Source organism: Peromyscus eremicus, chromosome 23, assembly GCF_949786415.1.
Source record: "Peromyscus eremicus chromosome 23, PerEre_H2_v1, whole genome shotgun sequence".
In the NCBI taxonomy this organism is placed as follows: Eukaryota; Metazoa; Chordata; class Mammalia; order Rodentia; family Cricetidae; genus Peromyscus; species Peromyscus eremicus.
Window position 1 is genome coordinate 11,023,267 of NC_081438.1, and position 71,042 is coordinate 11,094,308.

Sequence of the window (71,042 nt, forward strand, 5' to 3'; positions counted from 1 at the left end):
AACTGTAGCTGAGGCTCTTTTTCTAACACAGATGTGGGATCTGGGGGCAGAACCCCCCCACACCACACAGCTGTGATCAGAGGTGAGGAGACGGGATTAGGGCTGCAGTCTGGCTCCTGAGGGTCCTCTCCCACCCCACCCGGGTCAGCTCGGGCTGAGCGGGGCTCACCTTCACCACCTTGGAGACCCTCACAGGGTGGGCAGCGTCTCGGAAGCATCTCTCCTTCAGGAAATCACACATGATATTGATGATGGCTCTGACATCATGACGGAAGCTGGCATCGGGTTGGAGGTGGTCCTCTATAAACTTGTCCAGCTCCCAGGCCGGGATGCTGCTGAGTCCCTGCCCCATCGTCCCTGAAGCTTTCCCTCGGCAGCCCAAGTGTCTCCCCCTTTCCAGGGCTGAGCAGGATGCAGCTGCTTTTCGGTTTCGATTTCCCGGGGAGGGCGGGGCTATGCAAATCACCCAGCCAATGGCTTCAGGGGCTTCTCACGATGTCCCTCCAAGCCTAGGTTTCCTTAGCATCCTACCCAGAGAAGAATTCATAATGAAACAGCTATTGTTTTTTCAGGGTTTCTTCTTGTCGAGAAACAGCAGGTTTTAAGAGCAATCTGTACGTGTTGTAAAAGAGGGGAAACCAAGTCAGGAAACTGCAGAAGGCGCCGATTGGGTCCTGAGCTTGGCTTCCAGCTCCTGCAAATGTTTTGGAAGAACTCTGTGTTCTTTTCTTTTTAAAAACAAAACAAACTGCTGTAACTTTGAGCTTTGATCTTCCTTTAACTCTAGACCCGCCATTCTAGGATTGCAGAAAATTCTTTCAGAAAGCCCAGAGTTCCCAGAAGGCCTCTCTCATACTCATATCCCCTTCTCCTTCCTCTGTGGCCCTGGAGAGGTAACCCATGGCAACCCAAGGGTAAAGCACCAGCTGTACCACTGAGCGCCCCAGTTTTAAGGCAGGGGATGAGGCATGATTCACGGGATGGGATGGGGGACGGGACAGGTCAGCACTGGGATAATACCGTGAGCTATCTGCCAAGGCCATGGCGAGGTTGAAGTTCGTTCAGCCTTTGAGGGGCACAGGTCCCAGATGCACACTCGTGTAGCCACCACCCAAAGCATTATTCCAAGCAGTTTAGGTGACCTGCAACCCCCTGCCTCCACCTCTTCATCTCTTGTTTAGACTTTTCACTTTGTTGTGGTCTTACTTTGAGGCCAAGGCTGGACTTGAACTGGTGATTCTCCCACGTTGGCCTCCTCAGTGTTGGTGTTACCAGGCTGGGCCACGGGGCCTAGCTGTACCCACACTTCTCCTAACTGGCTCATCGGTGTCCTCTGCATTATGTATTGACTTACGCCTAAGGCAAAAATGTCACCACAGGAGCTGAGCCTGTTGCCGCCCTAAAGTCTCATTATTCAGTAGGACTGTAAGTTTATCGTGTGTATGTTTCTGTCAGTATACAGATACAGACCCATGAGAGGGTGAAGAAAGTGTGGGAAATCAACACTGTGGGCTGGAGAGAAGGATCAGTACTAAGGCATTGTGGGTATTGTACAGAGAGTGCATAAATTTATGCTCAGGAGCACACACACACACACACACACACACACACAAATAAAAATAAAAATGACTCTGGGTGTGCTGGTGCACATCTTTAACCTCGGCACTCAAGAGTGAAGCTGGTGGATTGGAGGCCAGCCTGGTCTACACAGTACCTTTTAGGGCAGCCAGGACTGCAGAGTGAGACCCAGCTCTAGGAGGGAAGAGCTCTGACTACCCTCCCAGGGAACCCTGGGTCCATTCCCAGAAGCCACACGGCAGCTCACAACCACAGACACACAGAGACACGCACAGCGACACCCACATGCAGACACCCATACGCAGAGACACACACAGAGATACACACACACACACACACACAGACATCCATACTCAGAGACACACACACAGAGATATACAGACACACACACACACACACAGACACACACACACACACACACACACACACACACACACACACACACGTCCTTAGTCAGGATCAACAGAAGTGATTGATATAGCGATGACTGTGGCCTCTTGCAGGAGCAGAATTGCCCTTTAATCAGAATACTGAAGGAAGTGTCTCTAGTGGAGTCTATGTCCTGGGGCACAAGGGGCCTCAGGTTTTGTAGGGTAGAAACAGGACCTTTGGGTGACAGATTTCATCTGCAGACTTATTTTCTGCTTTCGCAAGCTGGTAAAGCTTGGTGGAGTCCTTACCACATTGGCGTCCCTGGTCCTAACTGCCCTCTGAGATCAGCGCTACATCTCTTCCTTCGGGGAGTCTCTCAGACTGCCTGAGGCTTCTAGGTTATTAATCCTTCACATACCCCTAAAAAAACAGACAGCCAAGAAAGAAAATCAGCCTTGCCGATGGTCCTGGGAGTCCAGCACCTAAACGCTGATGCAGGAGGATGGATAACTGGAGGCTGGGCTGGCCTGGGCTAGACCACAACTGTCTTCACTACAGAGAGTGAGAAAAGAAAGCTGCAATAGATTGAGAAAATGAATGGGAAAAATGATCCTGCCCAAGGCTATGGCTGAGAACACACTTTCTGCGTGATAAAATTACCTTCCCCTTAAAGACACAGGAGCAGGAAATTGTGTTAATGGTGGCTGTGTTATTCCAGGTCAGAGGTCAGCCCTCAGCAAAATGTGTCATCTTTAAATTATTATTATTATTATTTTTGGTCGGCAAAGTATAGTGGTGCACACCTTTGATCCTAGCACTTGGGAGGCAGAGGAGGCTGGACCTCTGTGTTTTCGAGGCCAGCCTGGTCTACAGAGTGAGTTCCATGATAGCCAGAGCTCAGCAATGAGACCTTCTCTTGAGAAATCCACACCAAAAATTTTTGCGTTATGTTTGCCACCATATGGATTCTGGGAACGGAACCCAGGTCCTTCACAAGAGCATCCAGGGTTCTTAACCACTGAACCATCTTCCCTGCCCCCCAGGTACAATCCTCTTGGTCTCACTGGGATTCTTCTTGGTGGATCCTGAGGGAGCTGCGATGCTGAAGGCCCCAGGCAGAGGTGCCAGGATGGGAAAAGAGACCAGCTGAGGGTCCTGAGCAGATCTGGGGCCAAGCTAGTTATACTTTAGAATATTCTATTACATTTATTTCACATGTGAACATGGGGGTCAAAGGAACTTGTAGGCATGGGCTCTCTCTTCTTCTACCATGTGGGTCCCAGGATCAAACTCTGGCCATCAGCCTTGGCAGCAAACACTTATACCCTCTGAGCCTTCTCACTGACCCTTTTTTGTTGTAGACCAGGTTCTCATTGTCACATAAGCCAAGCTAGCCTTGAATTTACAGCAGTCCTCCTGCCTCAGCCCCCTGAATGCTGGGATTATAGTGTGCCACTATGCCCAGCTCATCTATACCTCTTCCACACCCTCCTGTGTGTCTTAAAGAGCTCTGATGTGTCACTCAGCCCAATGAGGTCATTGCCCTTGGCCACCCTGACTGAGCCAGGGAGTGCCTAGGTCACAAGGTTTAACCTTCTTAAGCCACATGTTCAGCTGCTGCTGGGGACACACTACTATTCCTCATGAGCTCCTTGACCTAGCCTTCTCTCTACTCGGCCTCTGTCTGCCCTGATGGGGCCCAGACTCAGCTCTGCCTCCAACTCCCACTCAGGGTAAACGGGGCCTGCTGGAGGTTGGAAGCTCCATGGACAGCTAGACTGTCACCCCTGCCCCCTGCCTTGTGCCGCCTCCTGGGGGGGAGGGTGGTACCTTCCCCAACTCAGGAGCATCTTCTTGGACTGGCACTGCCAGAGCCCAAGTTTAGGGGCAGGCACAGGGAATGACATTTCTGAAGCCCCTGCCATGTGTTAGGGGTCTTCACGGGTAAGACAACTGAGATTCCCCAGGCATGCTCCAAAACACAGATGTCAGAGAGAGGGAATGAATGCCTGGCCAAGGTGACAGGAAAGACGTCAATGGCGTAGGGACAGCATTTCCCTACCAGATCAATTCACAGTGTCCGTCTTGATTAAGAGAACAGAATAATTATCCTGTTCAGGAGTTTCAGTGTAGCTGGAGTTTTCTCTCCAGGTTCCACCAAGCCCTGGCAGTCCCCTAGCCCACTTATAAATAAACATACGGACACTTACATTATTTAAACTGCTTGGTCATTAGCTCAGGCCTATCATTGTCTAGCTCTTACTCTTATATTTAGCCCATTTCTATTAATCTATGCTTTGCCATGTGGCTTGTGGCTTACTGGTACCTTACATCTTTCTTGTCCTGGCAGCGGCTGCAGGCAGTCTCCCCCTCTGCCTTCCTGTTCCCTCAATTCTCCTCTCTGTTAGTCCCACCTATACTTCCTGTCTGGCTACTGGCCAATCAGTGTTTTATTTATTAACACATTTGCCATACAGAACATCCCACAACATTTCAGTGTCAATGAAAACTTTCGGCAGTTGGGCATGTCCCATCCTGGGGACAAGGGTCAGCCATTTTCCGGATGGAAATGACGTGTCTTTCATGTCTCCCTCAGCTGCCTGGCAGTGGCTGTGTGGAGCACGGTGTTGGGAAGGATTCAGAAGCCATTTGCAGACGCTGTAGTGGGTGCTGTATTGGTTAGTGATGTCTGCCAGGAGCCCTGGGAGGCGGTGGGTCAGAGACCTTTGTATGATCCCCATTTGCCCCCTGTCGCCACCTGGTGGCCAGTAGCTGAACGGGTTGATCTGAAGGCGGCTGTCTTCAGTCATTATGGAGGTGAGAATTGGCCAGCAAACAGGAAAAGAGTTTCTAATCTACACTGTTCCCAGGAGTCAGAGAGTCTTTTGGAAGGTGAGGAGAGCATGGGTAATTTGAAAAGAAACTTCCTAGATGATTCCAGGAACTTGAGAAATTGTCCTGGAAGAACTTGGCCTTGGGAGGAATGGACCAGCTTGGCAGGAAGTGGTTGGCCTTCCTAATAAGTTACTCTTGTCTTTCAGGGACACAATACAGCGGGGTTAAAAATCCTCTCGAGGAGCCAAGAGTGGTCATGCACACCTGCAACCAATCCGAACATCCTAGTGGTGGAGGCAGGGGATCAGGAGTTCAGAGCAAGTTTGGGCTACACATGGAGTTCAGGGCCATCCTGGACTGTATGAGACCCTGTCTAGAGGGGCGGGAGGGATTTTTCTCGATTTATTTATCTGGCTTTGGGGATCATGGAGAATGTGGAATGTGGGTCTGTCAGTGAAGGCTCCTTGTGAGATGGAAGGTGGTAGAACACAGGGTGGTATTCGATGGTCTGTACAATCCTAGTTGCTGTCACTGTGTGATTGAGCAGTAGGCTGGGAGTCTGGAGGCCCAGGTCCCTTCCATTCCTAGCTTCCGTGGGTCTTTGTTTCCTCAATGGATGGACTGAACAGCCCCCACTTAAGTCTAAGTTCTAGTGATGTGTGTGTGTGTGTGTGTGTGTGTGTGTGTGTGGTATATGTGTACATGTTTGTGTGTACATGTGTGTAGCTGGCTGGTCAGAGGTCGACAACAGTGTCTTTCTCTATTGCATTCTTATTTTTTTTGAGGCAGGGTCTCTCACTGAACCTGGAGCTCACTGATGGGGCTTGACCAGGTGATCAGGGAGCACTGGGGCTTCTCCTCCTCCTGCCTCTCCCTCCCCGGTGCTCGGATTATGTCCCACACCACCATGCCCAGCTTTGTGGTGTGTGTGCACAGGTGAAGGTGGAGCATTGGGCCATGACCTGGGGGGTCAGGAGAAGCGTTTGTGGAGTCTCTTCACTCTCTGCACATTTATGTGTTCCGGGGATTGAAATCAGGTCTCCGGGCTTATGCGACAGGAACCTTTCCCCTCCGAGCTGTCTCGCTGGCCCACAACTGTCTCTTCACATAGGTTCTAGGGATCTGAACTCAGACCCTCATGGTGCCAGGCAGGCAGGCTGGCTCTTTACTGGCTGAGCCATCTCCCAGGATCTCAGTATACTTGGTTCCACAGCTGTTGGCATTTTTTCCAAAGATGGGAGGGTAGAGACGAAAGTATGCCCTCTGTTTGATGGGCTTCCACAACCTGGCTTTTAAGAAGATGGGGAGGAGTCCCCTGAGTTTGAGCCCATCTGCCTATGCTCAGGTTAAAATCAGACAAACAGCCCCTCTGTTGAGTTCCTTCGCTGCACCCCAATAAACTGCTTGTGTGATCCCCAAGCCAATACATGTCCTGGTAGGAAGGCAGAAGAAACGTCTAGAAACCAGTAAGGAACAGAAGCAAGACAGCCGCTTTCCCAGATATTCCTACTTTATTTTTTGGCTACATTAGTGCAAAGTAAAGGCAGTGGGCATTGTGCATGCACCTGGGGGGGGGGGGCGGAGCGTGTGTTCTACGTGAAGGGGTGGGTGCGTGAGTGGGGGATGGCATCAGGGCGCTTCAAGCAGGCTGCATTCCGAGACCAGAGCCAAAACCAGCAGTAGGCTTGGACGCCACAGCCAGCATGCTTTCTCCTAAGGGCGACCATGACAGGGAAGTGGGCAGAGTGTGGGGGGGCCATGGGGACTAAACGGAGAGTCAAAGGTCGGGGGGGAAGGTGGTAGTGGGGGACTGTCGGCCACTTTGGGGCAGGCAGAGAGCCTGATTCTAGAAGAGAGCCATTTCAGGGCAACACAAGAGTCCCTGAGGGCAGGGGGACATCCCAAGGGACATTGGAAGGAACAAGCAAGACTGAGTTGGGAATGAGAGTTTTTAGTCTTGGTCTGACTGCCTCAGGGGGGTGTGATGGGGCTTGGGACACTGACGGGGAAAGACTATCAAAATGGGAAAAACTAGACTTTCTTCTTGTGTGTGGAAGACGGCCTGACTCCAGCCGCGGATGTATATTCCTCTTGATTTGTGATAGACTAAGAGGGTTCTGGCCTGCTTAGAGTTCATAATACTGTTATTGGATCGCCCCCGGGAACCTTAGGGAAGAGAGACAGAACAGAGGGGGCTCTGAGTGGGAGTGGGGGGCGGTTCCTTTGTTCATTGCCTAAGAGTAGAAGAAGGGAGAAGCATGGGGCCTGGGAGGAGGTCCCCTCAGATCCAGAGCTCTGTGCCACCTGTGCCCATTTGGGGAACCAGGGACGAGAAAGAGATCCTGGACCTCAAGGTATCTATAGTGCTAGAAGGCAGCTGCCATGCGCCCAGGCTGTGCCCGCTGCAGACCCCAGGCCCGAGGACAGCCAGGCATGCCAACAGGAGATGTGACTTCAGAGGTGTGGGGCCCAGGTTTATCCAGCTTGTGAGGTTGCTGACTAGGCTGGCGAGGGGCACCGGCACAGGGGCAGGGTGAGGCTCTGTCTCGCATCCTCCATTGTGGAGGGGAGAGTAGGAGAGAGACAGTAGGGCAGGGGGGTATAAGGGTGGGTGAGGGGCAATGTTAGGGTGGAAGATGAGCCAGGAGAGGGTGGTGCTGGGAGAGAGAGAGCGGGGGATTCGTTTTCCTAGGAAGCAGGTGGGCATCTTCCTGGAGGAAGGGGTGCAGGCCCTCTGTGTATTCTGTGTGTCTATTTCCTGGTGTGCCTAGAGTCAGGGGTGGGTCTGTTTTGTTCTGGAGTGTTTTGGGGTGGGGGGACAGAGGCAGCCTCGATGTACAATTTCTGCCCCTGAGCTGGTCCTTACAGCCTGAGGGTCTGCCGATGCCCAAGGGGACACGTAGACAGGACACAGGGAATGACCTTGTATGTGTTCAAGGTCAGAGTAAGCCCCTTTGTAAACATCTCTCCACTCCCACCCCCACCCCCATCCCAGGGACCAGAGAGGGCTCGCATACAGACCCTGCAGCCCAGGGAGCGGGTCTTTGGCAGCAGTCTGAAGTGGGGGAGATATCAAAGGCTCAAGGGTAGCAAGGGCAGCTCTGAGAGGGGAGACCAGCTGGGGTGGAGATGGGGGGCACTGGGGCACTAGGTCCTAATCACTCGACACGTGGTTCTCGTTCTGCAGCTGGTGCCAGCGTTCAATCTTCTTGTCCTTGTTCTTAAGACATTCGTACCAATGTTTCAAGCGCTCACCTTTGGCCGAGATCCCCAGCTGGCAGCCTCCTGGGGATGAGCAGGGAAGGGAGAGAGGGGCAGGTCAGTGGAGAGGGACACGGTGGCCACTCACATCCCTAGACTCAGGGAGAAAGACAGTGACACCCCCAGCCCTCCCTGCCCTCTAAGAAGAGAACATTGCTATGTGACTGTCATTATTATCAATAACCCTCTGAACTATGGCTCTCTGCTGCAGCACCTAGCCACACCCCCTAAAATCCTTGCCCAGCTTCTACCCTTTTCTGTACTTGTCTCCACATACCGGGCATTCACTGTCGATTCCCCAAGGGTCACTTCCATCCTTATCCCTGCCTGGAATCTCTCCCTGTACCATGTTTAGGACTCTCTCTATCCTTGGCCTTTGGAAGGGCTGGTGAAGTTAAACCCAACATCTAGAACTTGCATAAAGATTAAGGGGGGGTGTCCCTGGTGCCTGCAGAGGATACACTCTCTGCTCTCTTGGGGTTCAGTTATTCTGCTGTGGGTGTGTACCCTCACTCATTAAAGGCACATCCAGGTGGGATCAAAGCCAGGACCCTGAGTCCCAGGTTAGCCCTGAGCCTACAGAGCTGCTGGAAGATGGGATGGTATGAACCTAGCCTCCCCTAGCTCTGCAAGGCGTCCTCTCTGGGGGAGGCCAGATGAGAGGGGCTGTCTCCAGAGCTGGGGTACTCACCGATGTAATCGTTAGATTTGCCGATGTCATAGTCCCACACTGAGATATCCAGGGACTTTTTAGCCAGGTCGCTGTGCTTGATGTCGTAAAAAAACTCCTGTGAATAGGATAGGGAGGGCTGAGCAACAATCCCAGGAGCCTCCAGCACAGGCAGCTAGGGAAGGAGCCTGAGGAGTCCCTGGAGTAGGGCATTCTGGGAGCAAAGAACCCTTCCCACCCCAGGCCTGTCATGTCCTTTCATCAAACACTCCTTAGGACAAGAAATCTGGGTGACACTTTGGCAGTAAAGCTCTGTTTGGTACTGGGCAGTCGTTGGTCAAGGATGGTGAATTCAGCCCTTCTGGAAGCTTCCTGAGATTGCGTACCTCAATTAGCATTTAGGGATTTACAGTAGCCCAGCCTTTGTCTGGTTTTGCTTTTTGAGACAGGATCTCACTTAGCCCAGGCTGGCCTGGAGCTCAACTGTGTAGCCTAGGCTAGCCTCAAACTCATGGATGAGCCTCGTACCTCACCCTCAGCCCCCACTGGGCTTAACAGTCTGTTTTTTTTTTTTTTTTTTTTTTTTTTTTTTTTTTTTTTTTAAAAAAAAGCAACTCTTCGGCCAACTTGTAAAGTTCAGTCATGTTCGTTGTTCAGACAAACAAGGAAGGAAGCTATGACGCATTATCCATCACGGCCACACAAGAATAGCCACTGTCAGGGTTTATATGTATGTTTATACTGATGTGTGATTTAAAAACAAACGAACAATGAATTCTAAATCTACAGTTTTGAGGTTTCCTTTTTGCACTTTGTAATTTATGTTAAAAACCAACTTAGCAGCTGGGCGGTGGTGGCGCACGCCTTTAATCCCAGCACTTGGGAGGCAGAGCCAGGTAGATCTCTGTGAGTTTGAGGACAGCCTGGTCTACAGAGCAAGATCCAGGACAGGCACCAAAAACTACACAGAGAAACCCTGTCTCAAAAAACCAAAAGACAAAACAAAACAAAACAAAGCAAAAAACACAAAAAACCAAAACTTAGCACATTTCTTAAAAATATTTCATGTCAATGTGACAGTTCATGCCTCTAATTCAAGTACTTGGGAGGCTGAGGCAGGAGGACCACTATGAGTTCAAGGCCAGTGTTAGTTACACAGTGAGTTCCATGCCAACCAGGGCTACCAAATGAGACCTTGTCTCAAAACAAACAGCAACAAAACAAATGAATAAAAGTGTCTTAAATGTCATCATCTTAAAAACACCACACATGGGTTTATGTGTGTTTGCATGCCATGGCTCCCATATAGAGGTCAGAGGACCACTGGTGGGATTCTCCTACCACGTAGGCCTCAGATAGCAAATGCAGGTCATCAAGCGCCCCTAAGGCTCACTGGGTCTACATAACCATTTTCATGGTGGCATTTAATGTCTGTCGGGCTGTAACTTGGTCCCTCACAGTTGGGTGTGTAGGCTGCCTCTAATTTTCAGTCATTAATGCCACCACCAGTGGCATCCAAGGGGCAAGATCACTCCATCCATGATGATCCATTTAGGACCATTTCCAAGAAATGCTTTTCTGACTGCTGTGTACGGTGACGTCAGGTGAACTATGAGCAATCCGGCTGCAGGTTTCTTAAACTCAGAAGTTCGTACTATTGTCTCAGAAAAAACTCACTAAGGCCACAGGAAGGAGGGTCTGATGGGATATTTGTTGTTTTGTTTTGAGACAGTGTCTTGGGGGTCTCGCTAGGTAGCCCGGGATGGCCTTGAACTTCCGAACCTCCTGCCTCGGCCTCCCAGGTCTGCACCCCTTTCCCCCCTCCCCGCCCCCCCGCCCCCATTTGTATTCTTATTTGTGACTTGTCCAGATTCTGAGTGAAGGTAGGGCAGGCTGCAGTATGGGTCTCCTGAGTGAGTTTTTGAATGTTGGCTTTCAAAAACCATCATTAAAAAAAAAAAAGTATCATACATTCCCCCCCCCCCCCCCCGCTTGCAAAGCATGGTAGAATCCAGTATTAGCAAGCTTAGAGGCAAGGCCAGATGGAGAGCGCCGGGGTGGGACAGCCCAGCGGTCCAGCTCAGCCCTGGTCTCCTGGCATCTTGAGAACGTATTTTTCTCTTTGTTTGGGGTATGAGATGGAGGCTGTCCAGGTGGGAGAGCTTACAACTCTGCCCCTTTATACTCCTTATTCAGTCATTCGCCAATGGGACAGACACCTGCACCCCTCCCGCTGGGCTGGTTTACGGACGGGTAATGGAGAAGTAGGGGTTCAGCATGAGATGGAGGGACAGATGACTCTGAAGACATAGGAAAAAGTTGTGTGGGGCAGGGGGGAGGTCACACTTATTCTGTGTTTTGAGGCATGGATAGGAGTTTGTCAGGGAGGAAAAGAGGCATGGGGTGGTACACCCACTTAAGAAAGGGATGGTACGTTCAGATTGGAGTTTTCTACTCTTCTATGGAGGAGGTGTCAGGCCCGGAGGAGGAGCCAGGAGTCTACTGCCATGGTTCAGGTGTGACATCCTAAGGTCTGAGCCAAGGTGGGAGCCTTGAGAACACAGGGGAGGGAGCATACTTGAGGACCCAGTGCTCAGTGGGATTCCATGGGAGGCTGTGGAGGTGGCCGAGGGTGCCGCTGCCCTCATTCATGACCACGCAGCTCAGGAAAGACCCTGGGGGTGACTTAGTTCAGTATCTGAAAACAGCTTCCTCCCTGCAGGGTTCTCAAGCTTCGGGCTTTGTGACAGGGAGTCTGCCCCGCTTCGTTTTGACATAACTCAAGCCGACCGATAACAAAATGCTCTTTTGAGGTGACAAGGAGTATTCTGGAAGGGATTCATTCCTCTCTCACAGGCAGGAATTCCTCTCTCACAGGCAGGAAGTCTCCACCAGTACGCCAAAGAAGGAGGCAGACTTACCTCATTAAACTCAGGGTTCAGGGTTTTCTTTTTAATCTGAGTCTTGTGCTTGGCTTTCTTCCCCATGTCTGGTTTCAGCCAGCTGGGAAGAGACACCCATGTATCAGAAAGTGACCCAACACTGGTAACACCTTGGATGGTGGTGGCCCTGCTCTGAGCACCTTGTGTCATCCCGCTATTCAATGCTATCCACTGGCTTCCAGTGACCTCAGGGGGGAGTTTAAAATCCTCTTATGGCCCCGGTGTCCATGTGGTTGGATCTCAGCTCCACCCCCGCTTTCTTTTCCCATCATGCTCTTGACCACCGCTTCCTTATTCTCCTCTCTACCCCACACCACCATTTCCACCAACCAGGAAGCTCTTTCTCAGAGTAGGGCACAGTGCCTACCACACAGTAGGTGCTCAATCAGTATTTTCTGGGTGAAAACAAGGACTTTTGGGGGCAGGGTTTGACAGACACTAGTGACCAGAATGGCTGAAGAACATTCCACCAACCAAGTCTGCTTACACTCTTCTACAGGAGTGAGCAAAGAGGGCTAAAACCCTCTCAGGGTGAGGACATCTGATTCCAGTGGTCACCAGTGGAGCAGCTTTGACAATGTTGCTGGAATAACCTCGAGTCTGAGGTATTTGGGGTGTTTCTATAGTGAATTTGAATGAAGTCACATTGCTTCTTTGGCAGTGGAGATCTGAGCTACTGGGGACATGGGCAGCTGACCCCTGGGGTCTGTAAGTGGGATCACTATGCCGATCACTCTAGGAAGGGACAGTTACAAGGGTTCTCATGTGGCAGGCATCACATTGGCTGGCTTCCAGCCTCATGATCAGTCTGCGCTGGGCATAGTTTAGCTGTGTGACCTAGGGCAGACTCCTTCCCTCTCTGGGCCTCAATGGTTAATAGTCTAGAGGGCTCTCTCATCCTCATCCTCCCTCTCCCAGGGTTTGAGACTCCCAGAACCCCTCTTATCTTCCATGGGTGCTGTTTGACTCACAGCTTGACGAAAGGGTCTGAGTAGCCATTGGCGTCCATGGCGGCCAGGTGCACACAGCGGATAATGCCCACAATGAGGCCGCCCTGCTGTGTGCTGTACATGAGGGACACCAGGATCTTTCCACGTTCTTCTATATCGCCAATTCGCTCCACCTGCTGCGTGTGGCAAAAGGCAATGTGGGGCTCAGAGATGTGGGTGGTAAAGGTGGGAGGTTGCACCGGAGGGCGGGAGAGCCAGAGCCAGCAAAGGGGTCGGTCAGCACCATGGACAGTGGGTGCCTCTGGTAGCCCAGGAGCATGCCCCAGGCTAGGCTCGCACATTGCCCCCCTCTCCCCCCCAGCTCAGCTTGAGAGCCCTGATTGGAACATTGATTGTAGCTGAGCTCCATCCTGGTCACTGACCTTGGCAGACCCTGGCCCTGGTCCCTGACTGGCCTCAGGTCCCCCCCTACAAAGGGATGAGCATGCCATTGTAGACCCAGCAATAGAAGCCATGTGAAGTAGGCTCTGGAGCCATGGGTATGTGAGGATAGGAAAAGTCCCCTCTTCCCGTGGTCTGACCCTGGGGATGAAGGACATTCTCCCTTCCCCCCATGAGCCAACAGGTCAGTGATGGTGGGATAAAGAGAGAGGAGGATGTGGGAGGAAGAGAAGAGGAAAGTGGTCCCTGGTAGTCTCAGCAGAGACACTGCCACTTCCCACCCACAGCCAGCTCACCTCCTCCTCGTAGAGTGCCATGCCACGGGCTGACCCAGTGGTCCCTGCGCGCTTCATCTGTGGGAGGAGACAGAATGGGAAGGTAACCTTGAGGCTCATCCCCCTGCCCAGGGAGGACCCAGAGCCACAAGGGTGGGCTCTCCAAGCCACACACCCCCACACACTCTCCCAATCACCAATGTTTACACAGCATTAACTGTCAAGATGGGGGCAGCGACCATGTGTGAGTTTTACTGCATTCTCCAATTTACAGAAGATGACACCAAAGGTCAGAGAGGACCAGCAGACTGTCCAGGTGTCGGTGAGCCCACACATAAACCATAAGTACTCATTCACTCAGGCTGGGTAGTTCAGGACTCTTGGGGGTCTGGCCTACTAGATGTTTCTCCTGTGTGGCTCTGGGGTCCTTCGGGTGGACCCCAAGGTTCTGAGAAGCATGGTTGTGAACTATGGGTTAAACTCAACCTCCACCCATCAGAGATGAGGACAGCTGGGAGGAGGGGACAGTGTTGACAAGTCCTGTCCTTAGTGCAGTGAGGTAGAAGGAGGCAGTTCCTCAGACGCCTGCCTACCTGGCTACCTGTCTGGGGACAGCAGTGTCCACTTTAGCCAGACAGGCATTACCCAGAAGCTGGTGATGATGAGGACATGACCATACTGTCCTGACCAGCTGGATTCACCAAGTAAGAATGAAAAAGAAGCCTGAAGAACCAGCTGCCACTAGACAGGGTCCCAGTGAGATGCCTCCTGTCCAAGACTGGCTTTTGAGACTTACTCTGTGTGAGCCACACTCCCAGCTGGCTGGAGAAGCTGGCTCCCTGCTTCTGGGTGACCCGGGCCATGTGCTCCCGACCCTAAGTCAGCCCACCTCTGCCTGGCACTCTGTACTGCCACAGCCCCTGCCTGATACCCACAATGCCTAGCAGGAAGACGGCAAGCAGCCCCTGGGCTCACCGGGATCACCCGCTCGAGGCAGATGTTGAAATTTTTCCTCTGGTTAGGCTTCAGCTTTTTGAGTGAGAACCTGGTCTCACCAATGAACTCATTGTGGCCGAACTTGTCCTCGTCACACACGGAGATCCTGCCACGGAACAGAGAGAAAGAGCAATAGATACTGAGCCCCCCTGTGCACCTGAGTGAGAGGTACTGGGCGTGGCCTCGGTTTACCTGCAGCCTGGTGAGTGACTCAGTTCACAGCCTGAGGGTGTCCATGCCTCTCATGATCCCAACTAACCACTGCTCAAAGAGCTAGAACATTCCAGTGCTGGGGACCTTCCCTAGATCCTCCCTTACCCCAAGAGACCCACTCTTCCCTGCAAGGGGCCACACACCTGCACTTGATCCTGGGTAAATGGGATCACACAGCACACACCACCTTTTCTTGAGAACAATGACTTACGATGTAGCCCAGGCTAGATTCAAATTCACTATGTAGTCCAGGCCAGCCTAGAATGCCTGAGCCTCCTGCCTCAGCCTCACAGTGTTGGGATGACAGGCATGCACAACCCTGCTTGCTTGTCTACCTTTCCCTGTGGCTTCTTCAGCGCCACACATGTGAGTCTTAGCCATGCCTGAAGCTGTGGGATCTACATCCAAACACAATGAGGGACAAAAACCCCTCAGTCTGTACTGAGCATGTGCAGATGGCTGCCTGGACAACACAGGCTGACAACTGTGGGCACCTAGACATGGAAGCTCCCACCTCCCACCTCACCCCCCACCCCCTGCATTTACAGTTCCTGCTGGAGTCCATGCTGTTTTTTTAAGGGCTGGTCCCACCCTTCGCTGCCACCTGCAGGCACCTGAGCGTCTTTCTCTGCATGTCCTCCTCCGTGATGCCATGGTACTGCAGTGTCTCGTTCCACACGGGGTTCCGCGTGTTGCGCAGGGTCTTTGTACGCAGCTTGTTGGACTAGAGGTCCAAGAGACAGACAGACAGACAGGCAGGCATCCATCAGTAGAGACAACCTGGAGACCCTCCTCGAACATTCCCTTAAGTGAGGAAGCTTAGGCATCTCTCGTGGAGACAGACACGGCTTATAGCAGAAATGATGCCACCTATTCTGAGGCAGGGACATGGGGATGTCTCCCGAGTCCTCAGGAAGTGTCCTCCAGACCCGGAAGTCCTCAAAGGGGATGGCCTGCCTTCCCTCCTCCCTCCCACAGCACTGAGGGTCAAACCCATGGCCCTGACGCAGCAGGCAGGTGCTCTCCCCCTGAGGAACACCCCCACCCCAAACAAACTTAAACCTCAAGATGGAGCACACTAAGTGACTCAGGCAGGCCTTGAACTTGTGACCCTCCTGCCTCAGCCTCCCCAGTAGCTGGGGTCATAAACCTGCGCTGTTAAGTTCAGCCTTTTAAAAAAGTAGCGAAAAATTTTCATTTTACTCCAGGAGAGAAGACTAGAAATACACCCACAAACACAAGAGGAGGCTAGATGGTCCTAATTCACACTAAGGTGTAAATGAACGATTGGGTTTTGATGGACAGCAAAAGTCACCAGTGGGCTGGAGGAGGAGGAGGGACCATAGCTTCACTAGCCAATCAGAGCCAGGGGTGGGCATGTCTTTAGCTCAAAGATAATGATGGGACAAAGTGTGTGTGTGTGTGTGTGTGTGTGTGTGTGTGTGTGCCGGGGCCGCTGTGTACCTTGCTGGCACCAGGCAGCAGATGCAGCTTCACATACGGATCCGCCAAGCCATTGGAGTCCATGGGCTTCAGTCCCTGCAGGAGGAGGCACAAGAGGGTCAGCCACAGCAGGGGATGGCATCTGTCTTACCCAATCTGTCTTACCCAGTGGGGACAGAACAGAGGGACGCTGTATCTTGAAAATGACGCTGGCATCAGGCACAGAGTTTAACAACATACCACTCCCTAGCTGTGTGGCCTTGGGCAGCTTTCTACGCCTCTCTGAGCCTGTTTCCATGCTGTTGGATGGAAGAGTGGGGTGGTTTCAGCACAGCTGCCCCTGGGTGTTGTAAAAGGGATGGAGAGGGCACCCCGGCATAGACAGCAGAGAGATGTGGCTGGGGACAGAGACACTCCTGAATCCAGGGTCTGACCTCTGCCTTCATTTAAGGCCTCAGTTCCCCCCATTTGGAGGATGAGGCTCGCACTGCCTGTCCCCCCTCAAGGCCAGGAGAGAGTGACTTTAGCATCATTTTCTGAGATTAGTTAAGCTGGCCTTGTTCACCTGAGCAACGCTCAAGGTTTTGTGACTCAGACACTCTCCACCCACCCTGGCTAGGAAGGAGTCCCACCCGTGACCTCAACCTGCTCATCTGATTGATGGGGTCGACCGTGTCCACAGCTCGGTGGGGTTCAGGGAGTTATGAATGAAATCTTGCCTTTGAAGATGTGCCTCATGTATCCAGGGTTGTAACCCCAGGCATTAGCTTTCTGGCCTCAGTTTCCCCACCTGAATAATGGGGCTAATAAAAATGCCTCCCAGGGCTGGAGAGATGACTCAGAGGTTAAGAGCACTGGCTGCTCTTCCAGAGGACCTGAGTTCAATTCCCAGCGACCACATGGTGGTTCACAACCATCTGTAATGAGATCTGGCGCCCTCTTCTGGCCTGCAGGCATACGTGCAGAACACTGTATACATAATAAATAAAAATGCCTCCCTCACCTGGTCACCAAAATAGAGGAGAGAGTAATATACACCTGATCACTCACTATAGTGTCCAGTACACAGTAGGGGCTCAATAATTGCATGCTAAAAAAAATGGCTTGGGTGGGAAGGTGGGCTGAGGCAGGAGGTGCTTTAAGATGTTGATGATTGTTTATCCTCCAAACTGGGGTGTTTGAGGAGTGAAAAGAGGGTCGTGTCATTTCTACCACAGGCCAGCAGGCACAGAGAGGGGACTGTCCTAGATACCCACAAATGGCCAGCCACTTAGCATTTGGTGCTCCCAGCCTGCCTTGGAGGAAAGACATCACTGTCACCCCCAATGAGTCAGAGAGGGTCAGCCACTTCCCCAAGTAACACAGTGCGGTGTCCTGGGCCAGCATCCACTTCAGGGGAGTCTGGTCCAGATCTTGCTGGGGTTTTTTTCCGCATGGGATCCCAGACTTAAGTTCATGCCCCGCCTCGCTGAGTCCCCCAAGGTCTGGAATTCAGCTTGCTCCAGTACCTCCCTCCCTACAAAACCACCTTAATACCACAGCCACGGTTTCCACCTCACTGCTGCCCCTGGTGGACAATGGCATCAGCCAGAGAGAGACGGAAAACTCAGAGGCACCAAGTCAGGCTGTCTTGGTGGCAGCTGCGATGTCCCCTCTGCATGCTGTAGGTGGCCGAGGTGACCCTCATAGCCAAGCTGCCGCCACTCCCAGGAAGCAGCCACGGGACCATCCCCAGAGGAAGTCCTCCCCAAGGAAGTCTGCTATGGCTGGTGACAAGCCTGTTCACATCTCTGCCATTACCACAGTGACGGCAGCAGCCAGGCCTGGGACCCATCCCTTGAGTCTCTTAGGAAAACCAGAGCATCCCCAGGGGTCCCCACACACCTTCGCTCTGATGATGGTACACTGCAGGTTGCTGTTGTCTTGGTCATAGAGAAGGCTGAATTCCAGGGCACCCAGTGTGGCTACAGGCAACACAGACGGGAGCCAAGAAAACATTAGATGTTTAGTCAATCCACAAACATCTCCTGGGGACTCACCAATGGGTCCAGCCTCAGCTGGGTATTGGGACCACAGAAGAGAGAGAGGGCAGAGCCCAGTCTTATACTCTATCCTGGTAGACCTCTCTCCCGAGAGCCTTCTGCAATCATTTGTATGTGTTTAGTTAGTGACTTCCTCCCCTGGCAGGTTGAGAGCTCCCTGAAGATAAGGGCTAAGGATCTTGATTGACTACCCTATCCCTACTGTGTGCAAGGCACACAGTAGGTGCTCCTGTGTGTGCTGAAGGAATACATGGATATCAGCATTTGCTGGTCCTCTTGCTGGGAATGCTCTCTCTCTCTCTCTCTCTCTCTCTCTCTCTCTCTCTCTCTCTCTCTCTCTCTTTCCATGCTCACATGGCTCACACCCTCTCACGTTCTACAGCTTGGCTCAAAAGTCGCCTCCTAGAGAAACCCTCCCTGATTGTAACCTCGAAATGGTGCATGTTTCATCCATAGTTTGACTCTTGTCTCTCCTGTTGCCTTTTGTCTCAATGACCTAGGGCCTGGAGCCGCTGAGTCACCTGGAGGTCAAGAAATCCTTGTCGGTGACAAAGCTGAGGGAGTGAGGAACAGAGAGAAGCCAGCTGTACCCAGCCCTGTAACTGAGCTTACGCCAGGGCAGCCTGGAGGCTGGCAGAGGTCACACTCGGGAGATTGAGAACAGAAGAGCATCCAAGACAAGGATGGAGGAGGGCAGATACAGAATGCTGCTGGGGACTGATACGGCAGGTGGGCTCCCCTCTCTCTTCCCTGAGACCACAGACCCCTGACTCTGGGGATCCCCGACATCAAAGGGGGCAACTGCTATATCATACAGTGTGGCCCTCAAGTGACTGGAGCCCTGTAATGGACTTCCAGCCCCTCTGCTCACTGGCTATGTGGGCGAGTTTTATGGCAACTTGACACAAGCTAGGTCGTTTGGAAAGAGGAAATCTCAACTAAGGAAATGACCCTCCCCTACCTGACTGGCCTGTGGGACATTTTCTTGATTGATGGGGAGGGTCCAGCCCATTGTGGGTAATGTCATCCCTGGGCTGGTGGTCCTGGGCTCTATTAAGAAAGCAGGTTAAGGGGCTGGAGAGATGGCTCAGAGGTTAAGAGCACTAACTGTTCTTCCAGAGGTCCTGAGTTCAATTCCCAGCAACCACATGGTGGCTCACAACCATCTGTAATGGGATCTGGTGCCCTCTTCTGGCCTGTAGTCATACATGTTGTATACATAATAAATAAATAAATCTTTAAAAAAAAAAAAAAAAAAGAAAGCAGGTTGAGTGAGCCCCTCTATGGCCTCTGCATCAGCTCTGGCCTCTAGGTTCCTGCCCTGTTTGAGTTCCTGACCTGAGTTCCATTCTTGATGGACTACAAGCTGTTAGCTGGAATAAACTTTCTTCCCCAAGCTGCTTTTAGTCCTGGTGTTTATCGCAGCAATAGAAACCCTAAAAACTGGCCATTTCTGAGTCGTGGGGAGTTTTTCCAGGACTATATGCAGAATGAGAGGAGAGAATTCCTGTCCCCACTCCCTAGGGACAGGAACTAGGGAGTGTGGATGGCCCTGGTGGGAAGGGAGGCCCACCCAGAGCTCAGCTCCACCAGCGTCCACTTTCCTGGCCTGCAACCTTAGTATTAACATCGCTGTCATTCTTGATGTGTGCTCAGCCTGACACAATCATGGCGGTGTCCAGTTCACCAAGCACTTTCCCCGCGGTGCCTCAGTTTACCTACCCATCAGCCAACACAGGAAGCCCCGCCTCCCAGTAGCATCCAAACTTTCTGCTTTCCTGGCTGCTTCAGCCATAGCAGACAAAGAAAAAGCATGTGTGTGTGTGTGTGTGTGTGTGTGTGTGTGTCTGTCTGTCTGTCTGTCTGTCTGTCTGTCTGTGTCCCCCTGGTTCTGAGTTCAAGTAGGTGTCTAATAAATCATTGTAAGGATGATCTAGCAGGGATCCCAGTCACGAGAAAAAAAATGACTGAGGGACTCAGGCCTGTTTGAGGCGGTTGTGGGCCACCAGATAATTCTGTCTGGCAGATGGCCACCTGAGGTGAACCTCAAGAAACCCCACAAGAGGCTTTAAATGACTCAACGATGCTCCACTCTTGAGCTTTACCCCAATAGGACATGTGGTACCAGCACTGACCACACGGCGGCACTCACCAGCCATCCCAGCACTGGGAAGTGGCTGGCTGTAGCGCTTTCCCAGCACATCCAAGGCCCTGGGTTTGATCCCCAGAACCACGGGATTTTGAGGGTCCACATGTTAGCGGTTAGGTGGCATCTATTGGCTTCAGAGTCCCATTCCCGCCCTATCTCCAGCTCAGTTTCTGGGCGACTTTTCCCAACACGCCGCCTCCTCCCCTGCCAGAGCCTCTTACTTGCTTCATCAGAGTCATAGCTGTTGGCCTCTTCCTCCTCCTCCTCTGCAGGTGGTGCCTGGCGGGCAGGGGCCGCCTGGGAATAGGGGCCTGCAGGGTGGGGAGCTGACGACGGGAAGCCCCCCACAGGTCCTGTCCTCTCCTCCCGGGCTGGGGCGACAGCCCCTGGATAGCCAGGGTCACTTGGAGGAGCCTCTGTGGGGACGAGAGGAGACAGGGGAGAGGCAGGGTTGAGTCTGTGTCACAGCAACACGGCTGGAGGAAGCTTCCAGAATGCAGGTTCCCAGGCTGCACTCAGAATCAGGGGTCTGGGAGCCTGCATGTGACAGCCAAGCCCCAGGGCTGATTTGGATAAAAGCAAGATAAACCCCATAGAGGTCAGTGAGTGGTGTGGCCTCAGCCAGACAATATGAACCTTAATTAACCTCAGCTGTGTGACGTAGGGCCAGTTACTTAACATCTCTGAGCCTTAAGTTTCCTTATTTGTAGAATGGGAGTTACCGAATCCAAAGGTGCGTTAAACAATGAGGGTCCATGAAAAACCATGGCTACCTCGTAACCATGACAACCAGGCACCTGAGGCCTGCATGTGGGTCATGGAATCATCACTGTTTGCTTATCATGGGCCAAACACACAGCAGGCTCCACAAAAAGTGGTTTTTGTTTGGCTGGATTTTGAGTTTTGTTTTAACTTTTTTTTTTTTTTTTTGGTTTAATTTGTTTAATCATCCGAACAAGACTGTGAGGGAGGTCCTAGGCTGACTCACACTTCATAGAAAACACAACAAAACACTGAAGCTCAGAGAGGATTAGTCACTGGCCAGGAGTAACGCAGCAGGGAGTGAAGGGCCAGGAGGGATGCCAGGCAGTCTGGACTCTGGGCCGCAGGAGCGGGCTTGTCAGTGTGGACAGTCCAGGGTATCAGAAAGTGGGCTGCTTAGGCCTCATCAGACAGGTCTTGGGGCACAGGCTGAGTGCATGTGTTCTCCGAGAGGCTGGGACAGTCCACACTTACCTGCACTCTGCTCTGGAAAGCGTCCTGGCCCAGGAGTGGCCCTGCTGCCCCCAGGGGCCCCTGCGAGGGGATAGAAAAGGAGTAGTGATAAGGACATAATTCTGGTGTCTGTCCCTTCCCTCACTTCACAGGGTGGACAGGAGGCAATGGTGTGCAGAGGTCCCTGAGATGTCTGGAACTGTCCTGAGGGACGGGGGAGGGGGGAGCGGCTGGCGTTGGAAAAGCCCAGGTCCAATCTCAGCATGGAGATCTTCCCAAGTCCCGCTTCCTCCTCCTCCGAGATGTGGAAGAGGTACCACCAAGGCCCTGTCCCTTCACAGTGGACAGATTGCTCCACCCACCCACGCCTCTACTGCAGTCCTGCCCTCAGCACGGGGCCTCCTTCACTCCCAGAGTCTAGGAAGAGCTCAGGGCTCTTCCTGTTTCAGTCCTGCAGGGTGATGGGACTGGAGTCACTGCTTGGGGACACCAGGGCACACGGGGGCTGCATGGCAGGTACCTGGCTGCACAGATTGAGGAGGTGCCTGGCTTGGCACTGAGGCCGGGGCGGGGCGGGAGGCCTGGACTGAGTTAGCTCTCCTCAAACCTGCAGAAAGAGGAGGGAGACAGTATAATTCACATGCACATGCACACACATACACTTGAGGGTCCACGAAAGGCTACCCTTCTCTGGTCCTTTTTTGTCCCTCAGTGCTTAGACCCTCTGGGCAAATCTCAGTGGCTGCAGGGTTATTGAAAAGCACAGGTCAGCTGGGCCCAGGGATGCATGCCAGTCATCACAGCCGCTCAGGTAGGAAGCTTGCAAATTTGAGGCCCACCTGGGACACAGAGTAAATACAAGACCAGAATCGGTCTCAAAATAAAACAATAAAATGGGCCCGTGGGCATGGATCAACATAGCGTGCTTACCTAGAACCTGCCCCCCAGTGAGCTGACGATGGGATTAAGTGAGATGATACACGCAAAGAGTTTAATCATGTGATCGGTGCAGAGCAGGCACTCCGTAAGAGGAGTTAATGTTACTAATGGATCGTTCACCTGCGCACCTTAGACAGCCTGCATTCAACCAGGAATCCTAGAATAGGCTAGGAGAGAGGAGAGAGCGCTGAGGGGCTCAAGGGCCGTCTGGAGTGAAGAGGCATGCGCCCGGAAGTAGGTTGGGGAGGCCAACTTGGATAGTGGCATGTCCTAGGGCTGTGTCTGTCCTTCCACCCGGGAACTCAGAGAAGGGGGCAGTGAGGTCAGCTCAACATGGAGTACGTGGCGCTAGGAGCTTTCCAGATAAGGAGACATGGACATTGATTGTACAGGTGCACATGTGTGTATACTCTTGTGTGTGCATACATGTGTGTGTGCATATGCCTGTGTGCATGCACACGTGTATATTTCTGCCTGTGGGGAATGAATGCAGAGGCCAGCGGTCAACATGGGTATCTCCTTCTACCATTCTCCACCTTATTTTTTGAGAGGGTTTCCCCCTGAACCCAGAGCTCTCCATCTCAGTTAGGCAGCTGGCTAGTGAGCCCCATGACTGCTTGTCTCTGCCCCTCATCCCCCCATCTCTGCTCTGGGGTTACAGTCACATCACAGGTGTGCGCCACCACACCGTGCATCTGACATTGACTCCGGGGGCGGGGTGGTGGATTTCGTGTAGTCAGGGACGTCCTGACGCTGTCTTTTCCTTCAGGAGGCTGAACAACACATGAAAAGCACTGATTACATCTAGAAAAGTCAAGTGAAAATGTACCAAACATATACACACTCAATGCATGCACCCACGTGCACACACATGTACATGTGCTCACACACAGACAAGTACACACACACACAGGAACATGCATGCTCCCACATGCACATGCATGCACACACACACACACACACACACACACACACACACGTACATTCATGCCCATGAATGTGCATGTGCATACAAGCTAAATCATCAAACGCAGAGAAAACATAAAGGACAAACTTCATGTCACAGTTTCTTAGATTCAACACTCAAAGCAGAGGACCAATTGGACTTCATCAAAATCAAACCCCTGAAAATCAAGTGACACCATCCACAAAGAGAGCGAGTGAGCCACAAGGGGGCAGAAGCCATTTACAAATGACCCAGCAACAAAGGGCTGGAATCCTCCATGTAAAGAACACCAGTAGCCCAAGGGCAACAGAGTCCTGTTTAAAACATGGGCCAAGGGCCAAAACAGACATTTCTGTGGAGTATCCAAGTGGGAAAAGCTGGGTGCCACCGACTTTTAGGGAAATGTCAATCAAATCTACAGCACCACTCTGAGATACAGACTCACACCCATGGGCTGGGAGTAGCTAGTACTTAAAAACCAACCCACAGCTGAGTGTGGTGGTGCACATCTTTAATCCCAGCACTTGGGAGACAGGTAGGCGCATCTCTGTGAGTTTGAGGTCAGCCTGGTCTACAGAGCAAGTTCTAGGCCGGCCAGGGCTTCACGGTGAGACCCTGCCTCAAAAATAAAAAGCAAATGAACAAAAACCAGCACTGGGCTTAGTGGCTCAAGCTTGTAACCTTAGCACTTAAAGAAGCTGAGGCGGGAGGATCACTATGCACTCCAGTCCAGGCTAGCTACAGTGGGAAGCCCTGTCCCCAAAACCAACCAACCAAGCAAACAAATACACCAAACAGCTAAACAAACCAGACAGTCACACGAGTTGACAAATGTATATAGAAACTGGAACCCTTGTGTATAATTGACAGAAATGTAAAAGTCTACGCTACATAGGAAACAGGAGGGTGGTTTCTTTAAAAGGTTAAATATAGAACTGCCCAACATTGTGTTCTCTCTTGCAGGTATCTACTCCAAAGACTTGAATAGATATTTGTCGGAGATGTTTATAACAGCACAACTCACAACAGCTAGAGATAGGCTCATGCGCTGAGCACCTGGCCTCCAGCTGGTGACACATTCTGGGAGGTGGTGAAACTTTAGGAGGTGGAGTCTCACTGGAGGAAAGTCCACTTCCTGTCCACTGCTGTGTGAACTGCTTGGCCACACCCTCTCCTCTATGCCAGACTGAGACCTCTGAGGCTGTGAGCTAAGTTCATCTTTCTTCCTTTTAGGTTACGTCCTTCATCCTGTCACAGGGACGAGGGAGCTAAAACCCACATTTTAGGATTGAATACTGAGAAGCCAGGAATGGGGGTACACACCTGTAATCTCAGCACTCGGGGACTGAGGCTAAGACAGGAGGGTCATGAGTTCAAAGCCATCCTGGACTCATAATGAAATAACTTCTCTCTCTCTCTCTCTCTCTCTCTCTCTCTCTCTCTCTCTCTCTCTCTCTCCCTCCCTCCCCCCCCTCTCTCTCTCTCCCTCTCTCCCTCTCTCTCTCTCCCCCCCCCTCTCTCTCTCCCTCCTTCCCTCTCCCTCTCCCTCCCCCTCTCCCTCTCCCTCTCCCTCTCCCTCTCCCTCTCCCTCCCCTCTCCCTCTCCTTCCTTCTCCCGTTCCCTCTGTCTATATGTGTTGGGGGTTTGAAACCAGAGATCACTGTGGGTCCTGAACACTCAGCCACCACAATGCAACCCAGTCCCTCACTATGAAAACAGGGATGCTGTTCCAAGACTCAGACATAGGTTCATTAGAAACAAATGTTCCGGGGGCTGGAGTGATGGCTCAGAGGTTAAGAGCATTGACTGCTCTTCCAGAGGTCCTGAGTTCAATTCCCAGCAACCACATGGTGGCTCACAACCATCTGTAAGGAGATCTGGTGCCCTCTTCTGGCCTGCAGTCATACATGCTGTATATATAATAAATAAATAAATCTTAAAAAAAAAAAAAAAGAGCAAAGATACTGGAACTAGACCAGAAGGGAGAAGAAAAAGAAGAAGAAGAAGAAGAAGAAGAAGAAGAAGAAGAAGAAGAAGAAGAAACAAATGTTCCTAGCCTAACACTCTTTGCTTTCAAAATCAAGTGGCCAAGACTCTTCCCACCAGGCATTTCATAGTATAATCTACTAGTGGTCCCAAGAAGCTGGACCCTGATAATGTACCTGTTAGTCAGTTATGTCCTGCCCATTGACAATAACAGCAGAAGCCACGGGGGAAAGAAATTAGATGGATATTCATTTTGTTCAAACCTAAGTAGCCTTTCTTCTCCTTTAGGGAGTCAAACAAAGCAAAAACTCATGTGGTTTCCATATCCATGTTGGGGCAAGAAGAGGCTTGATCACAATTACAATATCTGGAGGTAGAATTCTATGACTCCTTGACTATAGACCAGAATAGGTGATGGGAACGAAACATCATATACAGTAGGTGCTCAATAAAGATAGCACATGCCCACCTCTCTCACCTGCCGGGCTCCGGCTGGTGTCTCCAGCACCCCCACTGTGGCCATGGTCCCAGCCCTCAGAATCCCGGGCAGCTGTACTCATTCGTGCCTCAGAGGCCCTGCGCGTGGGAGGCCCATGGCTTCCTCGCCCAGGAGCAGAGGTGAGGTCAGGGCCTGCAAGGAAAGGCATGGCTTGAACAGAAAGAGGGAAGTGGTGGGGCGGGGTCCCCGAGTGGGAGACAGTTGGCAGAACCCACCTGGCTTCTGACCTGGGGCCCTCCTCTCCTCCATGTCACCTGGAAAGAAAGAAAGAGAGAGATAATGCAGAGTGCTGGCTTCCTTCCTGGTGTCTGGAGAGTTCTTTCTTCAGAGCTCCACATGGGGCTCGGCTTCTCTTCCTGAGAAAAGGTTTTGAAGCGTTAAGTAAGCTTCCCTACAGCCTCTCCCTCAAGCTTGCTCCAAATTTCCTTATTGCATGTGAAAACATAAGCACAGACCACCAAAACAACAGCCAACTCTTCTGCCTAGACCAGCAGTTTGTCCAACCTTTGACATCATAACACGGCATCGTTATCTGTGAATCTACAATCAGGCACCACACAGCCATGTTACAAAAAAAAAGGACTCAAAATTCTGCTTCTGTTCTAAATCAGTTTGCAGGTTTGTTTTGGGCTGAATTCATAGCTATCCTGGGCTGCATGTGGCCTGTGGGCTGTGGGTTGGACACTCCCAGCAGAGGGAGAAACGGGTGACCAGGAGGAGGGATGGTTGGTAGGACTGCACACCCCTCAGGGACACAGTGTCTGTTGACAACTTGGTGGCTCCACAAGAGAAAGAAATGGCTCATGTTGCTCCATAAAGAAAACCTTTGGCACCAGGCACCACGATTCTGAGAGATCGGGTCAGGGGGCTGAGATTTGAGCCCCGTGTCTCTAGCTCACTTTTGAGAAATGATGCCCAGCATTGCTGCTCAAGTTGGGTCTTGCCATCCAGTGTTAATTGGGATTATTACAAGGGCTTTATCTGGCCAGTCCAAGTGGTGCTATCCAATGAAAATGTGGAGTCATTTTTCTTCCTATTTGCCTCTCTCTCTTTTAATGATCACATTAATTATTAATAACCATACTCAGATAATAGCCATGATATTAATAGTGCTGGTAATTTTCTTTTGCTAATTTCATTTCTATTCATCTTTCACTTTTAATTAGTCCAGTTTCAGAATTATTTACAGTCAATAGAAGAAACACACGTGAAAATCAGGCATGGTGTCACACACCTATAATCCAGCACTAGGGAGGTAGCGGCAGGAGATTCAGGTTCAAGGTCACCAAGTCCTTGGATATAATGAAGTTCCAGAGTATCCTAGGCTACATAAGATTCTTCCCAAAAATAAAAAAAAGAGGGAAAGAAAGAAAGAGGAGAGGGAGGAGGAGACAGAGAAGAGGAGGAAAAAGAGAAGAAAAAGGAGAAGGGAGGGCAAGAAAGAAAAGAAGGGAGAGAGAAGAGGAGGAGGAAACACAAGAAAACCAGGAAACCCTCTTTAGCAGGCCCAAGTTCCCCAGGTTCCATGGTATATTCAGGTGAGTGGGGGCCTCTCCCAATTCCTAATTTTAATTTCTTCTTTTGTGCTTTTCAATTTCCCACTAAGGAAGACAGCAAAGCCATTTGGCAAGCTGGTTTTTCTAGAAAGTTCCCTGTGATACCCTCCCAAACAAGGTTCACGGTAAACTGTGAAGGGGCTAAGGAGTCCTAGACAAGAGGCCAGAAGCCGACAGACAACGAGTACTTTCCTAGGACACCTCCAGGTAGACCAGTAGGCCGGGACCTGTCCAAGGTTCTGAAAGGGGTTGGCTTTGTCCTACCTCGAGCTGGAGCCCGGGCTGTAGGCTGCTCCGGGGCGGCAGGCTCACCAGCAGGCTGCTGGGGCTTGGTCTTCTTTATAGGCATGGGCTGTGGAAGGACCTGTTTGGGGAAACCCTTGAAGAACCATGCTCCTGAGCGCTTCCAGACCTGGGAAGGGGGGAAGGCAGGTATGGGAGACATGGCAGCCAACTGCCAGTTTTTATTTTTTTGTTTATCTTTGCTCCCACAGCTCACGGCCATGACAGTGGCCACATACATCTGTTCCACTCATCAGCCTCACAAACCTGATGGCCATTTTATTGATAGAGAAAGTTGAATGTTTGCCATGTCAAGAATCAGTCCAATAACTCACAGCCAGAGAGAGGAAGAGGGAGGGGTCAATGCCAACTTGTAACTATGGCCTTGAGCTTGATGTAAGTAATATGGGACACACCTGTAAGCCCCAATACTTGGAGGCAGGATGATCAGGAATTCAGGTTCGAGGTCAGCCTGGGCTACGTGAGACCTTGCCTCAAAACAGATTATCTACTCCCTGACAACTTCTTCAAGACCCCAGGCCTTTATCATAACTTCAGGTTAGACAAGATGATATGGGGACATCTGGAAGATCCCCACATTCCCATCTTGCTATAGCCCTACAGGGTTATCCAGCGTGGCACATAATAACGGGGCTTCCATGACTTTAGTCTTCTGGCTTACGAGATCCAGGAGAACACCAGAGGAGTATGAAGATGTGGAGAGGAGAGTCATGGTATCTATCCCCTTGGCTCTCTCCCTGCTGTTGGGTGGTGGTGACCCCCCGCTCCCTCTACCTATCTTCCTGGCTACTGTGTCCTCCTCCTTCTTTCGATTCAGACCAGGGGGTGGATTCAGAGCCCTGCCATCACTCATATGGGGAGGTTCCCCCCTCTACTTCTGGTGTCCCCCACTCTGCCATAAATAGCACCTTCATCAAGCCTTCCCTGTGTGTCCTGCTGTCCTGAGGCTGAAGAGAGAGAACATGACCATGGTGATAATGTCTCCAAGGCAAGAATCTACAACAGCGGGCGAATGGTAAAGAAACCGGAATGATTGGGGATAAGGTCGATAACACAAAGCAGCTGTGGGCAAGAGAAGGATTCTAGAGGAAAATGGACAGAAAAAAAGAGAAGGATGGGGGAGGCAGAGGATGAGGTAGGAGGAAGAGAAGGAAGCAGAAGTGAAGACATAAAATATCGTGGAGGAAGGGGGAGGGGGAGGAACAGAAAACAGGGAGATGAGAAAAGCAATGGGCAAGGACAGAGAAAAGCTTAGGGGAGTTCTGCAGAGACGACCCAGTGGGTGGAGGGCAAGCGGGAGGACCTGACCTCAGATCTCTAAGCACCCACATCAAATCTGGGCAGTGCGTACCTGTCACTCCAGTGCTGGGGGGTAGAAGCAGGGGGATCCCAGGGGCCCACTGGCCAGCCAGCCTAGCTGAAGCCATGAGCTCCAGGCTCAGTAAGAGACCCTGACTCAAAAAGCAGGACAGAGACCATAATGACAGACACCTGATGTTGACCTCTGGCTGCCATAGGTTCATAGCTGGGGAAGCACACCATCACACACGTGTGCCTATACTTATGCCACAGAAAGAGAGAGAGAGACTTGGGGGGAGGTAGACTCAGAAAGTGAGGGACAGGGATGGGGAGGGGGAAATCAGAGGGTAGTGATAAAGAGGCAAAGGGAAGAGAGGAGAAAGGAAAAAACCACAGCGGCACAGGAAGAGACTTTGCCGATTCACCAGCCATTCATTCCTGTTAGGTTTTTAGACAGGGTCTCATGGGTCCATGCCGGCCTCAAATCCACTATGTGCCGGAGGCTGACCTTGAACTCCTGATCCTCCTGCTCCTGCCTCTCCAGTTCTAGGATGACAGGTGTGCACCACCATGCCCAGTTCAGGCCATGCTGGAGATTGAGTCTGGGTCTCCTCGTGTGTATTAAGCAAACACTCTGAACCACATCCCCAGCTCTAGGCTGGTTCCTTTCCTACCAAACCCTGAAGACACAAGAGCCAGGGCAAGCCCCAAGCCTTTAAGTGCCACCACCCACAGCCTCCCCACCAGCCCCCCTCCAGGCACAGACCTGGCCACTCACCTCCCTCTGCTCAAGGCAGATCTTACAGAGCCATACTGGATGTGGGCGGTTATTGGAGGTCTCAACACCACACTTGGTGCAGACATTCTGTGGAAAAAACACACAGTCCGAGCACACACAGGTGAAGCATGCTTTGAGCTATTGGGGGACTATGGACAGGCAAGAGGGGTCTAGGGGTGGCAATGGAGTTCAAGATCTCTTGGGGGATCCAAAGAACTAGAACCCTTTTTCACTTCCTCCCGAGAGCAAGGCCAATAGGAATAAGGTTTCACTTTGGGTCTTGCTGCCAATGGCAAAAGCTGGATTCTTTCCCAAGATTGGAGGGGAGGTCTCTCAAAGAATCCATCCTGTGGGGCCTGGGTTCTCATCCACAATATAGAAGAGGCCACTGGCATGATTTTTAAGAAAAGCCAGTGTATTCATTCTGTTTATTGCTTCTTTCTTTTCCCAGAAGACTTGAGACAGTTTTAGCCATGACTACATGTCCACCCTACTCCAGTAGACAATGGCTGAATAATAACCAGACAACACAAAGGGACATTATACTCTGGGGTGAGCTTCCCATTGGCTGAGAATGAACAGGAAAACCCACAGGTGCATAAAATTGTCTATCAAGATAACTGTTATAATGCATCATCTTTCACATGAACTTTCCCCAACACTGTATTTGTCTTGTTCAAGACAGGGTTTTTTCGGTGTAGCTCTGGCTGTCCTGGAACTCGCTCTGTAGACCAGGCTGGCCTTCAACTCACAGAGATCCACCTGCCTCTGCCTCCTGAATGCTGCGACTAAAGGCATGCACCACCATGCCTAGCTAGCCCAATACTATACTCTATAGGCTGCTTGGATCACAGGGAGGGATATCCAGTGGCATGATGGGTATCTGTAGCTGGGTGGATCACTGAATTCCCTTGCATGGAATCAGGTGGGCCAAAGACAGTGGCATCTCTGTTCTGGAAGGGTTGGGTGCTCATAGTTCAGGGGAGCAGGACAAGACCTTGGGGAGGGGGAGACTTCTCTGCTTGGAGGAACACTCTTAAAGTCCAAGGAGTCCATGTTGGCTGGAGAGAGGCTTTCTTTTTAAATATAAATTTTATTATTTTTTTACTGGTGTGTATTTTTGAGTATGTGTGGCCAAAGGAGAACTCTGTGGCATTCTCTTCTTCTACATTGCCAGGGTTTCAGGATTGAATTCAGGTCACTAGGCATGTACAACAGGTGTCTTTACCTGCTGAGCCTCTTGCCTGCCTTTGCTATCTAAGTCTCTTGTGGCTTGATGCATGTTAAGGGAACATGCATACATGTGTGAGCTTGTGCATGTACACATACATATACATGTACACACAGCATACTCTTCAGACCACACACCTAACTTACTAACTAACCCATAGCCAGGATCCTCATGCCTCAGACTCCTGAGTTCATCTTGCATCGATCTCAGCTCTAAGGGGACATAAAGGCCTTCCCTGGAAGGACCCAGGACCCAGATCACCTTGAGAGACCGAGAATCCTGCAGAATTCACATCCTACAACAGCCCTTCAGAAGCCAAGCTCCATCCTTCAGACTCCAGATCCACAGTCTAACACCCCCCCCCCACATACACATCCCTCTTCCCCATGCACATGTCCAACACGAAAGGAAGGGAGCATGATGCTGGTACCTTCTTACAGTCTTCACACACGACACAGGCAGAGCCCAGCATGCCCAGCTGCTCTCCACATAGAATGCAGCGGTTCACACCATCCCCGGCCACATTCTTCCTCATGTTCTCCAGACGGTCCACCAGGCGCCTGGAGCAGAGACAGGACAGTAAGGGCCCACAGGACCAGGTGCTCCCTGTGTGTCCCAAGAAGAGTGAGGCCCTCTGTCCCTGATTCTATGTTCTTGAAGATCTGACGGCAGCTACGTCCCTTTCAGAATGTCTGAGCCCACTCCAAGTCCAGGCCCTTCAGTGTCCATCTGTGCTAACAGCTTCAGGTTCAGGCCTTTCCTAACTCACGAGGCCTCTTCGCAGGGAGCTGCCATCAGAGTTCTGAGTCTGCTCACTAAACGTGACACACCTGCACTCGGCCATCGTCGCGGGCATCTGGAACAAATGCTCTCAAACTAAGCAGACTGGAGGCACCTGCCCAAACGCAGATTCAGAAACACGGGTCTGAGGCGGAACTTTCTAGAAAGTTCGGAAGCAGTGCCGCTTAATGCAGCTGGCCCAGGCTCCAGCCCAATAATGAAGCAATGGGTGTGAACACCGACCCTGCAGGCACCCAGGAGGGTCTTTGGCGTCTGGATTTTCAGACGTATCATCTACCAGTTTCAAAGTCCTCTCTATGCCCTTTCCTCGAACCAAAGATTTACTGGTCCAGCTGGGTGAGATGGCTCACATCTATAATCCCAGCACCTGGGAAGTAGAGGCAGGGGGATTGCTTTGAGTCCCAGGTCGGGTTGTGTTCCAAGGTTATAAGAGTGAGAGCCTGTCTCAAACAAAATGAAAGCAATGGCAAACCAACAAACACAACCCAAAGGCTTGTCTTTTTTCTAGATACAGGAGCCGGGGCACTGGAACTTGGCCATTCCACCGTGAACAGTGGGTGATAGAGCCCTTGGAAGGACCTGGGAACCACAGCCTCCGGAGGGTCGCCTGGCAGCCCTGCACACAGCCATCAAACGTGGACTCTGCCCAAGAGCCCTCTGGCTCCTAAAATTCATGTTCTGGTGCTTCTCCCTTGAGTCCCTCCCTCCAAGGGAGAAGCAAAGAGCAGTCTGTAGCCTCCACTGTGACCCAGGCTACACCTCACTACCGCGAGGTGGCAGTGAAGAGCTCAGGTTCCCTCATGCCCAGCAGCATCAGCAGCAGCAGCCACGTCTCCCCAGAAACTATTCCTATGGACCCACAGAGGTAGTTAGTAACTGAAGCCCAGCAGCAGTCTGTGGTCCCAGAACACCCGAGGTGGCGGGAGCTGCCCCTGAGGTGCACTTGCCCTGTGATGGGCATCAAGGTCAACACTCCATATCAGTTTACTGAGCAAACCTTCCACCTCTCCAGGAACTCAGGATTCCCATGATCCCTGACTTAAGAATTTTTTCCCTTCACCATGGTATTAAAGAGACTCAGTATAAAACCATCCTGGGCGGGGACATGGCTCAGTTGGTAGAGGGCTTGTCTAGCATACACCAAGCCCTGGGTTCTATTCCCAGCACACATAAATCAGGAGTGGTGGCACATGCCTATAATCTCAACACTTGGGAAGTTCAAGGTCATCCTTAGCTACAGAGTGAATTTGAGGCTAGCCTGGGCTACATGAAACCCTGTCTCAAAGAAAATAACTAACTAAATAAATAGACAAAAACTCCCCGTAATTTTTATCGCCTTCTAGAAGATAGAAACTCCCTGGTGCTCCTCTTTCATGATGGTGTGCAGCGGCAGTGGACCCAACTTTCTGCCAGCCCCACAATCATGAGAGAAAATGACTACATTTGACTGTGCACTGGGCCTCTAACACGGGAAAGTCACATTTCCTACATGATGTTTGCAGCTTGCCATGGGTTTATCCTACCACCACCCGGCACCCTGTGAGGATCCTCTGCACTCCTGTCCCCATTTATTCAATTCAGAAAACTGAGGCTAAGTTGTTATTGGGGCCAAGTTGTTACTGGGGCCACTGAGTCGAAAGGCAGGGATAGCTGAGATCAAGACTCAGGCAATCTGTCCCAGGCCCTGTCCCTTACTGCCACACACAGAGCAATATGCCAAGCAGTGCTGGGAACCACTCAAACAGCTGAACCTCGCCCTTACCTGTTCCCATGCCTTTCCCACACTAATGGCCCCCCTCAGTCATTGGTAAGGCCTGAGCTGCACACAATGACCTCAGCTGCTTCTGCGCCCTGTGGCTGAGCAGGGTAGTCACACTTGCAATTCGAGCATCTAGGAGGCTGAGGCAGGAGGATCATGAGTGTGAGGACAGCCTGGGCTACTTAGTGAGTCCCAGGTCAGCCTGATACACAGGGCTATCCCATGTACCTCCCCCACCAAAGAAACCACCACCATCAACATAAATACCAGGCACTGGGGAAATAGTGCAGTTGACCGGGAGCTTACCTTGCCAGCATAAGAACCTGAGCTTAATCACTAGAAATCTAAGTTTAAAAAAATGCTGGGTGTGGGGGTGCTCATGGGTAACCACAGCAGGGAAATGGGAGACCCCTGGGGCTCACTGGCCAGCCAGCCCAGCCTATTTGGAGAGCTCCGGGCCAGTGAGTCCCTGCCTGGATAACAAAGTGGATAACTCCTGGGGAATCATAACCAATTGTCCTTGGCCCTCTACACACATGCAATGTGCACCTGCACATGAACAGGGAGAGAGAAGAGAAGGAGGAGGAGGGAAGGGGAGAGAGAGAGAGAGAGAGAGAGAGAGAGAGAGAGAGAGAGAGAGAGAGAGAGAGAAATCACCCAACAAACAACTCCCTTAGTGTAGCATCCTAATGTTGGGATTTCAGCCCCGCTCTGCTCTCTACAGTCCAGTTTCATCCAAAAAATAGTTGGCCAAATGGTGCCTCTTGGTGCCTTGGGGGTTCTGCAGAGTCAGCTGAGGTGGGGGTAGCAGGAGCTTCTGAGAGCCCTGCACCCCATCTCCTCTGAGCCAGCCTGCACTCATCTCTGTTAGTTGGGGCTGCTGGATGAGGTCATCTTTGGTAATTTTGGACTCAAAAACCTTCCAAAGTAGTCTGGAATGGGTGAGCCAGCATGGCTCTCTATGCAGTCGGACTGTACAGTGTGAGAACGTGAGGACAGCTGTGGGGGAAGTGGCGGGAATGCACGGGTGACATTCTTCTTGTCAAGACTTCCTCTTCCACTGCTCTGGCGGGGAAATTTGATCTCACGTGTGCCTCAGTCCCTTTTCACTGTTTGTGATGAGACAACTGACAGAAGCATCTTAGAGGGAGGCATGCTCATTTGGCTCACGGTTTCAGAGACTCTCAGTCCATCATGGTGAGAAAAGGGAAGAGTGATTTGATCCACGGCAGTGGGAGTGTGTGGAAGAGGCAGAGTGCACTAGGGACCAGGGGTGGGTATGATCTCCAAGGCTGGCCCCTAGTGACCCTCTTCCTCCATCAAAGCCCTATCTTGGGAAGTTCCACAGCCTCCCCCAAAGAGCTCCCACATCTGGGGAGCACATACTCAACACAGGAACCTGGCTGAGGGAGCATTTCAGATTTAAGCAATAGAATCAGTCTATCATGGGGGCCCTCGGCACAGAGAGGGTAAGAGGTTTGCAAAGATCACACAGCTATGGCCAATCTGCAATAATGTGCTTCACTTGGGAACATTTTAAAGGAGTTTCCTGCTTTTCTGCTTTTTCTTGAACAATAAGGGCATATATTGCCCCTCCCTTGCAAGCCCACATTCTAATTGCCCTGCCTGAATGCCTGGTCCTTCCAGCACCCCACTTGCAGGCCTGTTACCCCATATGTCCAAGGCAGGTCTCCTGAGCATGCATTAGAGGCTTTACAAGTCCTACAGACTGAATGAAGGCTGTGTCCTGATGTCCCCAGCACTTGTCATAGTGGTTAGGAGAGGGGTGTGAGGTGGCAGGTGACCTTTCTTCTTGGCCCAGATCTCAGGATATGAGCAAGGCATCTCATATCCATCTGCATGGACACTCTCCCCCTCAGCCCCAAATGTGTCCTGCTTAGAAGGCCCCTAGAGCCAGAGACTTCAAATCCAAAGATAAGATTTTGCAAGTGGGTAGGTTAAAACCATGCCACCGTGTGTGACCAGCAGGCTCACAGCATGGTGACAAAGCAATCTGTTCTTTCATGCCAGAACTATTTGTTCCCCCAGGTCTCAGAAGGAGAGCTTGGGGCACAATGGGACCCCTCACTGCCTGTCAATCACCCAGCTTTGTGACAAAGCTCTCATGATCAGGTTCCAGCTCCATCTTGGTGACCAGTCCAGCTAAGCCTGGTCATCCAGGTTCAGTCATGCAGTCTTGAGCAAATGTTCCCCAAACCCATGACCCATCTTGATCCTCCAGGGAGCACATTTAATGCTTGGAAGATGGGTCTATGGGCTCAGAGCAAGACTCGGGAACCTGCATTCTATTAAAGGAGTTCTCTATGTACTCTGTACTGCCTGAATGCTTGGCCACTGCCTGCATTAATTTTTTTTTCTGGTTCTGGGAATGGAACCTAGGGCCTCATGTGTGCGAGGCTGATGCTCCACTCCTGAGCCATGCGCAGACGGGCTCCAGCTCCACCCCCCTGCCAAATGCTGCTTCAGAAGAGGTGAGGGGAAAACCTCATGTGAACCCTCGCCTCAATCTGCTAAGTGGAAAAAGAGCCCCACACCAGAGTGCAGAATCTGTTAGGCTGTGAATATGAGGCTGGAGGTGTTATGTCTGAATACCTTTGTTGTGCACATCAAAGAGAAAACAAAAGAAAAATCAAAACACTGGCAGCAACCATTGTCCTGATGGCTTCTCCTTTACATTTTAACTCCTTATGGGGAACATACGTCACCTTTCATTAGACAAGAAAAGGACATTTCCCAACTCGAGGTATGCAGGCGAAATGCTGAAGGGTGTGAGTGGGAATCCTTCCTCTTAGCTAGTTGATGGCTGTGTTGGTATTTTCTTAGTTGCAACTGATTATTCAGCTCAAGGTGAGCAGAAATCACAAATCCTTCATTCAAAAAACAACAACAAAACCAACAAAAAACCTATACAAATAGCCCCATAGAGTATTGAAGGGACTTGCAAACTTCCCTGCGTAATCTCCCAAGCCAGCCCTCCATTGTCTGCTTCTCTTTCAGCATTTTTTATGTCCAAACTCCCACAATGGCTCATTAAGCTTTGAGCACTCAGTAGCTTTGCCAGCCCCGCCAAGCTCCAAAATCATTCCATGATCCTCCCAAGACCACATGGTCAGGTTTATCACCTGACCCATTCTCTGGTACCAATTCCTTTTCTTTTTTTTTTTGTTTTTGTTTTTGTTTTTGTTTTTTGAGACAGGGTTTCTCTGTGTAGTTTTGGTGCCTGTCCTGGATCTCGCTCTGTAGACCAGGCTGGTCTCGAACTCACAGAGATCCGCCTGGCTCTGCCTCCTGAGTGCTGGGATTAAAGGCATGTGCCACCACTGCCCGGCTCTGGTACCAATTTCTGTCCGAGCTAATTTTCTATTGCTCTAATAAAAACCATGACCAAAAGCAACTTGGGGTAGGAAAGGGCTTATTTGGCTTACAACTTACAGACAATCGCTGAGGGAAGTCAGGACAGGAACCTGGAGGTGGGAACTGAAGCAGAGACCATGGAAGAACACTGTTTACTGGCTTGCCCCTTGGGTTCATAGTCAACCACCTTTCTTATTATTCCTAGCATCATCCGCCTACGGGATGGTACCACCCACAGTGGGATAGGCCCTCCCCCATCAATCACCAATCAAGAAAATGCCCCCATAGACTTACCTAAAAGCCAGTTTGATGGAGGCATTTCCTCAAATGAGATTCCCTCTTCCCAGGTGACTCTAGCTTGTGCCAAGTTGACAAAAAGAAACTAACCATCCCAGTGACCTTGAATGACCTTGGCTCTCCTGGTACCCTCTGCTTAGCTTCTGCTCTAAGGGGGTCGTGTAAGCCATTTCTCAAACCTCCTAATGTGGGCGGCACTCAGAGACCTGAGGTCCTAGAACCCAAACACCCAGATGTCCCTTCTGGTCCTTGGTGCTGAGACAGTCCCTGAGGGAGCCTGGTTTTATGGCTGTCTCCTTTCCACTCTTCCTCTGCTCAGGCTGGCCACTGTAAGTAGCTGTCACTCTCTAGTTAGGTCTTTACATGCCCAATTAACTTTATGACGCCCAGTGCCAACCAGGACACATCCATCACCAGGCGGGTGCTTCAGGGGACCGCTGACTACACAGAGGACTGGAGTAGGCACCTCCCATTCCCCAGGATGTCCTTAGGAACACTGGAAGGGCCATATCCCTCATCCTTCCTTTCTGGATAACAACGTATGACCTCTCAAGATGGTGGGAAGTAGATTACCACTGGCCAGATGTTGCCACTCGGATTCAGGAAGATGGACATGGTAGCAAACACTGTAACCTGCTGCATACCCCATACTGTGAGGTAAGGGGCAGTTAGGATGCAAGCATGGGTACCAGTTTTGACTCTGCATCTGCCACTTCCCAGCTCGGTGATGCCAGGTGAGTAACTTAGCCATTCTGAGCCTCAACTTCTTGCCCAGTAACCCAGGGAGAACCAAGCCCTTCGCTCTGGGAATGTTATGGAGGTTAAATCGTGTGTAACGTGCCTGGGTCATGGTGACCTTCACTGATGGCTGCTGACCTTTATACTTTCTGTACTCTCTGGTTGTCCCAGGTGTCTCTGTGACCAAGGTGCTATCATCTGCTTGGGAACTCATCTTCCTGTTTTGTAAGAGGCTGCAATGACCATAGGGCTCAAGACCTGGTCTAGACACACATCACACAGGACAGTGGTTCTCACCCTCCCTAATGCTGCAGCCCTTTAATACCGTTCCTCAGGTTGTGGTGACCACCAACCATAAAATTATTTTGTTGCTACTTCATAACTGTAATTTTGCTACTGTTTTGAAACATCTGATATGCAGGATATCTGATAAGTGACCCCTGTGAGTCAGTCAATCCCCAAAGGGGTCAAGACCCACAGGTTGAGAACCACTGGTATAGGCCTCCCCACACCGTGGCACATGAAGTACAGGATGATCAGCATCTACATGCAGGAACACATCTTTACGCACAACCATGGCACTTGGTTCCTGAGAGGACCCATTTCCAACCTGCCCTGCAGAGACCAGTAACTGTGTTTGTGAATCTCAGGCTCCCATGGAAGTCCAAGCTGGCCTCTGCAACACCGTCACCACTATCCGGGGCTGCCAGTGAGCATGGCTGTGGCTCCTGAGATGTGGAGGAGACAGACTTTCCGCTGCAGGGTGAACCAATATGACGGAAGCTGCCCAGCTAACCTAGGTTCGGTGGTTCATGCCCTGGTCCCTGAACCAGCATGGAAAATGGCTGAACTATGTGGTCCCACCAGGGAGCAGGTGGGGCCAGATCAGCTGCTGCAATACCTCACAATGATTCTCAGTAGGTGCCATGTTGACTGTCTATCTCTGTGTCCCACATCCTCTCTCTCTCTCTCTCTGCGCCCCATCAATTCTTAAATCCCTTTGCTCACTCTTTGCCTCCCCCGATGGCCAAGCAGGAGGGATCTCAGCAAGGTGCTTATGGAGCTTCAGAGCTGTGGTATTGTCAGAAGCAGAAACGGCCCATCTGCCAGGAGCAGGAGGTGGCTGCCCTGGTGGAGGCCAGCCCCGGGCTCCCAGGCAGGGCTCTTAGAACCTGTCCTCAAATGACCGAGCTGCCCCCACGCACAGCTGGCATTCAGGGTCTGTGCCTGGCAGACTCATCAATTCTCCCACCCGAGCAGCCACAGTTCCCGTCTCACCTTGGGGCATTTAGTGTGCCAGGTGCTGTGCTAAGTACTCCCCGCCATGTTTCTCTTGATCAGTGAGCACCTGTGAGAGCATTTCTATTATCACCCCTGCTTTACAGATGGGGACACTGAGGCACGCGGAGGGCAGTCGCTCACAAGTGGCACCGGCATGGCACCGGCAGCTGCTCTAACTGCCTGGACTTTGGACAAGGGAAGTTTTGTGTCATTCAGCGCTTAGGGTCGTGACTCAGCCGAGGCTGCTCCACCGTTTCCCGTCATGATAAACGGAACTGAGAGAAAGTGGCGAAGCCCTGTGAGACAGAACCAATCAAGCTGACGGATATCCTAGACACCTGCAAAAGCCTGTCTCTCTGCATCCTCCCCCCCCCCACCCCGCCACCCCCGCCACCATCTGTCAACTGTCCTCCCCAGAGGCAGAAGGGTGTGAAAGATGTTTAAGTTCAAAGTCTCATGTGGCCACAGGAAGGCTGTGCGCACCTGGGCGCATGGCTTCAGATTCCTCAGCCGCTAGGCAGTAGTGAGCCCTTCTCTCCCTGAGGACGTTACATGGGTGAGAGGAAGTGCTCAGCATCTGAGAGTTCCCAGCACAGGGTGCAAGAAATACTTCTCTGTGGAACGGCAAAATAGGGCTACAGCTGTGGGCTAGCCTGGACTCCTGTTCCTAGTTCCATCAGCTTTGTAGCTCTGGGCAGGTGGCTTAACCTCTCTGTGGTTCAGTTCTCTCATCCATAACATGGTGATAGCAGTGTGTTCTACTGTACTGGGCCACTGCTGAGACAGTGACCGCCCAGCTTGGGGCTCTAAGCAGGGGGCAGACATTTGATGACTTAGTCCAGTGTTCTCTTCCATCCTCCTGCTAAAGGTTGCCTATGATGACATCAGAATCCTTGGCCCATTTCCTCTGTCCATGAACCACCAGCAGAGGGACAGGGGAACGGGCTGGGGATGACTTTGCCCCCAGAGGATACTGCTCAGTGCTGGAGACTTTTTTTTTTTTTTGGTTATTACAGCTGGTGGTGTTACCGACAAGCAGCTGATAGGTAGAATCCAGAGATGCTGTTTAAACACCGTATGATGCGCAGCCCTCAATACGAAGAATTTCCCCAGGCCCACATGCAGGTGGGTGTCACGGCTGAAAAGCCTGGGTGAGAGGGACTTGGGAGAGGGGGACTGGACTTCCCACTTGACAGATGAGTTGTGGGATGTCTCAAGGTTAAAGAGCCTCAGTAAAAGACTTAGTCAAATTTACAGCCCCCCCCCCACACACACCATTCATGCTGCGTGACGATTTATAGTCCCTTGATGGCAGACACTGGGGGCCGTTAGGGAATTTTTAAAAACTGTCGTTTGCTTTGGTACCAACAGGTTCCACAGAGCTTCAAGGATGGAGTGTGTGCGTGTGTGTGTGCACGCGCATGCATGTGTGCGTGTGTGCGTGTGTGTGTGTGTGTGTGTGTGTGTGTGTGTGTGCTCCTGCACGCAGCCGTGTGTGGAGGTCAGAGGTCAATGTTGACTTCATTGTTCTCCATCTCACTTTTTGAGACCAAGGCTCTCACAGACCCTGGCTGTTGCTCATCCATTTCGCTAGCCTGGCCAGCCAATGAGGTCCCGGCAACAGCTTGTCTCCACCCACTGCCCCTAGCTCCTGCTGGCTTTTATACGGAGGCTGGGATCCGAACTCAGGACCTCATGTTTGCTTGTCAGCCATTTTACTAACTGAGTCAGTCTTTTTTGTTTGTTTGTTTTTTTCTGAGACAAAGTCTCACTACGAGCCCAGGCTGACCTTGAACTTGACATCCTCCTGCCTCAGCCTCCTGAGAGCTAGGATTACAGGCGTGTACCACTCAATATGGCTAAGGCTGAAAACACTTATCTAACACCTGGGGAAACTGAGGCAGTACTTAGCAGTTTTTAACACGGGGAGGTTACAGAGTACTGTTAAACCTGATAAAAATCGATGGCTGTTGGCTTCTTGTGAAAAAATGAACACGTGTATAACTATGTCCAGAATGTTGGGTGTCCTGACCCTGACTCACACCCCTCCCCAGAAGGCCAGGGCTCCAGACTAAAGGAGGAAGGGCTGGTGTAGAAGGGGAGAGACCGACCTGGCTGTCTGTGTCCTTGCCCAGCCATGAGAATGACACCTGCCTAAGGACAAACACTGTGGAAAAATTCCATGTCAAACCATTGGGAGGGGGTAGTGAACCCCAACGGGGAAGTGTCAGGGACACAGTGGGTTCTGTCACAACAGGTCTTTCTTCATCTCTTGGCTTCTTCCTCCATCATCAAGTTGGGATGCCAAGGTTAATGACAACTCTAATTACTTTTCTTTGAGCCCGTCTGTTTCTGGAGGCTGACCTCGAACAGAGCCACCCAGCTGCTGCCTCTTTGCAGGCAGGATACGTGCAAATGCCTTGGAGGAGAACCAGACACAAGGAAGCGCAATGGGGACACGGAAGGGCAGCCTCATGAATAGAGATGCTGTCACGTAGACAGAGTGGGGGTGCGGACGACTTTTCTATGCAAACGGTTTATTCCGGACTTAGCGCATTCTGAAAGTCCAGTGACAATCACCGTGCCTTTCTGACTCAGCCAGAGCCCTTTCCCACTCAGAGGCAGCCCCCAGCAGCCGCGTTTCCATGGAGATGTGGCATGGCTGTGTTTGCTAACACGTGGGGTGAGAGGGTTTTTTTTCCTGAGGCTGTATGTCTGATGCAGATCCCCTGGGACAGCCCTGCAGCCTCCCATTAAGTCCCCCTGTGTGCACACCAGTCACATCTTCCCCTGCACACACCAGCCATTCTTCTGTTAAGGAGATGGGACCTTCAACCATGGTCTCAGTCCCAGACCTGGCTACAAAGACATTTGGTGAACTCTACCTCTGCACTCCTGAGGCCTCACTATAAAGGAGCCAAGCAGGGGTGGGCTACTGAACAAGGAAGGATGTGAGGTGAGGGCAAGAAGACACAGGACCCTCCAGTGTAGTGCAATCCTACTGCCAGCTGAACACTGTGAGCCACCCAGATGCCCCACAGGACAGAAAACCACCCAGCAGAGCCATGCCTGAATCCTTAACTCCTTGAAGTCTGCTTCAGCTAATCTCTGAGTAAAGACCGGGAGCCTCCACCTTGTGCCCGAAGCGGGAATGTGTGCAAGGGAAGCAGTAGGAAGAGATTCTTTCCTGGCCACCATCTCTCTATCCTCCCCTCCTGAACAGGGCAGAGCTGGAGAGAGGGTGGAGGATATGTGAGCTCTTAGACTCTGGGGATGGAGCTGCAGAAGGCAGCTTGGGACTCTGCACAGCCTGGGGCTCTCCTGGGTTCTTAGTTCCAGCAAAACTGTCCCACAGAGGAAGCAAAGCCTCCTGGGAGGCCTCATGCCTTCCCCCTCCCACACAGCCAACATTACCAGCACAGAAATGCAGATTAACAAGGCAGGAAGGAGTCTGCTGGAGAGGCCACCTACTAAGCTTAAACTCTTAAATGGAAGTTTGGATTTGGGGCTGGCAAGACGGCTCAGCAGGTAAAGAGGCTTGCTGCCAAGACTGATGGTCCGAGTTCAATCCCCAGAAAAACACAACGAAGGGAGAGAATTGACCCCCAAGTATTGCCTCCCGACCTCCATGCATACGCCGTGGCATACACTTGTGCATGGAAAACAATAAAATAGAATATGTATTTTTAGGTCCACAGACAGGGAGTTGGGGGACAGGTCCAGGGAAGACACCATATAGAGTTAAGGACATCATTCTGAGGACCAACCAGAAGGGTTGAGCTAGGATTGCTCAACCTAGCTTGTCTATGACCTTGTCTCTCAAGCCTTAGTTTCCCAATCTGTATAGTACTATAGTATATAGCATAGTACTATAGTACCCACTCCATAGGGTTAAGAGGAGCAGTGGCTGTATTGAGTCTAATGAAGTTTTAAACCATAGGACTCAGGGCTGGGGGGCTCAGTGGGTAGAGAGTTTGCCTACAGTGCATGAAGCCCTGGGTCCCATCGCCAGCACTGTAAAAACTGGGTGTGGTGGTACATGGTTATAACCCCAGAACTCAGGAAGTAGAGGCAGAATGGTCAGAAATTCAAGGTCATCCTCAGCTACATATGGAGCTCCAGGCTAGCCTAGGCTACATGAGAACACGTCTCAAAAAAAAAAATGCAGGACTTGGCATATTGTGGGTGCGTGGTAAGTAGTGCCACTTATGGGGATTGTTTTCCATGTTGATTCAAAATGACCCCATACTGTCCCAGATGGCTTCACTTGGGTAACAGAAAAGAAAAGGAAATTCAGCAGCAGGACCCAGATGGGGACGGGAGCACCTGAAATCCTAGTCCAGTTAAAAAGAGCCCCCCCTCCTTCCTCAGAGACACTGCCAAAGATGCTGGGTGAGGTCTTCACCACGCCCAATCACGGTAGCAGCTGAGTGGGCAGGAAGGCACCTGAGAGTCAACTGGGGACATTGAGGCAGAACCCGGCCTCACTGAGAGCCTTGGATGCCCCGGATAGCAGAACCCCTTCTGCAGTCTCACTCCCCACCCGGTGCTCCCCCCCCCCCCCCGGTGCTCCACCCGGCTTTCAGCTGATGCTCTTCCGGGAGGTGTAGGAGGAACAGGACTGAAAGCATGGTGTGGAGCTTAGAAGACACAAATAGCATCGGGCTCGCCTCTGGCAATGCTGCCAGGGAGGGCTGGCGACCGAGATGGAGGAGACACAGGCTGCCCAGGCCTCCGGGGCTGCCCTCCCCACTCCGGGAAGCCAGGGAGAAAATACACCAGCTCAGCAGAGGTATACTCTGCCAGCCCAGATTTGGCCCAGGATCCCTGGAAGCCTCTCAAATATCCTTCCGGGGAAGCCAGGGGATGCTGGGACTCCAGGGCTTGCCAAACGGGAGCATCTCATCACAGGTGCAAACCAAAAGCGTCAGCAAGTACCCAAACACACAAACAAAAAGGCCTCTTGCTCCAAAGACGAAACTGGCCCTTGGATAGCTACCATTTACTGGATGTGTGCTTCACCGTCCTCCTTTGCGTATTCACTCACCAAGGAGTATCATCTCCATTCTGCACACGGGGAAACTGAGGCACAGGAGCAAAGCGGCTACCGTAAGGTTACAGAGAAAATCAATGGCAGGATCAGGATTTGAACCTAAGTCGCCCTGATCTGGGGACCCTAGCTCTCAAACACGATGCTCTGCCTCACGACATCAAGTCAGTGTTGGGCCACAGAGGACAAGACAGGGACTCACTGACTTTGTGCTGGAAGCGGGAGGGAGTGCCTTTAAAGTTGAGGACAAAGAGGGCATAGATAAAAGTGTGGCCGGGTCAGGTTCTCTGAAAGGGCCGAAGAACTGTTTGCACTCAGCTATTTCCTTATACACTCGCCCAGGACCCCCGCCCATGGAATGGCACCACACACAGCTGCAGGGCTGGGGAGATGGCCCAGTGCATAACGAGCCTGCTGTGATTCCCCAGCAGCCGTGGAAGTCAGACATAGCATTGAGTGCCAGAGCTTAGGGGTAAGAGAAAAGACGGTGCCCTGGACCACTGGCCAGGCAACCTAGCTGAATGGATGCACTGTAGGTGGGAGTCCTTTCTCAATGAAAGGTAGAATGTGATGAGAAAGACTTCTGGACTCTATCTCTGGCTTTTGCGCGCGCACACACACACACATACACACACACAAAAGCAGGATGCATCTGTTCCACTTTGCGCTAGGACAGTAATAGATTTCCTGAGGATAAGAGGCGGGGAGGCTTCTCAGCAGCTCCCTAGTTCCCACTGGAGACTGGAGTGTAAGGGACTGCTGGGTGGGTCCCTCTGTAGCCATACCTAGAGTCTCCCCTTTTCTCTGTCACCCTGCCCCGATGATCCCTGACATTTCCCCACCCACACAGCTTCCAGCTCCCCTCCAGCATGTATTAACTCCGTTCTCTTCCATATCTGCTTCCTGCAAGCCCTGCCTGCCTCCCGTCCACAGGCCATTATCCCTGCTCTCTGAGATCCACTTTGCCCTCTTTCCGCCCATCCATTAAACACACTTACAACTGGGGCACGCCCATCATCTCGCTCTATCCTCTTTAGAACCCCGTGGTGCCATTATGCCCTTCCTCCCGTCAGCAGGGAGGTAAATCCTTGTGCTCCAGTTCCACCATGGACTCCGGGTCCTCCGAGCCCAGAGTGTGTGTCCCCACACCGGGTCCCACCTCGGCCGCCTTGCCCATACTGCCATATGCCTGTTGCTAGTGTAACTCTACAGCTTACTCTGGGCTGTGTTCTTGCACGTTCTTTTTTAACATATTTATGGGATGCACAGTGATGCTTGGTTACACGTATATAAGCTGCTGTGATCAGGTGGGCGTCCTTGGTGTGTCCATCTCATCACTGGGAATAATCAGCTCTTCTCTGTCAGTTCTTTTAAAACACTCAGCTCATTGTCATGCATGATCACTGGGCTGCACTGTAGGGTACCGAATGCCATTCATCCTGCCCCCTGCCCCAGCCATGAGCCCTTTCTCCAACCCTGCCCTGCCTTTGAGCCTTTGCCTATAATGTCAAATGCAGTGACTTCTACTCACTATTTCTGCTAACTCCACCCTCAGTGGGGATTCAGTACTTCTAGAGCTCTCTATGCAGCTCTTCTCAGTCAAGATGGCCAGTGTTCACACCCACAGCACAGCCTCCATGGTCAGCCCCCCTCTGCCCTGTCTCCAGACCACCCGACCTCCCTCCTTCCATGCACACTCAACCTGGACATGCCCTGATCCCAGCCCAAGTATACTCCCTCCATCCTCCCCATTTTCTGGGTCAGATCGCCACCTCATGCAACAAGGGTTCTGAATCATAAATGGTCAAGCGCTCCCACCCCAGCATCACCATGCAGCCTCAGGAGGAGGCGAAGCCAGCCTCACCCAATGCGCTCCTGTTCCATCGCCTCCATCTTCTCCGCCCGAGCGATCACCCGGTTGATGATCTCCTTCTCCTCGTCTGTCAGCTCTTCCTGGTTCCTCTGCCTGTCGGTCTGCGCTCCGGGATGGACAGACCATCCTGCCTGCAGCCTGTGAGACCAAAGGGAAGGCGTGAGGCAGGTTGGGAAAGGCTGAGGAGAAGGCATGAGGCAGGTCAGGACAGAGACCCAGGGGTCTGCAAAACCAGGGCTGGAGCTTCTGCAGGGAGCCTCACTGGCCAAGAGGCAGAATGGTGCCCCTGAGCCTCAGCTTGCCTATCTGAACAATGTAACATGCATCATTCCTTCACTCCACTCTGATGCATTTGTTTCAGTAAATGTCCCAGACTATTTGCATGAAGAAAAGTTAGAAAGCAAGATGTATTCAGAAAGATCCTAAACCAGACGCACCCCACCCCAACATGCATATAGCTGCAGGGAACACAGTCAGGCTAGGTGGACCCCATGGATGGCCTGGCCCACTCTCCTGAGGTAAAGGCCAATCAGGCAGCTCTCAGACTTCCCTAGTTATCTGGAAAACTCAGATCTGGGAAAGCTCTGGAGTCCAGGACACATGAGCCACTGGCTCAGGGTCACTTTGGCATGGGGGCCATGAAATTGCTTTTTGACTCAGCAATTGGGAATTAAAACCTAGTTCTCTCCTCCTCCTCCTCCTCCTCCTCCTCCTCCTCCTCCTCCTCCTCCTTCTCTTCCTCCTCCTCCCCATCCCTCTTCCCTCTCCTCCCCATCCCTCTTTCCTCCCCATCCCTCCTCCCTCTCCTCTGTTTCCCCCATCTATCAGTTACTGCTGAAGAGAGCAGAGGAGGATCGGAGGGAAGGGGAGCAGATATCCTGAGTGGTCTTAATGAGGGAGGGAAGGAGATGTGATTTGAAGAGATCTGGTGGAAACACAGATGCAGCCTGGAGCAGGTGCCTCAGGTGTTCCACTACCAGCCTGGCTTAGACCCTACAGTAGTACCTCACTAACAGTGAAGCCCAGGACCAGACAGAAGTGACAGGCCCCCACATGGTGAGCACACCCGATGTTGCCAAATTCAGCTCTTTAAGATGCTTCGTGTTCAGGTCTATGAATGTGACCTCAATAGCCCCAGTGCTCTTTCCCACTACAGCAAGTCCCTCCCATCTGTTTTCCCTGCCCCGCTGCTGACACCCCACCTGCTCTTTACCCAACCACTGAGTCCCAGCCACACTGGTCTCTTGGCTCAACTTGATCCCCCAAACCTTGTTTCTGTCTCAGGACGTTTGCCCTAGCCCCGCCCTTCCCTGCCATGCCGGGAACCCTGCGGTCCTCCAAGTGCTGATCTCAGAGCGACAGCACACCATCTCCTGCTGCCCAGGTTCCAATTCTCTATCACATCCGTCTCCAGCCGAGGCCATCCTTAAATAATGCTCTTGGTGCCTGTTAATCCCCATCTCCCCACCGAACTTCAGGGACCTAATCACTATCATGCCCTGGCACTCAGATCAATATCCGAGGATACGGGCACACAGAGACCTTAACTAGAACCCAGACTCTTCTGAACAGAGGGGATGTTAAAGTCTTCTATTGGTGGTCCACAGAGGGAGTAGAAACAAGGCATGCCCCTCCCCCTTGGTCTAGGCACCACAGGCCACTGTCCCGGATGATAAAAGGCTCCTGGGATCCTGGGGACACGGGGAGTTCAGAGTTGGTGTTCACCTAGAACCCTCTCAGGCTCTGGGGTGTCCTGGTATTGGTCAATTCCTTAGGACTTTTTGCAAAGTGGGACTTGTCTCCTACCTCTGGAGGAAAGACTCTTAAAGAAACCTCAGGTCCCTCCAGGCTATGCCAAGACCTCAGAGGTGAGCTAGGAGAGCGAGGGAAGAGGCGATGGGGGAAGAGAGTGTCAGAAGAAAGGCCAGCCCGAGGTTTCTTCGCCTTACTTGAGAAGGACACAATGGCTCCTGACCCCTCCCACAGTGCCCAGCCATCTATCTCTCCAGGCCTGTGGTTTTCTGTGGACATGGTCAGCGGCAGGCACGTGAGGCAGAAGGTCACGTGGCATCCACAGTCAGGAAGCAGAAGATGAAGAACACTGGTACTCAGCTCGCTTTCCCCTTCATATTCAATCCAGGACCCCAGCCCATGGGATGGAACTGACCATGTTTGGAACAGATCTTCCCACCTCAACTGACCTAATCTCCAACGTCTCACAGGGATGCTCAGAGGGTCAAGGTGACCTTAGATCTTGTTGCCACATCGACAATCAATATGAACCCTCAGGATCCCCCTCCATTTCTTTCCTGCCTTTACGTAGCAATTCCATTCTGAACTCAAGGGACATTCCCGACCTGGGGCCAGTATAGACCCCCCCCCCCCCCGAGGACATGTTCTACAGTTCAGTCTGGTTGCAAGCAATCTGGTCAGCCAGTGCGTCCCTCCCACCCACCACCATACAATCTGCTGGGCTCTGTGCATACCAGGAGCTTAAGCTGCTGCAGAAGTGTGGCTTCAGAGGCATGTGTGGATGTGTCCCCAAGGTCCCCTACAGGAAGACTGCCTCCCTCTGTAGACTATAGGGAGCAGAAAGTGGCTGGAAGCTGCTGCTCCCTCTGACTCTGCCTCCTATCCCAGATCTAGAGCGAGCAGTTGACATACACAGCCCAGCTGGTGTTTGGAAACTTCCTCGTGGGTCTCAGTGGGAGCCCACAGGCCTCCTGGGGAATGACATTTTCATTCCCAAAGCAAACAGGGAAATAAGATGGGCTTTTCAACCAAAACCTTTTACTCTCTGGGAACAAAAGGAGTCCCCTGGGTTGTGAAGCCTCCTGGACATGGGGGCCTTGGGACAAGACAGTGGGTCTCTGCATATAGGATGCTGTGGTAGTTTGAATGTAATTGGCCCCCATAATCTCATAGGGAGTGGCACTATTGGAACATGGGGCCTTGTTGGAGTGCATGTGATCTCGTTGGAAGAAGTGTGCCACTGTGGAGACAGGCTTTGAGGTCTCATACACACTCAAGATACCACCCAGTGTCTCAGTCTACTTCCTGTTGCCTGCATATCAACATGTAGCACCACCTAGTCCAGCATCATGTCTGCCTGCATGCTGCCATGCTCCTTGCCATGATGATAATGGACTAAACTTCTGAAACTGTAAGCTGCCACCTCAATTAAACATTTTCCTTTATAAGAGTTGCCGTGGTCATGGTGTCTCTTCACAGCAATAGAAACCCTAAGACAGATGCCAAGTTAGTGTCATTAAGACCAGGGTCCAATGTTAAGAACCTGGTTTGGGTTTTTTTGTTTTGTTGTTGTTTACTTTTTTGACAGGGTCTCAGGCATCCCAGTCTGGTCTTGAACTTTCTAAGTCACAGAGGATGACCTTGGATTCCTGATCCTCCTACCTCCACCTCCTGAGTGCTAAGATTACAGTATGGCCCATCATGCCCGTGTATAGGGTGACAGGGATCAAACTTAGGGCCTCGTGAAGCACTCTGCTAAGGAACTTGCTAAAAGCCAGTGCTGGAGACAGAAGCGCTGTTATCCATGTTATCCACGGACAGGGATATACAGAGGATCATGTGCCCAGAGGGCCCACCCCATACCTGCCAGCTCAATCCTCTGAGAAAGCAGATTCCTGGGTAACCCAGTCTGAGATTAAGTGTCAAGAACTTGAGGGTAGGGTGTTTATTTCTGTGGGTTTATTTACAAGTTAGATAACTGGGGTCATCTGTAAATGGGGATCGCTGAGTAAAAGGCTTTAAGATGTTTTGTCACACAGCAGGAGCTAGCTGATACACATGACAGCAGAGAGAGAAAAGGGCAAACTGCCGGACTCCCTCCATTCTCTTTACAGAGCGGTATCCTTTTAAATCGTGGCCATATAAAGTTCCCTGTGAATACTCTCAGCCACAGAAGGTCTTTACCCAGCTATGTTCCTGTTGCTCTCCAATATTTAGCTTTTGAATAAAATATTATTCAAAGAAAATTTCACTGCTAATGGAAGCAGAAAGATCACCATTATTGAATGTTCCTTTCCTGGAAGTCTGACACTTTGGGGGAAGGGACTGATGTAGGCTAGAGACAGCATGGCCAGGCACTCACAGAAACAGCCCCTGCCGCATCTGTCCCTGCACCTAAAGAAAGTGGGAGGTCACCGCCACCAAAGCCTGCATCAGAGGCCTCCAGACAACAAGAGATGGGTGACCGTCCTGGAAGCCCCGCCCACCTGTCTGTCCTTGAAACACACAGAGGACACCTCACCCCCTTCCCACCACCCACCTGCATTCATTGCACGCACACAATCATCACATGACTGCCAGATGTCTCTATTAATACACTATGACTCCCCAGAGGAATGGGATGATGGAAGTGCTGTTGGGGTGCCAGAGCTCTGCAGCTTTCTCCACAGCAGCCGAAATGAACCCCTTTGTGTCCCTGCCCTCCAGCCCACACTTCCCTGGGATGCCCATACTGCAGGTGTCAGGAAGGCATCTTTGCAGCTCAGTGAGGAGATGTTACTGAAGGAACCAGGAAGGCTGTCCCGAGAGACATTTTCATCCGTGGTCTGCAAGGACCCTCTGCATAGATTTCATCCTGGTGACGCCAAAGTGGATGCAGAGGGACACTGGAGTCGCCATGGACCTCAAGTGCAAGCCATCTATCTACCCCCTCAGTGGCTCTGAAATGCTGCATTCTCACGTGAAGATACCCACATGGATCAATGTCTCTCTCACAGGGTGCCCAGCCCTTATCTGGCCTACCTTTACACCATTCTTCTCTAGAAAAATCTCTCATCATGGTCCCCGAGTCTGGGCTACATAATATTCTTTAGGGTCCCACAACTATATTTTCCTTATATGGGTTTGTTTGCTTGTAGACCCCACTAGGTGTCACCCATACTTGAGCTATGCATGTGTCTCTGGTGTTTAGCATGGCAGCTGGTATACAGTAAGTACCTGGTCAGTTTTCTTTCTTGAGACAGGGTCTCACTATGAAGCCCTGGCTGTCCTAGAACTCTCTGTAGACCAGGCTGGCCTCGAACTCAGAGAGATCTGTCTGCGTCTGCCTCCCAAGTGCCAGGATTAAAGGCGTGTGCCACCATTCCTGGCAATATTTTTTTTTGTTCTGTTTTTGTTTTTCGAGACAGGGTTTCTCTGTGTAGCTTTGTGCCTTTCCTGAACTCACTTTGGAGACCAGGCTGGCCTTGAACTCACAGAGATCCACCTGGCTCTGCCTCCTGAGTGCTGGGATTAAAGGCGTGTGCCACCACCGCCCGGCTGGCAATATTTTTTAAGGAAAGAAGGAAGGAACAGGAGGGGAGGGGAAAAGAAAGAGAAGAGGAAGGAAGGGAGGAGTGGAGAGGGGAGGGAGGAGTGAAGGAGAGCAAACTTTTTCCCAGCCTTCAGCACCTGGAAGCCTCTGTGAGCTTTGAGACCCTGTGGAGTCATGGCCCTGTGATGATGTCCTATTTACAGCTTTGTTTTTAATTGTTTAAGGGGCCAGGGAGACAACTCGGCAGCGAAGGGCACTGGCTGCCCTGGCAGAGAACTGAGGTTCAGTTTCCAGCACCCACATGGCAGCTCACAACTACCTATCACTCTAGTTTCAGGGGATCCGGCGCCTTCTTCTGACCTCCACATGTTCCTACAGGCACACGGTGCACAGACATGCAATAAATAAATATACAGTCATTTAAGTTAGCCGACAAAGTAGCGAGTTTCACTATGGTGTTTTCAAGCACACATGTGATCACACTTCATTCTCTTTACCCTCTTCCCTGCTGCCCTCCCCACTCCCTCCTCCCACAGCTTCCCCCTTCCTCTTCCCAAGTGGTGCTCCCTTCTGCTCTCATGCCGTGTGTCCGCCATCGTCCTCCCCTCCCTGGACATTCTTCCTCCCACTCATGGTTCCCTCTCCACCTCAGGGCGCACATGCACACACACTTCAGTCCAGATTCCACATGTGAGAGGCGGCACGCCGCACCTGTCCCTCTGAGACATCTCACCCATCATTAATCTGACAGCTCCTCAGCCCCTGTCCCTGACAGGGCTCAGTAACACATCCATGGTTTTATAAAAAACAAAGATCGCCTGACCAGGGTCCCACCAGCCAACCACAGAGATCACTGAGTAACCAGATTCTCCCAGAGGTCATATGGGGAAACTGAGGCTCAGAGTAGAGGGAGAAGGCTGGGGTCACCTGAGTAGGTGTTATTGGGTTCTAGCAATTCCCTGGAGGACTCAGGGTAAGATTATTTGGATGCAAAAAGGCTGAACCCAACATCCAAGCCTGTTCTCTCCCCCACCACAACCACCAACAGGAAGACAAGGCGGTGATTCACATCTCCACCTGATTGCTGGCGCTTTACAGTTTACATATGAATGCTCCTCCACCCACTGATAGGGAAGGGCAGGTTGTCAAACCCACTTTACAGACAGGACAGTCCAGAGATCCAGAAATGGTGGACAGTGTGATCCATCAGGTCACAGTGATGGTGCGTCTGAGCATCCTCATCATTCCAGGGTGACGACGACGATGACATCCTGTAGTGTCTGGATGTGTTTGTCACTGAGATGGAGCTGCCTGGCAGCCCCTTTGTTGGGCCCGACATCCAATTTGTCATGCATAGTTAGTACATGAATCTAATTCAAAACACAAATGTGGTGAGCAAAGCCAGACGCTGGGAGCTGATGGCGCATCTCACAGCAGTCAGGGTGACCTCCACAAAGAGACAGCTGCCCCAATCACTACAGCTTTGATTCGGAACAGCACCGACCAGAGTTATAGTCCTAGCAAAACTCTGCAGGGGCAGACATGAACACCAGACTGTCGCCCAAAGTCCCAAACACTACCCAGGATCTCCATGACAGTGGGCTCACCTCAGGAACACATCCCATCTTTCTACCGAGATGGGATTTCCTTCTGAAATTTCATATTTCCTTCCAGGAAATACATACTTTTTTTGCATATGTATATATACTTGGCTCATTCTCTTCTTTACCAGCTCATCACATTAGTCAGGAAAAGCATCACAACTCAACTTGTAGAAAAATGAAAATGGTGTGAAATACTTACTGTTCCTTGTCACTGCAGGCATGCCAAGCAAGGAGAGAAAGAGGAAATGAGAGAGGTTATCTAAGAATTCTCAGGACCAAGAGGCGGCAGTTAGGAGTGTGTACTTGCTCTCAAAGGGGACCAGAGTTCAGTTCCCGGCATCCCTCATCAGCCAGCTCACAGCCACCTGCTAGCTCCAGCTTCAGGAGTTCTGCCCTCTGCTGGCCTCTGTGGGTACTGCACTTACACATGCACATACACATAGTTAAAAATAAAATGAATTTAAAAAAAAAAAAAAAAAAAAAACATCATCATGCCCACATTGCCACACTGTTCAGATGCAATGTCATAGTTTGAATTCTGATGGCCCACTTTCAGGGGGGGGGTGTGTGTGTGCGCGCGCGCGCATGCGCGCGCGGTCATTATCTTTCATCTGCTTGCTTTAAAGCAAGGTCTCAAATGTAGCCCAGATGGCCTTGATTTCACAGCAATCCTCCTGAAAGGCCCCTGGCCTTTCTACCTCTACCTACTCAATGCTGGGGTCACAGGTGTCCATACACCATATTTATACAGCTCTGAGGATTGAATCAAAGGCTCTGCACGTGCTAGGCAAGCACTCTGAACTACATCCCTGACCCCATTTTATATATTTGAATAATGTCTACATGTGACACTAAGGGAAGTCATTTGATGGAAGTCAGATTTTCCTCATCTTGGGCTGTGTTATTTCAAACAGTGGGAGATCCTGTTCATGACTCCTGAACAGCAGGATATGTGTGGAGGTAGGTGCAAGTCTGTCTACTTCAGAAAGGAGACCACCATTTCACCTCCACAGGCAGGTGGCAATCTGTCTTGGTACCTCAGTTTCCACCCAGCATCCCTGACATTGTTTGCTAGCAGGCCTCCTGACAGCATCTCTCTGAGTATCCTCACTCTGATCCCACCCAGACAAGAGATGCATACATTCTTTCCCGCCCCACATTGGTGCCTACAGACAATATTGCTAGGTCCCCGGAGGCTGAGCTAGAAGGGTTTGAAATTTTGAAAATTGCAAAAGCAGGCAGTCTCTTTGGTTAGGCAGCTGTCGATGAAGATTCTATTCTTCCTCACTGGGAGGAAGACATAGACATCGTCTTCTCCCATGTTAAGCTGTGGTGCCAGGCTCGATGGTGTGTGTGTGTGTGTGTGTGTGTGTGTGTATGTGTGTGTGTGTGTTTGTGTGTGTGTGTTGTGTGTGTGTGTGTGTGTGTGTGTGATGGCTGCAATTCAGCCTCTATTTAATGTCTGGAAGAAGTTGAACAGCGAGCAAGGTAGCGGGTGTGTTCAGAGCGCCAGGATGCATCATGGGAGCACAAGAGTGGTTAATGAAGCTGCGTCTGGACTGCTAGAATCACTCTAATTTAATCGCCAGGCAAATTGTTTGGCTTCCTATCAACGGAAGTAAATGCTGATGGATGGGATTTTAATTAACTCATGTTTCTTAAATAAAATAAATATTTTACCCTGTCCACCCTCTGGGCAACTATTGATCTCACAGAAACACACTTTTTGGTGGGTGGAATATTATCTATGAAGTAAGTGTGTCCAAGACAACATTGAGGGAAATGCTTGAGAAGGCATCCTGCCCAGAGGAGCACCCAGAATCCTGTGCTATCTTCCAGAGGGGTTCAGGGAAGAGGGGAATGCTATGGGTAGACCCGGGAAACAGAGAACTTTAAATTTCTTTATTGTTATTTGTATTTTACATGTATAGGTGTTTTGTCTGCACATAAGTCTGTGTACCACACACATGTCTGGTGTATGAGGCAGCCAGACAAGCCATCGGATCCCCTGGAACTACAGTTACAGATGGCTGTGAGTCATCATGTGGGTGCTGGGAATCAAACCAGGGTCCCAGATGGAGGAGCTTTGTTTTGGAGCATATGGATGGGTCAAAAAAATCTTCTCTGGGTATTTAACTAGTTCCTAAACAAATTAATTAAAGCCAGTTTTTTTAAAGATAAGGTCTCATGTAGCCTAGCTGGCTCCAAACTCTATAGGTAGCTGAGGATGAACCGAATTTATGATCCTCCTGCCTCTACCTCCCTAGTGCTGGCATTATAGACAATGCAGGGTATTACTCAAAACTTTGTGTATAGTGGGCTGTCTCTAATACCTGAGCCATATCCCCCAAGCTGTGCTTTTATAATCGCTGCTCGAGAATTGTTAGAAAGGGATTTTTCTTCAACTCTTTCATTCAAAACAGACAAAACAGATTTCAACAAAACATAAAATGGTTTCCCTCCTGAAGAGTTTATTATGAAAAACAAAACCTAAGTCACAGACTGCGGGAAATTATAAAATTCTGTAACAAAGGCATTTAACCTGAATAACAAGTTTAATGACAAGATGATAATGGACCTGCTCTTCAAAACACACAAAGATGGGGCTGGAGAGATGGTTCCACGATTAGGAGCATGGGCTGCTCAAGAGCAGGAGACCAGGGTTCAGTTCCCAGAACCCACATGGTGACTCACAACCATCTATAATTCCATTTCCAGGGGGCTCTTATGCCCTCTTCTGGCCTCCATAGATACTGCACCCATGTGTATGCACCCACCACACACCCACACAGACACATGCAGTTCAACCACCACTATAGAGTGAGACCTTGTCTAACAATAATAATTATTATTTATTTATATTGATGATGATGATGGTGTCACCACATGAAACAATATGTGGGCCAGTAAACAGCAGATTTGGACAGTCAAGGACTTCAGGTGGTGGTGTGGCAGATGCTTAGCAATGTTCTCACTCATTATGACTGACTAGAATGCCAACACGACATTTGGAGCTGGGGATAGGCTGAGACATCCCTCTATATAGCGTTCACAGTACCCAGGGATAATAAATCAATAGCAGAGAGTATCAACCTGTCATTGGGTCATTTAAATGTAATTAATTTCAAGCACTCATCACCTTGTGTGTAACAAAGTGTGATTGTAAATTTATATCAATTAATTTTCCAGTTATGGCCACGGTCAGCAAGTGGCTTGCAAAGGTCCTGAAATTTGCACATCGATTGTGAAGAAGTCCTGTGGGTAATTGACATACCACTGAGCCAGGAGTGATCGCTCATGGGTGATGTTATCATGTGGTCAAAGACATGAAACATACACTCAAAGTTCATCAAAGACCTGAGCCACATTCATAACACACCTATAATGTCAGCAGCACTTAAGGAGCTGAGGCAGGAGGATTGTGAGTTCAAGGCCAGCCTGGGCTACGGAATGTGATCCTATCTGAAAACAAAACAAAACAAAAACAAAACCCCACAACACACAAACAAAGACTGATCAAAGAGCAGGAAGCTTAAAGGAGTAGAAAAATCCTAAAAATAATGAAAAGAAATTGTCAGACATAAATTAAATTCTAGAAATATAATAGGGTGGCTTAATGAAAAATAGTGTGCCTTAAAATGTTTCAGACTGGAATGTCTGGGAGGCTGAGACATAGAGCTAGGCCCACATACATTGTTTCATTTAATTTCATCTATTTCTGCTAGATTCTCCCTCTACAAACAACACTGTTTCTTTTAATTATCTATTTTTGCTACAATCTAGAGTATCCGCACAGAGTTTCCTTCAGTTGTCTATTTTTACAGGAGTCTATAACCAGATGTAACAGTTTCTTCTGAAAACTGTTTCTTTCAATGGCCCATTTTCCCTACAGTATAAGGGAGATGATAATGACATTGTTTCAAAAAGAATTAGTAAATATTATTTATTTTTATAATTACTTTGTCTTTCCTGGAAAGTGTGTAATATCTACTTACATCCTCTTGTGAAAAACAATTTCTTCTTTAATAAAAGTGGGGGTTTATGAGTCAAGTTTAAAAAGACAGCAATGAGGGTGTTTCATAGACAAGAAGAAAATTGTGACAATATGGCCATATGACTAAGGATGGGCACACTTTTCCACCTAATAAGAAGTGACCTTAGTTGAAAATCTATTCTACACTCTTCTTTTAAATTTCTTGGGGGGGGGGTTGTTCTCTTTGTTATTTTTGAGGTTGTATTTTAATTACAATTCTCCCTTCCCTTTCTTCCCTCCAAACACTCCCATACACCCCCCCTGCTTTCTGTTAAATTCATGACCTCTTTTTTTATCAAGTGTTATTGCGCGCACGCACACCACGCACACACACTCACAGCCATAAATATAACCTGTTGAGTCCATACAATGCTACTTGTATGTTATGTTTTCAGGGCTGTTGGCACTGGACAACCAATTGCTGTGCTCTTCCTGGGGAGGACCACCCCTCCTCTTCCCGGCATCCCTCAGTTGTCTGCAGTTCTTTGTGTAGGGTGGAGGCCTCATGGGACTTTCCATGTCCAGTTTGGCATGTTTAGAAAATCACAACCAGTCAAAATGCAACATTGTGGAGCCCAGTCCCCATGGATACACCTACAAAACATTCCCACACCCGCAACTCAGGCTCAGGGAACATTGTAGAAGAGGAGGCAAAATGAGTGTAAGAGCCAGAGGATCAGGAAGTTTGCGGTGAGATTGTGTCTCCTGGGAATGTCAGAAGCTACACCCATAAAGTCTCACCAACTGACTACCCAAACATGAGCAGAACAAGGATGATACCACTGAGCATGACAAACTGGATGGAGGTGGGGGGAAGCCCACCAGGCCTCAAAGACCTGCTCAACAAGAGGAAAACCATGCCTGGTACTGGGAACCTAGCCAATTGCTCAATACTAGTGAAGTCACAGTTATTAGAGGAGACTCTACAACCACTAATTTACTAAACCATCATAATCCCGAACAGCACTCTATAAACCTTTGTCCTATAACCACAGAAAAGTGTAGACTTCACCCCTCATCAAGGAAACTTCTTTTTGCAACAGACAGAAACCCCTACAGAAAATCCTCCTGCATTCTTTGGGCCATCAAAGGCCACCAGCAGACAGCCCCCTACCCTCCACCCCCATGGCACATATTCTTGTCATTAAAATAATCATATTCCCAACTAGGAACTTCAACATTATGACGTCTTTAAAATTCTCTCCAACAGAGACACCACACTGAGGCATAGAGGACAGAGAAGCCATCTCTAACCTGTGCCCGTGGGGCTGGATGGGCAACCCAGACACCCATGATAGGTTTCCTATTAGAGACACAATAGGGAATGATGGGGTGTATGGAAAATTGAAAAGTTTATACCATAAAACCCATCATGGGGCTGGGAAGCTAGGGAGCTATCCCTGCAGTGAGAGATCATGCCTTAATCAATAGAGTTGGGAGCGATAGAGGAAGATGTCCAATGTCAACTTTGTGCCTCACATGCATGCATACACATGTGTATTCACATATATATGTACACCCATACATACATATACACACGTACAACACACACACACCTAGCCCAGAGAAGGAAATCCACAGCTCTTCTCCTCCCTTCAGATGAAGACACTTAGGAACGCCCAGCTCCAATGAGCTACTTCCAGGGTCACGGCAGACTTACTTTGACTGACGTGGGCCATCACCGGGGTACATCCATCGGTTCACCACAGTGTCAGTCATGGTGGAAGGCTGGCACACCTGGAAAACACCCACCCAAGATGGTTACTGCTGAGAGCTGCTGGTAGCAAAGGCTCTACCAGAGGCCATGGGAGTATACAGCAGGAGGCAACTAGTGTTCAGCAGGTCAACCCACCAGATGAATAATTCCCTGATGGGGAGCCCCACTTGGCAAAGCTGTGGGATCACTGACTGTAAATGACAGGTTGCTTCTGTCTGTAATTTCTCTCATGTGCCACTACATTCCTTCCCTAATAGCAGCTATGGGTGTTTTCCCTCTGCTTTATCTCATGAAAATACTCCATCTTTGGGCACACATACAGCTGTGGATGGTCAGGAAGAGGATTTCTGCTTAATCTGTATAATTTTGATGAATAGAAATAATACTAGGATATTTTTCATAACTGACATAGGAAAATAACAGTATTCTCAGTCACAAAAACAGCTTTTCACACATTTAGCTAAGACCTCAAAACAAATTCGAAACAGACTAGCTGCCCCTGCAGAGAATATACAAGGACAAGTTCCTAAGTATCTGTTAAACCAAAGTCAGGCACAAAACAACTTTAGTAGATATAATTCTCTCAGTAATTGACTTTCTGCACATACTCCTAGGCTCAAGATTCAGCCAACTAATTGTTTAGGTCCTGGGTTTCAATGTCACTTTCTGTCTGGGAACCCTGACCACTCAGGCTATGTGCACAGTCAAGCATTAGCCACTGACTGGTCAGTGTGACATCTCTAGCCTGAGAGAAACTGTGTGACTTATCATGTGTTATGAGAATGGGTCAGACCCTGAAAATGTAACATATAATTGTCCAGAGTTTGGCTATTGAAGTGTGTGTGTGTGTGTGTGTGTGTGCGCGCGCACGCGCGCGTGTGCTGAAAAGGAGATGTAGCTGAGTGTGCAAAGGGAGAAGTGAGAGAGATGTAAGAAGTGTGAGAGAGAGTGAGTGAGTAATAGTGAGTGAAGGAGTGTAGCAGAGTAGAGAAAGGAAATGCGTATAGAAGAGAGATGTGCAGCTATGTAAAAAAGAGATGTGATTGTATATAGAAATATATGGCTGTGTAGGAGAGAGATGTATGTATGTATGTAGGAGAGATGTATGTGGAGGAAGAGATGTGGCTGTGTGGTGAGAGAGCTGTGTAGATGCGATGTATAGCTGTGTAAAAGAAGTGTATAGCTGTGTGGAGACAGATTTTCAGAGAGCATTTTTAAAGATTAAGTAAGAGAGTAAGTTACCATTAGAAAGTATGTGTTTCCTTATTTACCCCTCAGATAGAAAAAGTCCAGCCCTCACTGCATTCGTGAATTTTTTTGCATACCTTGGAGGTGGCCTTGGAGCAGGCTCCCCAAAGGCCACTGCTAGGTTACCCAATCATCTGGCCACTCTTAGCTCATGAGTCCCTACTCTATGCCACACATGTGTGTGGGCGTTTACCCACCAACCCCACAGTTCCCCAGCGTTTTCTTGAGTGCGAGCAGCAGGAAATATTAGATAGAAAGATTTATATTGCATAGAATATTGCGGAGATAAACAGATAGAAAATAAAGGATAGCCTCGAGAGGGCCTGGAACCTTTTCCAACGGGCCCAGACTGTCTCTGCCCCAGGGTTTTTATAGAGACGCCAAGGGGTGGAGCAAAAGACCTCCTCCCCCAGCACAGCCAAGTGCAGGCCATCCCAGACACCTGCACTCAGGCCCGTGGTCTAATCATCCTCTATGCGGACCTGCTGGGTAAAGCCACGAGGAACCCGAGAACAAGCTCCCACACATGTGGGGACACAGAAAAGGGAGGGAGCTTGACCCAGGATCTCCACTGTCCAGGTGTAGAACCTTGCACCCCTAAGGGGCAGTGGTTCTCAGCAGTGGGGGTCTCAGCCACCTAGTGATGAGAGATGGGACAGCATGCTTCCTGCTCATTGCTGACACAGGTCCCCACTGTGGTGCTGTTGGGGGGGACTGTTGTGGACGTTTAAGAAGGTGTTGGGGACATTGAGACCTTTTCCTTGAAGAAGAATGAGGGGCCTTGATTCTGTGACCTCTCTGTTTCTTGGCTGTGGTGTGAGTGGTTTGCCCAGATGTGCCAGCCCGTGCCAAAGGACACAGCTGTGGGGTAACCCGGTCTTTGACTTGAGTCTCCAGACTCATGAACACCTTTCTCCACTTCACACACAGCCTGAGGTGGGTTTTTTGTTACAGTGACTCAAGCCTCTTTATATCTGCCCTGCTCAGGATCAGTTTACCCTCCACACATCAGTCAGGGAGAGCTTGGGCAACTTATCACAGTTTGTCAAACATCTCCACAGTCAGACACAGGGATTCCACTGGCCCAGCAACCCCACCTCTAGGCATCTCCCTGGAGGAGTGAAAACTTCCTTCTCTACAGGAATCTGACCTTCCTAACAGCACAAATGGAAGTGACCCCAAACCCACCACACCTGACAGAATGACCAGGTACGCTTGCTCATCATGGGTGACCCTTGGGGGCCCTGTGCTAAAAGAAGCAAGCCAGACTCCAAACAGTCTCTACTCAAGTGCCAACTCTTCCAAGAAGACACCTTCCCTGACCATTCTAAGCCCCTCCCCAGTCCCGTTCCTCCTCATCCTACAGCGTAGCATGGCACGTGATTTGTATTCCTGCTATCTACGCTTATCTCTTCACCCCGTCAGTAAGAGCCACAAGTCCCAGGCTCAGGGCTGCATTTGTTCAGCTGCGGCTCCTCAGTGCACAAGGGGCCAGCTTCATGGACCATGAGCCAAGCAGCTGTATAGACTGTGCACGGAAGGATCCCACATCCCCACATCTGCAGGTAACCCAGACCCCTAAGCTCAAAGCTCTGTGCTCCTTTCCTGGGACTCTTCATAAGCTTTGTATGAGTGATCCAGAAATTCTTAATTTTGCAACCAGCCCCTACATTTGGTATATAGTTGGTGCTCAGTAAGTGTTCATATAGATCACAGAGGTTGGTGAGTACACAAATGTATGAAACATCAGAGTCAGCCCACTGTCTCATAGCCTTGTGGACCCCTAGGCCACCCTGCATCTTGGACTGCCACAAAAGCCACTGTTCAAACCCCAGAAAGCCCCCCTATGGGACCCCTCCCCTTTCATCTTGTCCCTACTTCTCCCTATCAGCATCCATTGCTAAGGACCAGTGAGTGCCCCACCCCAGAATCTTAAGTTCAAAACTCATTTAAGAGCCACAGCAGTGTCTGAAGTGACCAGTGGGGCTGGACTGAGCTGGCAGGGGCCTCATGTGGTACTTTGGAGAGCGACCAGGGTCTGTGTCCCCTGTGGGTGTACATGTGGGGTTCAAAACGATAGCCAGCCTCTGTGCCCCACAGCCCTGCATCACTCATACAAAGCTTATGAAGAGTCCCAGGAAAGGAGCACAGAGCTTTGAGCTTAGGGGTCTGGGTTACCTGCAGATGTGGGGATGTGGGATCCTTCCGTGCACAGTCTATACAGCTGTTTGGCTCACGGTCCATGAAGCTGGCCCCTTGTGCACTGAGGAGCCACAGCTGAACAAATGCAGCCCTGAGCCTGGGACTTGTGGCTCTTACTGACAAGGTGGAGAGATAAATCATGGGGGACCAGCTCCCAATATTTTGGATGGCATCCGGGCACTTCCGACTCCATCTCTACCCTCGCCTGCCTCCCTTCCCTGCCTCTGGCTCATCACTGCCCATTCACGCCCCTGCAGACCTGTTCAGACTCCTGGAGGTCAGAGATGAGACTTGACCAAGGACTCAAACCAAGGAGCAAATGCAAATGAACAAATGATATCCAGCCAGAAGTATACTATGTTTGGCCCACATGGTTGTTTTTTTTTTTTTTTTTTTTAAGTAAAATTAAGCCAAATGTGAGGAGGTGTAACATGCTTGCCTCAAAAGCATAAGGGTCTGTGTTTGAAGGGCATGGTGGCAGGAGCCTGAAACTCAGCTCTGATGAGGCAGAGGCAGGGGACTCAGACTTACTGGCCAGATGGTCTAGCTTACTTGGAGAGTCCCAGATCCCAGAGAGAGACCCTGTGTCCAAAAACAAGGTGGATGTCTCCCAAGGTGTCCTCTGGCCAATACACATCTCCCTCTCCTTCTCTCTCTCCCTCCCTCTTCCCCCTTTCTCCTCCCCTTTATCTCCCTTTCCCCCTCTTCCTCTCCCAGAGCACCCACCACCACTAAGTGTCTAACACTGGTCTAGGTCTAGAGACGCATCATTCAGACACAAACTAGAGACAGAAATGAGGGTCCCCACAGAGCTTGGCTTCAGGTGGGGAAGAGAGAAAATATGTAGGCCAAGGATGAAGCTGCTGATGCAAGGAAGAAGGAAGTGGGTGTGAAGACAGGGGGTTGGACGTTTGGCTTTACATGGGTATCAGGAGGGTCTTGCTGAGCCATGTTTGACCTGGAGCAGGGGACTGATCCATGTGGACGCCTGGGGCAGAGCATCTCAGACAGATGGAAAATGAACCGCAAAGGCCCTGTGTGTGTGGGGGGGGGGAGGAGAAGCACCTGCTAAGTTAGAGAAACAGCAGGGAAGCTAGAGAGGAGTGAGCAGGGTGGGTACCAGAGAAGCAGTGTCCATCCATAGATGAATCTGCCTGCTTCACCCTCTGAATCTCATTGGCAATGATACTTCCCATGACCAAATGGGATGGCAGCATGTCTGTCCAATCAGGAGTTGGAAGATACAAATGCTCTAGAGCTGGATTCTTGCTGTATATGAGGAGCCCAGGATAGCCCACTGGAAGAGCCCAGCCAAGTGAGCCAAATCTAGCCTAGACCAGAGGAACTGCCCAGCTGAACCTAGTCTGATGGCAGACCTAGAGAGTCGGAAGACAACCATGGTAGCTCTGAGCTACTTGCTAGAGGGGTGGTTTGTTACACAGCACAGACAGACAGAAGTTGCTGGCTCAGACCCAACTCCCACATCCAACCCTGGGATCCTTCTCTAAGTGACCCTGGCAAGCTATCCCACTCTGAAATGAGGACTTGCATTCTGGGGCACTCAACTCCCAGGCTCCTGAGTGAATGACTGTCCACAAAGGGCTTGTCAGCTGACTTGCTTTCCAGGCTGCAAGCAGGGAGCACTCTGTCTGTGTTCCCGGTATACCTGGGAGAGGTGAGAAAATGTCTGTCTTTGGGGTGTTGGAGGTCTGAGTAAAGGTGCAATAGATACCTGGCATGCACTGTGTGTGTGTGTGTGTGTGTGTGTGTGTGTGTGTGTGTGTGTGTGTGTGTGTAGTTCAGAGGTCATCTTTAGGTGTCATTCCTCAGGAGTTGTCCACTGGTCTTTCGTTGGCATGTAGGTTGCACGAGACTGGCTAGCTAGCGAGTCCCAGAGATCTGCCTGCCGCCCTCACTCAACTGCTAGGGTTAAGGCAGGCACTGCCATACCTATCTTTTCATGTTAGTCCTGGGGATTGAACTCAGGTCCTCATGCTTGTGTGGCAAGAACATTACTGACTGAGCCATCTTTCCAGTCCATACATCTCTCTTATTTAGTATTTAGGCAGGGATAAGAGCACTCCAGCTTTCCTTCCAGATGTCTCCTTTCTCAATATCCACCAGTGAGGCTCAGGTAGGGTTCACCTCGGTCTGTCCTTAGAGGTGGTCCTATGGCCCACTTCTGGTCAATCAGTGGTTGGTCTGCTGTGATTGGCTCGGGGATCAGCATGTGACCTGATCTGGGCCAGTGAAAGCTTTGCTGGAATTCCGTAGGCGGTGATTTTCTTTCTGTCTTCTGAATCTACCTTACAGAGAAAGCCTGCAGCAGGGTAATGGAGAAATGCTGCTGCCCCATGGTGCACCGGTGGGATGGGGGTTGCTGGATCTCACCATGCCTGAACTCATATTTGTCATTTTGGCTATCATAAACCAATGAAGTCAAATTTGAATTGAATTTTTGCCACTGCAACACTCCTGTATTTGTGTCCTCGGGGTCCCATGTCAGCTTGGAGCAAGCAGGGGTTCCAAAGGTAACCAGAGCTGGTGGGACCTAAAAAATGAACACTAGTCCCCATCCAGACCACAGGAGGTCCTCTGACTGCCCCCTAGGCTCTGCCATCAGATGCATCCTCCCCAAAGGGACCCTGCACTGGTAATTAAAACTCAGTGACATAAACAACACTAATTAAAAGCAAAACTAAGTACTTAATAAGACAAATGAGGTGACGGTATTACAAGTCGGGATGAGCAAGCTGGTATTAATTAAAACCAAAGATGGATGTCTTCCCACTTTAAAAACGGTGTGTGTGTGTATGTGTGTGTGTGTGTGTGTGTGTGTGTAGGGGCCAGCAGATGATCCTGACTGTTGCATCTCGTGAACACCATCCATCTTATTTTCTCCTCTCTCTCTCTCTCTCTCTCTCTCTCTCTCTCTCTCTCTCTCTCTCTCTCTCTCTCTCTCTGTGTGTGTGTGTGTGTGTGTGTGTGTGTGTGTGTGTGTGTGTTATGTGCATTTGCGTTTCTGTGTGTTCGCATGGGTGTGGGCATATATGTGTGAGTGGGTGGGGCTTGTGTCTGTGGAGGCCCAAGGTTGACAATCAGGTGTCTTTTTTTGTTTGTTTGTTTGTTTGTTTTTGTTTTTTTTTTTGTTTTTGGTTTTTCGAGACAGGGTTTCTCCGTGTAGCTTTGTGCCTTTCCTGGGACTCACTTGGTAGCCCAGGCTGGCCTCGAACTCACAGAGATCCGCCTGGCTCTGCCTCCCGAGTGCTGGGATTAAAGGCGTGCGCCACCACCGCCCGGCGACAATCAGGTGTCTTGTCTTCATCACCCACCATTTCAATCATGGAGGCAGGGTCTCTTATTGAACCCCGAGCTTGCTGATGCTGAATAGTGTCATCTCAGCTCACCCTGAGGGTGCTCTGTCTCTGCCTCTGAGGTGCTGGGATTATAGGCAGCTGCCATACTTGCCCACTCTTACATGGGTTCTGAGGACTTGATATCTGGTTGACACACTTGTATGGCAAGTATCTTATTTACTAAGTTCTCTCCCTGGTCCCACTTTATTGCTTCAAGACAGTATTTCTCTCTGGCCTTGAGCTCACCAAGTTGGTAAGATGCCTGGCACACCAAGAAACTGCTTGGCTCCACCCCCCTAGTGTTAGGTACCAGCATGTGCCACCATATCCTGCGTTTTAAACACCCATTTAGTGTATTGGGAAACTGAAGCCCAGATAGGTAGAATCACTTGTACAAAGACACACAGCCACCACCCCACACAAACATCTTATATATTTAAAATGAGGCCGCACTCCCATGTACATGGCTCACTGAAGGCAGGGCAAAGGATCCTAGGAAGAAACTAAGAGAGACTATTCTGTCCCCTCCTGGACCATGGAGTCCCTCCAAGCCCTGAGTCTACACATCTGAACACGGCAGGTACAAGAACCACCACCAAGCCTTCAGCTGCCCTGACAGTACAGCCCACTTCCAGGTTACCCAGGCAGGCAGGATTTACTCTCCCCTCCTGAGGCTTGATTGCTGCATTTACATGTGTGCTCACAAGCATCCACCCAACCAGGAAAACATGATTAGAGGTTGTCTGTGGATCAGAACAAGTTGGTTAGCTTAATGACTTTTGTCCTGCTCCAAAAAGACTGGGCAGGCGCTGGCTCACCTAAGCCCTAATCACAGTGCATTATGGGAGACCACAAGTCCCATGTCCTTCCTTGCCTTGGGATAGAATGCAGAACAGGGAGGGGCATCCACTGCCTTACACCCACCAGCAGTCCTGGTCCCCTCCTGGACGGGGCATTTTTGGTCAGCATCAGATCTCTTGCTTGCTCTATGAATGAGCCCCCTCACCCTGAAGCACTATTTCTATTGAGGAAAATAATAAAAATATTGGATTCAGTTATTAACTTGATGTTCTCAGAAGAAAGAAGTAGCCACATAGGCAGCATGGTGGATGGGCCTATAAAAGTGCAGCTTGCCAAGCATACTCTATTCTGTCCTCCAGAGTATCGCCATCCATCCTGCTGGGGCTCAGAGTCCACTGTGGTGACTGCATCCACTGCACCCTTGAGTTCTGGTTTCTGGTTGGGTTCTAATAGGAGATACAAGCAGAGGCTGGGAGGAGGGAGAGCAGGAAGAAGGAGAGGCTGAGGTGTCCCTGAGTCTCCCTGTTGGGCATCATAGTTTGCCAGTGGAAAGGAGGGATAGAGACAGCCAGAGTATATAGTACATAGAATGTATGATATAGAGCATCTAGTATATAGAGTATATGACAACCACCATGGTATAGGTCATGAATCTCTACACAGGGCAGCAGCGTTGACTGTCCAGATGAAGGACCCCAGTGAACATGCCTTCTACATCTGCTGCTCTCCTCATAGTAACTCTGTCCTTTACAGTAACTCTCCAGGCATCGAGAAGTTGGTGAGTGTGGCCATCAGAAGCTCACACATGCTCACCCACTGGGCTTGTCCCCTCCAGCATGTCAGAAATCTAGTCTACCGTACTCCCACCAAGAGGCCACATGGAGAACTAAGGCCCCAGCCGAGAAGTCAAGCTACCCCAGACACGGAGACCATGTTGTGTTACACCGCTATGGATCTTCAGTGTAGAACACCATGATCCCTTAACATGACCAGCCAAGACCAGAAGACACACCGATCAACTGGTTTCAGCTGGATCACAGAGTCTTGAGCCAATATGAGTGGTCCTCAGGCACAGGCAGCATGTTGGTTGGCTTGTTGTTGGGACTGAATACTTGTTGCTTAAAGAGAAAGGACTTTATTTTGCCTTTCAGTCTGAGGGGATACAGTCTACCATAGTGGGAAAGGCATGATGCTGGGAGCAGAGATGGTCACACTGTGCCTGCAGTCAGGAAGAGGAGAGTGGGCAGCAAGTGGGGGTAGGCTATAAACCCTCAATGTTGGTTTCCTATGACTCACTTCTTTCAACAAGGCTCTGCCTCCTGAAGGTTCCATAAGCTTCCTAAATAACATAGCCAACAGGAGACAAAGTGCTCACATGCATGAGGCTATGGGAACATTTCACATTCAAAACAGCAGCCACGACTTTCATGGAGTTGTTATGCAGCGTAACTGACTGCTACAAGCAGTGCACCATGTCTCCTGTCTGCCCGTGCACACCTCTTAGCCCTGCTTCCCTAGTCTCATCCCTAGGAGGTGACATGTATGTGTGGCCTCACATGATCCCGCGCCCTCTGGCTTTTATTGGCTTCAGTCACTGGAAACCCTAAGGGGAAGAGTGGATGGGTTGCCAGGGAGCTTAGGGCTCCTTTTCTCCATGCTGTCATCATGGTCATAGCTCCAGTCCAGTGGCCTCTCTTGCAGCCAGGGTCTGGTCATGGAATGTCTGTCCATTCTGGCTAGGGACTAAGAGTTTCCTATCATTGCCTGTTCTGGGTGCATCACACCTCTTGTTGGTTTTTCTTAAACCCATTCACACCTTAGTTCCTTTGCAAAACTCACCTCAAATGACCCATTAGAATTATCTGTTTTCTGCTGGGACCCTGATTCATGTGGCTAATTGTTGATAGTGTATGATTTCCATGGGAAGAGAAAACAGACACAAGTCAAGTGTGGTGCTGTGTGTTTTAACTCAAGACCAGCCTGGTCTACATAACGGGCTCTGGCCAACCAGGGCTAGAAAACGAGGCCTTGGGTCAAAACACAACACAACAAACTAGGCAGCGTCCAGTGCCTGGGCTTGAGGAACAGGTTTAGGAATGAGCTTGAGGCCTGGGCTTGGGTTCAGCACCATGGACAGCGGCAAGGAGCCCGTGATCTCCCAGGTTTCAGGAGAGATTATTGGGGAGGGAAGGAGGGAGAAAAGTGGGGAGGGGGTGGAAAGGGAGAGGGGGAGGAGGGAAGGTAGGAGAGAGAGGTGAGAGAGAGAGGGAGGTTGAGAGAGAGAGGGAGGTTGAGAGAGAGAGAGGGAGAGAGGTTGAGAGAGAGAAAGAGGTTGAGAGAGAGAGGTTGAGAGAGAGAGGTTGAGAGAGAGAGGGAGGTTGAGAGAGAGAGGGAGGTTGAGAGAGAGAGAGGGAGAGAGGTTGAGAGAGAGAAAGAGGTTGAGAGAGAGAGAGGTTGAGAGAGAGAGGTTGAGAGAAAGGTTGAGAGAGAGAGAGGTTGAGAGAAAGGTTGAGAGAGAGAGAGGTTGAGAGAGAGAGAGGTTGAGAGAGAGAGAGGTTGAGAGAGAGCACTCTAATGTAATGGCTCGGCTTTCTCTCCTCAGCCACCAGGATTGGATGGGACAATGTTAAGGTTTTTGTTTGTTTTTTTGCCTCCTGAAACATGCTTAACTCCTTAACTCCTCGACTCCCAGCTTGGCTCTCACTATCCCATCCTGGCCTTCTAATTTTCTCCTGTTCTTTTTTTTCAATCAGAATGTCAGGACACAGCCTCCGTCCTCCACAAACTGAAAGTCCCAGGAGGATGCAGACAGTGGACATCTGTTCCTCTTACTCCTGCTACTAACTTCAGCCTTCTTCTGAGGAAAAAAAAAACTCTTTCCCGGGCTCAGCCTTGGTGCACAGCTGGGGCTGACTCCACACTTCAGCCCAGGGATGGTCACATGACCCTGGGATGGCCAATCACCATGGTCCCCTCTTCCAACTACACATAATTGATTCAAAGCTCAATGGATTCTATAACTCAGCTATTTTCTAGACTCCTAGGAGGAAAGCAAAACCGAGAGAGGCTGATAACTCCATCCCAATGCTGCTGCTGAGCCTCAAGAATTCACACACCTCTGCCACACTGGGGCTGTATATCATCTCAGCTATCGGGCATCCTTTTATGCTACTAAACAAACTTGGATTCAGTTAGCCATCATGAGGTCCTGGTTTCACACACACATACACACAGAGAGAGAGAGCTTACCATCTATAGATTCCTTATTTACAAATTGCCTCCTGGCCAAAATTTGCACATAATCCCCAAAACAATCCTCAGGGTGCTTTTGTGTTCATTCACAACATGCACAGAACCACCACATCAGGGAGCCATCCAACATGCCCATTCCCAGCTGACCTCACCTGAATCTTTACCCCGCCGTCCTACCCCTCCCCATCCTGCAGGAAAGCCTCTGTTCAAGGTTCGATTAGCACTGCAGTCTTGTGTTTCTGTGCTTTTTACTGGAGGTTCTGCAGTTTGCAATTGGCTCCAGTATGAAAGGGGACTGTGGTGTGCTTTATAGAAAATAAGCAGTTAGATAAACCTTGTTCAGGCATGAGGTACAGTGCTATAGGCCATGAGTTCAATTCATTGTACTATATATATTAAATGAAATGTGTAAAGCAAGATTATGAGGGCTAGAGAGCTGGCTAGCAGTTAAGAGCACTGACTGCTCTCCCAGAGGACCTGGGTTCAGTTCCCAGCACCCATACAATGACCATTTAAAACTCCAGTTCCAAGGGCTCTGATGCCCTCTTCTGACCTCCTCAAGCACTGGATGCATGTAATGCACATTCCAGCATGCAGGCAAATAACTCATATCACCAACTAAAATAAACGACTCTTTAAAATACGCAGCACATATACACATAATAAAATGTCTACAATATATTTATAAATAATGATGTGTTTATAAATGATGTTTAATGGTGAGATTTAACTATTTATGATATATAATTATATTATAATGTGCATATTATTGTTATTTGATGTATTTATTTGTTTATAATTACTTCTTAAAACTTATTGGGAGTGCATGAATGGGTGAGTGAGGAGGAGTCACAACTGTGAGAGTTGGTCCTCCCCTTCCACCATGTGGGTCCCTGTAGTCAAACTTGGGCCTTTCTGTGCAGATTCATCCATAGTCTGCTTTGTAACGTATTAATATAACAGAATGATCAGTGAGTGCTCCTCACGCTTACCTCTCCTCTCATAGAGACAAGTGAAGCAGGCCTGTTTTATGTCTTATTTGCTGAGTGTGGCAGAGGCAATGGGATCATCACGATATGACTGTTCAAAAGAGGCCATGTAAGAGGTGGAGTACCAGGAAGGAGAGGAGAAGTCCTGTCCTGGGCACTTTTTCCTGGCTGCCATCTCCTACATCAGTGGTCCTCAACCTTCCTAACACTGTGACCCTTCAATACAGTTCCTCATGCGGTGGTGACCTCCTACCACCATAAAAGTATTTCATTGCTACTTCATAACTGTAAGTTTGCTACTGTTATGAATTGTAATATAAATATCTGATATCCAGGATATCTGATATGTGACCCCTGTGAAAGGGTCATTTGACCCCCACAGGGGTTTCAACCCACAGGTTGAGGACCATTGTCCTACAGGAACCTGAGATGCAGGCTCACCTCATCCCTGTGGAGGAAGGAG

The 71,042-nt window shown here is 50.4% G+C and overlaps 2 protein-coding genes across 2 annotated transcripts in view; both read right to left on the reverse strand.

Moving 5' to 3' along the window:
• The window catches only part of LOC131897966 (2'-5'-oligoadenylate synthase 1A-like), a 10,042-nt gene extending 9,665 nt beyond the window's left edge, over positions 1 to 377 (reverse strand). The window contains exon 1 of the mRNA XM_059248994.1: positions 170 to 377. Within this exon, the coding sequence (XP_059104977.1) occupies positions 170 to 352 (183 nt within the window). The 5' untranslated portion in view covers positions 353 to 377. The remainder of the gene's footprint in view (positions 1 to 169) is intronic.
• Positions 378 to 7,790: 7,413 nt separating this feature from the next.
• On the reverse strand, positions 7,791 to 58,733 carry Rph3a (rabphilin 3A). Its single transcript, XM_059249407.1, has 20 exons — positions 58,675 to 58,733; positions 53,181 to 53,192; positions 46,085 to 46,231; positions 31,350 to 31,479; positions 29,689 to 29,775; positions 27,573 to 27,720; positions 25,968 to 26,006; positions 25,732 to 25,884; positions 21,903 to 21,989; positions 21,404 to 21,463; positions 20,389 to 20,583; positions 17,861 to 17,940; positions 15,998 to 16,072; positions 15,148 to 15,257; positions 14,300 to 14,426; positions 13,346 to 13,402; positions 12,630 to 12,784; positions 11,638 to 11,719; positions 8,738 to 8,834; positions 7,791 to 8,070 (listed from the first exon to the last, which is right to left on the reverse strand). Exons 1-20 carry the CDS (start codon positions 58,731 to 58,733, stop codon positions 7,940 to 7,942), a joined length of 2,031 nt encoding a protein of 676 aa, XP_059105390.1. The 3' UTR covers positions 7,791 to 7,939.
• Between the last annotated feature and the right edge of the window lie 12,309 nt (positions 58,734 to 71,042).

Excerpts from the sequence above, each read along its gene's own strand:
- Rph3a (XM_059249407.1), bottom strand. The coding sequence starts at position 58,733 with ATGACTGACACTGTGGTGAACCGATGGATGTACCCCGGTGATGGCCCA. Across the intron at positions 15,258-15,997 it reads TGCTGCCTGGTGCCAGCAAG|TCCAACAAGCTGCGTACAAA; the intron begins GTACACAGCGGC and ends TTGGACCTCTAG. Across the intron at positions 8,071-8,737 it reads CAAATCTAACGATTACATCG|GAGGCTGCCAGCTGGGGATC; the intron begins GTGAGTACCCCA and ends GCTCATCCCCAG.